Source organism: Ambystoma mexicanum, chromosome 7q (genome assembly GCF_040938575.1).
Source record: "Ambystoma mexicanum isolate Mex_15411 chromosome 7q, UKY_AmexF1_1, whole genome shotgun sequence".
NCBI lineage: Eukaryota > Metazoa > Chordata > Amphibia > Caudata > Ambystomatidae > Ambystoma > Ambystoma mexicanum.
The window spans coordinates 440,926,057-440,998,145 of record NC_090941.1 but is presented as its reverse complement, the minus strand read 5'-3'; positions in this window follow the sequence as shown (position 1 = coordinate 440,998,145).

Here is a 72,089-nt window from a genome sequence, read left to right as displayed (position 1 = left end):
CATTCAGACTCTACTTTGCTCATCTTATTGACACTACATGCAATTCTTCAAAAACCTTCTACAATCAATTAAGACTAATCTATAAGAGTAACATCAGCCTATTGGGCAAAAGGCATTCCTTCACCAGAAATTTGAAGGAAGGGCACATGATTGTTGCCCTCTACATTCATTCATCACTATACACTGAACATGCAAAGTTGGCATCTTACTCCTGTGGGGTATTTTTGTGGAGATTTGGGGTCTGACGGTATTTTCTTACCGCCGAAAAATAATTTAGCAACAGTCACTCCTTGTATTCAGATTGGGCCATGTACAACAATAATACAGTGGACATGCATTATTTCAGCACACAGACATGCGTGGTTGGTATGCGTGGTTGGTATGCGTGATTGGTGGTATTTTGGTGAGCATAATTCCTTTGTTTTATTTGTGGGCCCAATATCCAGAACCCCTTATTTTTGTTTAGATTTTTCGTGTAATCACTAGAGAGACCTCAGGCTTGCATTTCAGGAACACCACATTTTCATTTTTAGTGTGCCACCATGGGCAATTTCTCTCTGTCTTATCTACGGCAGTGAGCTATCATGTGGTAGTTTACACTATCTTATATACGGTAGTGAACTATGTCCCGGGCCTCCCTTTTTGCCGACTCATAGACCTCCAGCAGACTACAACACATAGTTAGTTATAATTGCTCATTCTGAATTACATTGTGCACACAGCCGCAGCCAAATCTATGTTTAGCTACCTTGAAAATGACAATTGCACTGTCTAAACATCTCCCCACATCATCAGCACTGTATTGGTAAATATAAAACACACCACCCGTCTGCTTTCAGATATTTTTGTGTATTATAAAAGTTGCATTTAAACATGATCTCACTCTTTACAGAAATAAATGAAATAGCACAGTAACAGCATTATCTGTGATACACTGAAAAGAGAGTGGCGGAGACAAGAACTCAATTTGCAACATTAAACACGTGAGTAAAGCACAGGAATCTCCTTTCCTACACTGACTGAATATTCTCGTACACACTCAGCCCCCACACCTCAGCGAGATAATTACCAGGCTTATTCAGCATGTAACTTCTTTGGCTGTTCGCCTTCTGGAGGGGTTCACCCAGCAAGGACAAGCATCTGCCGTCACTCGAACTGGGACTTGTTGACTGGAAAAGGCAGTCTCTACAACCAAGTTGAATCTGCTTTAGGAATCAGGCCTCCCCAGCTGTCAACCCCGTCCTTCTTCGAGCTGTGTCAAGATGTCTCTCCCTTCTCCCCCAGATTCTGCCGCAAAAACACTAGTCACAGCCTCTAACATGATGCTTGATGTGACGTGCTCCAATCAGAATCAATCATGTTCTATCCTCCTACTTTTAACAATGGCTCTTCTTGTACAGTCGCAACTGTAACAAGCTGGTTTCCTGCTTATTCAAAGTCTTTGCTTCCTGCAGTTACTGTGGACAGAGCACAGGAAGGCAAAGAAAAAAAAAACTTGAATGTGTGTTTAAAACTGATTTTCAGAGTCTACCTCTTTTTGCAGTGAAGACACATTCTTTTATTAATGAGTTATAATTATTAGTCTTGTTAGTGAGATTAGTTTGTTAATTACCAAATGTGTCTCTTGCAACATAGGCATTTCAGGTGAGAAATGGTGTGCATTTTCAAGGTACAGATGTGTGCTTTTAACTGTGAAAAATGTATTTGCATTTTATATGTAAAAATCGTTTTTGACTGAATAACCTGCCCTTACTTATATGTCCATGTTACACTGGCAACACATGTCTTGCTGTACCACATTATATCAATGCACCAAACCCATGCAGTGGTGCTGCACTTCAAAAAAAAAAAAAAAAACATGCTATACATTGATCCTGTGTAGTGGTGCTGTACTCTGTGCTCCCAAAACACGCTAAACACTCCTACATATACCCTCCTTTTTTTTGTAACTTGGCTACGATCCAAGCCAATTTCTAAAAACAAGTTTGCCCCCATCCTTCTTTTAAAATGCATGTGTATTGGGATATCTTTCTCTTCCTGACGTAGCTACCAGAATCAGCAACATTTTTATTTTTACTGATAGCACAATCAACCATCCACCCATGATTAGCATCAAGACAGCCAAACCCACTATTGAGCGTTCCCCAATTAAATCTTTCCACTTCTATTATCCCCAGATTACTAACTGTAATATTGTTTTTTCTCAAATTCATTTTTATAACATGTATTTCTTTGTGATTCAGTAAATATTCCACATCCGGATCTATTGGAAAAGTGTCCCTTTGAAAAAAATCGATATTTTCCACTTGGCTTTCCCAAATATCGTTTGTTACATGAAACAATGTTAACCCTCCAATTGACACAATTGTATCCTTTGGAACCTGTAAATAAAAAACATTATATTTTACCTGTTTAACCACGTATGTTCCATGGTTCAAATGTACTACTGTCATGTTCTTTAAGCAGGTGCTGACCAACCATTTACCTCTGACCATCTTAACCTTTGCCAGTTCTTCACTCCCCATATTGCTAATAATCACTTCACATCCTTCTGATATACTTGGGTCAGATTTCAAACCACAAATAGCATCTGTGGCATCAGGAAGAAACGGTTTACCTGGACACATAAAATTTTGTTCTTTAAATTTGACACATGTTTCCAGGTTTGGTATTAAGTAAACTTCACGTTCCCAAGACTGAAATGCTACCACTTCTGGAGTCTTAATCTTAATAAATGTGTCCTCTTGCCAAAATCCCACGTTGTTTACCCACTTCGTTTGATAAATAAGTTCAGGAGCTACATATGGGATGCATAGCAAAAATCCAATTTCTAGTCCACATATAATGGCATTGCATTACCCATTTCAAATGCAATTTTTACCTGTACCACATCAATTTCCCTCCTGGTCAATCTTTCTATCATTTGACGAATAATATCCTGCGAAACAAAATACAAGGGGATATGTCCTTGAATCAATTGTGAAACTGCAGTTTGAACTTCTCTCATATAATTCGTTAATAGTCTATCAACAGGACTCATTATGTTCAATATTTCATTTAAAGTTCTGTCATGCTTAAGAATTAGCTTTGTTGCCCGTTGCATCACATCCGCTTGTTCATTTAGAATGATTGCAGTTTCATTTATGAATCTTACTTGTTCATCCAGTCCCTCTCTAATCCCATCTAATGTTTTTTGTATTATTTCTAGGTCAATACTCAGTTGTTGCGCTTTAGAACTCAGTGTTCCTACCGAAGTAGCATTGGCTGTTGATATTGTGGTACCTATTATGGCTCCAACTTTAGACATTACCAATGATATCACGAGCATCACTGCACCTCTCTTTCCTCTCCTCTTCTTAATGTCTGCTGAATTCACAAATGTTTTCTCCAATTGCATCAATATATCTCTTATCGACTGCTTAGCGTACTCTTTTCTTGTTTCCAGCCACTCTTTAGTCTGTTCAATTTTAATTCCGGTATTGTTCAAATGTTTTTCAATCAAAATCTCAGGATTCGATGGTATGTAGATATTTTGGAAAATCATCCTTCTATCACTCATGATGAATCCTGGTGCCTCTTCCACCGCGATACCAGATGCTGGTCCAGGTTCAATGACCACCTGTGCTTCTGAATTCTTGAAGATCCCTCCGAATATCATCATCATTAATCATATTGTTGGTGTCATCTTCAATGCTGATCGCTTTGCAGCCTTGGTCTTCACCCCCCTTCGGGGCTTTCCCGGAATCCGTCCACGTGGGCTCCAGGACTTCATCATCTCCCGTGGCCTCTGATCCCGGAACCTCCGATCAAATAATGTTAATTTTCTAAATCAAAATAGAAAAGAAACAGATTAAGTATATAGCACAATACTAACCACCCTTTTGCTAAAAATAAAACATTTTTTTTTTCTGAAATTAAACACAGGTTAAAAAGAAAATAAGCATACATGAAACAACATTTTAAATTCAATGCATTTTCATTCTGCACACCGACCATGAGCTTCCATTATATTTTTTTTTTACTTTTTATATTATTTATTTATTTACATATATTACAGTGTTTATGTGCCATTATAATAATTAACTTTTTAACTTCTCTGTCACTGCCTCCTGACTGTACCCAATTATTTTATCTTTTTGTGTTCAATGGACTTTCTGTTGTATTGTGTGCATCAGTGGGCAGTAGCCCCAGGGCTTTCTGTTTCTACATGCTCAAGCCGCCTGATCTCGTGTCTGGGATGGCATGGCTTGATCTGATTTACATGGACAAACTGCTCTATCACCGTTTCACCTTCATTTTTCAAAATTTTATAAACCACAGGAGAGACCTTATCTATAATTTGAAATGGCCCCTGCCAGGCTGCTAGAAAGTTAGAATTTTTCTGTTTACTTTTTCCAAAATGAAACTTGTACACCTGATCCCCAACACTGTATTCTCTCACTGATGTTCTTTTATCATAGTATGTTTTTGCACTGTCAGCAGCCCTTTCCAGATTTCTCTGCACAAAAGCAAATGCATGTTGCAAATGCTTCCTCAGTTCATCAATGTACTCATGAACTGTGGATGTACTCACAAGTGTCGGCTCATGTGTTCTGTGTAGTAGGTGTTGTGGTAACACCATTTTCCTACCCGTCAAGACCTCATGGGGGCTAACACCTGTTGCTTTGGCAGGAGTTGATCTGATTGCCATCAAAACCAACGGTAAACGTAAATCCCAGCTGGAACCTGCTTCTGCCACGAATTTCTTTAAAATATCCACAACAGACCTATTGCTCCGTTCAACTCCACCTGAAGAGGCTGCCCGATATGCGATATGTAGTTTCCTTTTCACACCCAGTATTTGCCATACCTTACTCATTAGGGTACTTGTGAAATGACTTTCTCTGTCTGACTCAATTCTTTGTGGCAACCCAAACCTTGAGAACACATGGTTCACCAGCAATGTGGCTGCTGTTTGCGCACTACAATCTGGTGCAGGAATACATTCAATCCACTTCGACATCAAACATATCACACTTAAAATGTAACGGTGTCCTCTGCTCGACCTTTTTAAAGGGCCTACATAGTCTATTTGCAAATCTGACCATGTGAGAGTTAGGCCTCTTTTCATCAATGGTGCTCTATGCATTGGTGAAGCAGGTTTAAATTGGGCGCATACTAGCCATCCCCTAGTATATAATTCTACATCTTGGGACATATGTGGCCAGTAAGCATAATCTTTCAATATTTCCAATGTTTTTTTGTGAACCTCTGTGGCCTGCAGTTATTGCATCATGTGCATGTTGTAGCATTAGCCCTCTGAATGAAAGGGGTACCACCCACTGTATCTGTCCTGTTATGGACTCTCTAATCATGAGTCCATCTTGTAATCTAATTCGTTTTGTATTCTTTAATAGTACCCTCAACTCTTCTTTTCCCATACAATCATTTTCTGTTAAAGGGTTTTTCAGGATCTATCAAATGATTATAATAGATTCCCAAAATTCGATCATTCTTTTGTGCCTCAATCAAATCTTGGTCTGGCGTGTCATGGCCCCATTGCACCACTGGTTGATCTACCTCCTTTGGTGCTTTAGAACGTGTTACTGCATCAATCTGTATTTCACCCAGTAAATCATCAATAGGTAGCAATTCTCCCATCACAGCCCCAATTTTAGCCAGGTGGTCTGCCTTATCATTTCCCTCCTTATCCTCTCCTGGTGTTTTTAAATGCCCACAAATTTTTCTCCAGTATATTGTTAGATCATTCTCTGACACCAATTTGTCTATGGCTTGTATCATTTTTCCATGTTTAAGTGGCTTTTTGTTGTATGTAATCATTCCTCTTGCTTTCCAGCCAGGTAAATATTCCACAAAACTATTCCGTGCATAGTCAGAATCAGTCACCAGGACAATTTCACTGAACTTTCTATCAACTGCAGTAGTAATTGCTTTATAAATGGCTGCCAATTCTGCCACTTGACTGCTCCTAGCTCCAATCCTTATCCCTATACTGGGGACTCCTTCACATTTCAACCAGACATTTCCTATTCCTGACACTAATTGTTTATTACTGTCATTTTCAATGTGAAAAGCACAACCATCCACATATACAGTTGGCAAATCCTTGCATGTTTTTTCATCAAAAGCTTTGTGTGGTGATTGTTCAAATTCCTGCCAATTAGGTTCCACTTCCATTTCATTTGATATTTGTTCAGCTGCGCAGTCATGTAAGTCAGCTAACCCTTGAGCAATTGGGCTCTTTTTATTTTGTCCATATGTCACTTCTACAGGAAAACCTTGTAATGCCAGCGTCCATGAAGTGATTCTGGACTGCGCTAGATTACCTGACCTAATTCTTTTACTCTCTAAAAACCGCAAAGGTTGATGATTTGTTTCAATAATCACCTTTTCTCCCTGAACAATGGGGCGGAAATGTTGTAGCGCCCACACAGTGGTTAATAGGGCCTTTTCACATTCATTAAATTTCATTTCAACTTGGGAAAATGCCTTACTTGCATAGGCAATTGTTTTGTGATTCAAATCATGTTTTTGTGATAACACTGCTGACATACAATGTTCAGAAAAACCTATTTCTATAAAGAAATCCCTACCTTTTATGGGATATGCTAAACATGGTGCCTTTACCAGACATTCCTTCAGTTTAGCCACTGCCTCAGACTGCTCTTTTTCCCATTTCCAGGGAGTATTCAGTTTAAGCAGTTTAGTCAATGGTTTAGTGATTTCAGCATAATTTTCAATGAATTTTCTGTTATACCCTGTCATTCCTAACAAACTTTTTACTCCTTTCACATTCTTAGGATCTTTTAATCTTTGTATGGCCTCTATCTTCTTCTTTTGTGGATTTAGCCCATGTTCAGTCACTTCATGGCCTAGAAAGTTCACTTTTTTCTTGCACCATTGTGCTTTTTGCAAAGATACTTTGGCGCCTGCTTTCTGCAATTGGCCAAGCACATGTCTTATTTCATCAAAATGGCTTTTCAGGCTTTCATTTTTTATCAGGACATCCTCCACATAAACTATGGTTCCTCTTTCCGCTGCATCTGGCATTGCCTTTCTCAAAAATATGCCAAATTCACTCCCACTATTGAAGTACCCGAACGGCGTTCTAAGCCAGGCGTATTGTGTCCTGTCAAATGTAAAGGAAAATAAATTCTGTATCTCATCTGCCAATGGCACGCACCAATATCCAGAGGTGAGATCTAATGTGGTAAACACTTTTGAACCATGTACCTGAGCTAAGCCCTGATCAATGAATGGCAATGGCCATCTGGACACTGGTACTGTTTTATTTAACTCTCTCAAGTCTGCACATAGACGCCATTGACCATTTGGCTTTAACACACCTAAAATAGGTGTATTGGATGTGCTATGAATGGGCCTGATGATTCCCCGCGATTCCAAATTTTTAATAATCTCTGCCAATGATTCTAAACATGCCAGCGGTAGTCTATACTGGCGTACAAACACTGGACTTCTGCTACACCCTTCTGGTAGTGTGGCCACATGTAAATCAGTTAAACCACAATCATAAGCATCTTTTGCAAATACATCCTTAAACTCCATAAATATCTCCCTCAGATTGTTCCTATCCTCATTGCTGTCACACGCATCTGCTAAGGAGATCTGCTCTTCTACCATTTTGGAAAATTCTGGAAAATCTTCTGGTAAGTGAATCTCGGAGCTTTCCTCTAACTGTGTGGCTGTGTGTTTTTGTAAAGCTGCCACTTTTAAATATTTTGGCATATCAGCTTCCACTTCAATGGGCTGATTTTCTGTTTCATTTTCATTTAAATTAAATATTATGCAATCCTCTTGATGGCAGCACACTGTCTCATTTGAATCATAAGGATACACAGAATGAATTTTAAATATTCCTGTGGGCTGAGAGTCCAGGTGTTCTGGCAACTCACCCTTGGCATCTACATACTTTTCAGGGATATTTCCAATCACCATGTTATTTAAATCTGCCGTATAATGTGATTTTTGTATGGCCATTCCTAATGGGGAGTTTTCCTCTAAATGAATATCCTGACAACCTTTATTATTTACCATAATTTTTACAGATCCTTCACCAATATCTACCAATGGAATGTATTCATAATCCAGGCCTTGCTGTTTTATGGATTCATTCAGGCATACTAATGCATCAGAGTCTTTCATCTGCTGTCCATTTTTGCATTTCAGTGTTATTGCAAACTGTTTTGTAAATGCAGGAATAATAGTATCTTTCCTCATTTGTAATTTGATTGCATAAGGAACCAGTTGTGCACAATGATAAGCCCTTCTTTTGTCTTCAAATTCAGGTGCCGGGCCACCCAGGTGTGACCATATTTTTTGATTAAGGAAATCTAACACCATACACATTCTGTGCATGATGTCATTGCACATGTAAAATTCATTTTGTGCTCCACTCACTATCCATACATTATGGTAAATTGTTTTCTGTCCAATGCTAATTTTAAGCATGCATCTGCCTGCAATTCGGTTTTCAAAGTCTGGACTATCCAACCCAGAAACATATTGGTTTTTAATCCTAAATTTCGTGATTTCCTCCCTCTCCATTATTTTTTGCAACAATTTCTCATTAATCAAGCTCCTCTCCAGTTCAAGCGCTAAAGTGGCTTTTATTGTTTTAAAACAGTCATTTATACCAACATGAACCCACGGTTGCTCATCTTCCATGTGTATTTCAGCAAGAGTGGTAATGTGTTTTTCTGAACCTGTTTTAGAAGCAATATTCTGTTTGATTGTTTTCTCTTTTAAATAAAAACGTAATGTGTGCTCATCTATGGCAGTCTGCCAATTTTTCCTTGGGTCCAAGTAGATTTGTACAGGTAGTCCTTCATAATCGCTCTGCATTTTGTCTTGACACATTAATATAACAGTGACACTAGGTATGCAACTATTCTGGAGATATACCTCCACAGCATCATTTGTTTTGGCAACGGTGTGACATTCATTTATGTTGCTGTTTTGTGATTTTAGTTTCTTAGGCCTCAATGTTTTTTTGGTTAAGGACCACAGCACTCCATTCACCCGATCTATGAGAGGAGACAATCTTTTCAGGCAATCTGTCCCCATGAGAAATGGAATTTCACAAATAGATGTGATCAATAACTCTTGTTTCATTCTGTGCTTTCCTATTTTTATGTCAACCTCAGTTACACCTATGATGGGCACCTCCTCCCCATTAAAGTTATGCACTGGACCTTGATTTTCCTTCACTGTGATCTGACTCTGTGGGGGTCTCCCTTCATTGATACTCTTTACCAGCTCCTTGGACATAATTGTGGCCTGTGCGCCAGTGTCAATCATAGCAAAGGTGTGGCATTTTTCTTCTACAGTGATGGGTGCATAATATCTGTCCTCAACTTCCTCTAATACACATTAGAAGTGTGAATTCTTACTGATTTCAGGGCTCACCTTTCTCAGGCCTTTTTCACTTTTGGCTAAGCACATTGGTAAATGGAAAGACATTTTTCCCTCCTTTTTACCCATTTCTGCGCAAGAGACTTTATTCATTTCTCCATGATCAGAGGTTTTTTGGAGTGTGGCCACTGTTCGCCCATCCATCTGGGTAACATCAGAGACCACATTACAACCTTCCAACTGAACATGTGTAACAACATCATTCAGCAATTTGTCATTTTTTAATTCTGTGCATTTGTGATCATTTAGTGTGATACCAGCCCTTTCAGCCTCTTCAAAAATATGTGCCTCAAAGAATTCTTCAGGTGATTGACCCGTACTCTCCTTTTGAGTATTTCCTTTTTCTACCTGTGTTTGGTCATTGTTTTGCTTGCCCAGGGAAGGAGCTATAGCATCCCCACTTACTCCCTGCTCACTGGTATTCCTCATGCATGAGTCATTTTTCTTAAATCTGTCTCTTTGTTCTTTTGGAATTCCAGGTGTTTCTTTTTTATTTGCACAAATCTTCAATGTTTGATTTAGTTCTAGGTTAAACCATACCTCTTTTTTAGAAGTATTTGCATTTTCTGTTACATGTTCATTTATTGGTGCTTTCACTTTTAAATCATTAGGCATCTCAGAGTCATTATGCAAAATTACATCAGGGCAATCTGTCTTTTTGGCACTGCAGGTGTCATAGGTACTTAGTCACTTCTCAGAAGCCCCACGGTCATTGCTAGGGCCATCAGCCCCCTCTTTAGATGGTTGTTTTTGTGCTGTATAGAGCTTTCCTATTTGCTCAGCTAACATTTTCACTTGGGCCTCAAGGCACTGGAACCTTTCCATCTCTCTAGAATCCTCTTTCTGTGGCCTAGGTCGATATTGGTTGTTTTCCCCCTGATTGGATCTATTCTGATACCTCTCAGGTGATTGATGTCTGTTGGGATGGTTTCTGAACTCTTGATTCATTTGTGGAGGGGAGCGGGGTGAACCCATCCTTTGATTATAGTCCCCTGGTGGGGAATCATTGTACTGACGTGAATTGTAGTTCATGTTTTGCCTCATGTCCTGTCTCTCAGATTGTGGGTACTGGCCTCTATGTTGATTTCCATTATCAGTAAATCGATCCACATATCGGGGTCTATCCTGATTACCATATATCATGGTGTTGGGATCAAATCTGCTCTGTGTCCCCAATGCTTTGTTACATAATACATTGGCTTAAATGGTGTAGTCTTGTTATTTAGATAGAACGCTTTGATACTTAGAGGAAACTCATCATGATGGTACTGACTCAACTAGTCAACAGACGTACAATTTAGCGGTTGCGAGGTAATTAGGTTTACCATCTTACATTCAACGACATTAAATACGTACTTATATACATAGCAGAGAAGAGGGTAGTATTTGTTAAATAGCCACAGTTTAAGGAGTTTCTTGAATTTGTTGATGGAAGGCTCATTGATAATATTAACTGGGAGTGTTTTCCAAATTCTTGGGGCTACCACGGGGAAGCTGGAGCTGCCTGTTCTTGCATTCTTGAAGCGAGGGATGAGTAGGTGTGTGTTTTAGTTGGATCTAAGAGTTCTAGTTGTGGTTTTAAGGCTTAAGCTTGTATTGAGATAGCTGGGGGCATTACCTGAGACACATTTATGTGTGAGGGTAAGAGTTTTGTGGAGTATCCTGGCTTGAATAGGTAGCCAGTGTACCTCTTTCCTGTGTTGAGATATGTGATCCCTTTTTTATGCCTAATGCTTATTCTGAGGAAATTGCATTCTGTTTATATTTTTGTTTGAGGTTCCTAGTAATAGTATGTCACAATAGTCCATGTTAGCTAATATGAGGGCTCTAGCGAGGGTAATGCAGTTAAGTTGTGTTAGGACGGGTCGGCTCAAGTGCACTAATGTGGAAGAAGCAAGTGCACTAATGTGTTTGCACATAGTAAGACTCGAGTCCAGATAGACCAATAGGGTGTTTACTTGTTTACTTGAGATAGTGATGGGGATGCTATCAATGACTGTAGCTTTGTATTGTGGGTGAAGTTTCGCTAATCGGGCAGGTGAACCTACTATAAGGATCTCTGTTTTTTCTCTGTTTTAACAGAGACTGTTTGCCGCCATCCAATTCTGGATGATGGAATATATTTTAGTCGCACAAATAGTATCCTGTTCAAGGTTGCCTGATATTGGGATAAGCATTTGTGTGTCATCAGCAAAATGTGTGTATATTACACCCATTGTGTCTAGCGCTGTGAAGAGTAACTTGGTGTACTCATAATAGAGCATTGGGTAGAGGCAGGATCCTTGAGGAACTCGTAGAGGGACTGAGACGGGGTCTGCTGCTACATCTTCTATGGCTACTCTGGATGTGTGGTCTGAGAGGAATGATTTCATCCAGGCAGTGACTTCCTTGGAGAAGTGGAAATTGTTGGCTAAGGTTAGGCATAGTTTATTATGATCTACTAGATAGAATGCTGTGGACAGGTCAAGTAGTTGGGGGATGCATAGTTTTCCTGAGTCCCTGACTGCGTCCATCTGGTTTTTTAGCTCCAACAATGCTGTCTCAGTGCTGTGTCCGGGGTGGAAGCATGATTGTCTTCCGCTAGCAGTTGATTATTTTCGAGGTCGAATTGGACTTGAGTGTAGGAAACTTTATTTATGATTTTAAGTAGGAAGGGGACTGTTGTGATGGTTCTATAATTGGGGGGATGGTGGGATCTAAGGTGTTTTTTTATTTTTTTAGAAGAGGGGTAACCTAAGCTTCTTTGATATTCCTTGGGATGGTATCAGTGTTAAATGAGGCGTTAACAAAATTACTAATGGTGGGAACTAGGGTGGGGGCGCAGTCCTTAAATAGTTTGGCAGGAAAATGATCTCCTTTAAAGTTGGAAAGTTTGAGTGAAGCTATAGTTTTTAGTACTGGATCTGTGGTCACTGGAGTAAAATGGAATTCAGATATTTTAGTTGTGGTAACTGTGGATGGCAAGGGGGCTAGATCTGTGGTGGTTCCTAGTAAACCGATTTTATTTTGCAGAGTGTTTATTTTGGAAGCTAGTGTGTCTTGGATGGTAGTACACCACACTTTGCTAACTTTGACTGTGCTGGGAAGGAGGATAGGTGTTTATAATTCTTTGATGATGGCAAATAACTCTTTGCTATTTGAGGTGGCATTTGTGATGCATAGGTTTAGGGAATTCACTTTTTGGTATATACTTTCAATTTGTAGGATTTGGATACTAGCTGAAGTTCACTAGTGGTTTTTTTTTCTGAAGAGGTGTTCTAAAGCTATTTTATTCCTTCTATGTTCAATGAGGTTGTCATTGAATCATGTGTTACTGCGCTTAAGTTTAGGTTGTTTTGATCGGAGAGGAGCTATTTCATCAATAGCTGTCTTCAGGCAGGTATGGTAGTTTAATGAGATATCATCAGGGTTGCAATCTACTGGTGGTTGAGTATTAAATAACCTATTTAGCAGAGGAGTTAGGTTTTCAGGAGTGGGTTTCCTTGAATTTCTCATCAGAGTAGGTAATGTGGGTGTGGTAGGAGGAGTGGGGTTCTTTGCGTTGTGATGATATTGAATCTAATGAGGAAGTGTTCGGTCCAGGACATGTCTATGATGTCTTCTAGGAGGACTGTGGTGTTCAGTGTTAGAATCCAGTCGAGAGTTTGTCCTTTTGAATGAGTTGGGGCATTAACAATTTGTTTAAATTGCATTTCTAGGAATGCATTTTGGAAGGCTGTATCTTTGAGGTCAGATTGGTCTTTGTATCCCAGGTTAATGTCTTCTAAGAGAATGAATTTCATATTGGGTTTGAGTTGTGGAGAGATGAGTAAGGGTAGATCAATATTTGGATTATTGGTGGAGCTAGGGGCTCTGTACACTATTAAGAAACTGATAGTGGTGTTGGTGTCTATGGCTAGCTTAAGGGCAAGGAGTTTGTAACCTGGTAATGTTTCCGTTTTACACTCTCTGAACTGGAGAGGAGTTCTGTAGATAATGGCAACTACTCCTCCATTGGTCTACTAGTGATCTGATCTAAGTAATGTATAGTCAGGTGGTATTGCTAGTTTGAGCAATGGGCCTGATGCTGAATGGAGCCAGGTTTCGGTTGTTACTAAAACACCGAGTTTATATTCAAGAGTGGGGAACACCTATTTTGGGTTATACGTGATAGTGGGGGCGGTGAGATGCTGCATTGAATATTCTGGAGATTATTTTTCGCTTTGGAATGGGATGATGAGTTGCAATTAGCGGTTTTGTGGGGGCCAGGTTCTTTTTAAGTGGTTATGTTTCTGGGGTGGTGGGAGATGGTGTGGTTCTTGGCTGTGCGGGAGGAAAGTCTTATTTTTCTTATAGTTCCTAGTAAAGGACCGGAACATTGGAAAGGAGTGTAAATTCTGGTGGAAAGTCTGGAGCAACAAGCTATTCCTCGCAGAGGTGAAGAGGTTTGTGCTGAGGGGGTGATGGGTGGTGTTGTGATGAAGGCTTGTGTGTTGGGCAGAAATGGTGTAGGGCATGGTATGAGCTAGTGTCTGGGGCAGTATAAGCGTGCTAGGCCTGCACCTATCTGGATGAATGCACCCTTGGTGCATAGTGTGGAGTCAGTGCTATTGGTGTTTGGTTTATGAGTCATAATAGGTGTTAGGGAGAATTCTCTGTTTAGGCTGAATTTCCTAACCTAGTGAGTCCCCCAGCAGCTTTGCTGGATTTGTGGGGTTTATTTTTTTCTCCTACCAAGAGTGAGACTCTTTTACCCTCACTCTTGGGCATGATTTGAGTGTGTTTCTTTGAATCTAGATGTGTTTAATGCGCTATGGGGTCTTTTACTCCATAGGGCTTCCTGTGTTTTTGTGATGTGTGTTACACAGCACCCTCAGTGCAGTGACACAGGGGTGTCATAGTGACCCCCCAGTATAGACTCCATACCCTGGGACTGACTACTGTCTCCCAGGGCATGTAAAGTCACCATTGACTTTACTAGTCTTAAATTCTGAACAGAACCAGTACAAACCATCATATTGCGGACGTACTGGCTGGGGCAATTCAATTGCCCCGGGTCTCTTAGTCGAGGGGGCACGTCTCCGTCCCCCCTGATCGAGTTTTGGCTGGTGGCAGTGGATACTACTTTTTATATTCGACTGCAAATATTTTCCTATGGGATTTCCCATTGTTTTAGGCTACTATCTTTATTTAATTATTTACAGTAGCCTCGAACATGCCGCCGGTTTATTTAATTAATATTAATTCTCCGGTTGGTATTTTTTGCCAAAACTTGATTCTAAAATGGCGTTTGTGTTCTCTTCTGTGACTCCAACCGAAGTCGAACCCTTTGTTCCACTTTTTAGCAGGCTTCTCCACAGAAGCCCTCCAAAGTGGTGCCACTCTGTCTGGGGTACTTGGGAGGGGTGGAGGGGGATTTAGGCACCCTGGACTGAGTTGCCTAGGCAACTGAAGTCGCACTCTGTCCTGATTGGCCCAAGTGGTGAGCCGGCCGGCTCACCACTTAGCATGTTTGAATGACAGCTAGGCTGAGTGAATGGGGGTTTTCTGCATAAAAGCAGGGCTTTGGGGACTGGAACTTCAGAAGTCGTCACAGGACCTAAGAATCTGACGAGGGAGAAGCTGAGCTGACCTGCCATGACGCCACCACCAGTGGAGCCCTGCTGGACCGTCTCACCACTTTTCCCGACGACAGAGGAGATCTCCCGCCGGAGAGTCTTCTTCCTTTGACTGGTGGGGATAACCAGTTTCACCGTCTTTTCGCCTTCCCGACGTACCTCATGGCCGTCTTGCCTGTGCCAAGCACCCCGGCAACCGGGATACCACATTTTACCATGACCGCAAACAAAGGTACGACCTTTAACCGGAAAACTCTGCAGCTGGTTTCTTCCCTGGTAGTGCAACGACCTTCACCTTTCCTCCAAGTCGAGATCTTCTCTTCCCCTGAACGACAACGTGACTTGCACCCACTGCCAGGAACCACTGCCACCACTGGAGGATCCTTCCCACTTAAGGTACCGTGTCCCGCCTGGCTTCCCTTGCTACCGACTGTACGGGGTAGATTTAGCCCCCGGCTTTCGAACCTGGGTTAGCCTGGGACACCTTGGCTAAACTTTCCTAAAGCCTCTCTAAACTCTTTTTGAACCCTCTGCAAGACTTTCTAAGCCTAGTGTAACTGTGTGATCTTGGGCGCATTTGTGCTCTGCTCTCTCTAAGAGTGGGCCCAGCCTTTGGACTTTGGCTCACCAGTGACTTTTGCTCTTCTGCCTTGCTAACAGTGTTCCTGAACCTTAGAGTGGTGTACCTTTTCCATATCCTGTCTTTTTCCCTCCCTTTCTCACAAACTTATTGGAGTGCCATCTAGTTAAGTGCTCACATCTGTAGGAAAATAAGTGGTGTTTTACTGTGACTTATCTGATAAGGAAAAAGGGGTGTATATATTACAATAGTAACTGTGTTTAGAATATTTTACAATAAGAGTGCTGGAGTGTTTCAAACAGTGTGTTTTTAAATAAATAATTATATAATTTGATACCAAAGCTCTGGTCAGTGTTTGCTTGTATTGGTGTGTCTGAGTGCCTATTGTGTATACTTTGCATACTGCCTAACTCTTCTTGAGAGAAGTCTGACTGCTCAGCCACAGCTACCAGGTAAATCTGGGTGGTACGGACTGCTACCAAGTGGGTTTACTGCTAACACCTGTAGTCCTAAATCTTTTGCAGTGTTCCCCAAGGGAACTGCACAGGTTTCTGCCTAACAATAGGTTGGTGGTGATGTGAGGCTACTGTCATCTTATTGATAAGCTGGATGTGTTTGTCATAAGGTAATAGTAATGGTGAGCATGGCAATGCGAATAGTGGTACACCTGTAGCTTTGGAAAATCTATGACATGTTTGTAAGCTGTTTTTTATTGGCATAATGGACTGTCCTGGGATGGGCTCTGATATCGGCAATAGGTAGGAGAGCATATTAAGTATGACATAGGATGCAAACATAGTAAAAGCACCAAAGAGCAATACGTATAACTGTCTAGTGAGTGTTTGTGAAAGGCTAATAATAATCAGCAGTGGTGGGGCACTTTAGCTCTAGGCAGTTATTAATCGGTAGTAAGGCAATGGTGCCCATTGGTACAGTGATGTTGACAGCAATGGCAAAATCAGTGTTTTTTTTACAATACAGCGGTGGTCAGTCGGCAGATAAAGCCGTAGGGTGCCACAACACGGTGTAAGATACAACATTAAAACCATGAAGCAATTAGCAATAGCGAGTTCAGTGTTTTTGCACAGGAGCAATGGGCAGTCAACAATAACACTGTGGGCTCCTCAGCACAATATAACAATCAACAATGGTGTAGCAGTATAGCTCTCTACAATAAACAAACAACAGTAAGACAGTTGGGCATTACAACACGGGTATGGCGTGTCAGTGACCGTGGTAAGTAGGAGCACTTTGGACTGTGAGCAGAGTTGTCAGCAGTATCGAATAAAGCGCTTTGACACAGTAAGAACATGGTGAGCAAAGGTAACACAGTGAGTCAATTATTAAAGCGATACTAAAGCAGTGCAGCGATTCTGCAATTTATTATAAAGCAGACGGCAATGGCAGTGGGTGTGCTTCAGCATAGCGCAATCATTATGAGGATAAATATGATGGTACTGACCATCATGTGGAGGGTGTGTGGTAGACATGGGTTAGCAGTAGGTGAGAAGGGTGCAAAAGAGAGCTGGGTGCCGCTTGTAAAGCCGGTTAGTGTGAGTTACGTGAGCCGTAGTATGAATGGCTGCAATCAGAGTCTGCTATGGGTAATGGCAAGGGGAGATAGTTTTTGTATGGCACATAGTGCGAAGATGAAGAGGTGGTTCAATAAAGTTCAATAAAGTTAGTGGATTGGCTGTGAGGGGCGCAAGCGTGCGTACATCCGACAAGGATTTTTGGAAGCGTTTCACCTTCTGATTTGTGCAGATTGGAAGATCATAGTTGCTGAAAAATGGGTCTCTGCTTGAGCCGGGAAATGAGTCAAGTAACGTAGGAGCTTGTTCCCGCTCAGTCAGGCTCAGTCAGGAACCTTTTTAGGTTGCCTTCGTAGGGGGCCGGATAACGTCTGCCAGTGCCTCGCGATTGGCTAAATGCCAGGGGCTAGCCAGTTAGGAGGCAGAAGCAAGTTGAATCACTGTGGATGTCGCTTCTCAGATGGCGGTGGCCATCTTGGAGGTGCAAACCACGAGGTTTGTGGATACAATACTGATCCACATGGTGCAAATGGTGGCCCAGCGGTTTCGGGGCTGATTGCTTAACTTACAGCTTGAACAATGGGCAAAGTGGAATTCAGTAGATGTAGTAGGACGCCATAAGTATTTTCAGATATTATGCTTCTTATTAAGCCCTCGGGCTTACCTCAATCCCTTCTAATGAAAGAAGGAGTGTAGGAGCTGCTCCTGCAAATCGCGGGGGTCGGGAGCTCCTGCTCCGAAAGCGAACGGCTCGTATAAAATCTAATTTCAAACACTGTGTCTAAAATAATTTTATAGAACCAAAAAAACATTGAAAGCCAATGCTTTGATAACACACCACCTATGTATGACCTGAATGTCACTATGAATCACATTCTCAAAATTCTCAAATTCTCCACAGTCATCTGAACAATGAAATTCCTCTCCTTCTGACATTGGCACCATGTTTCAAATATCCAATGAAATAATAAATATACCCCAAAAACCGCACAATCTCCTTAAACTACACCCCACTCTCAAACAATAAAAATGTACTATGTAGAAAAACTCTTAATATAATGATACACTATGATCTACAGTTGTATTGCCATATATATAAAAAAGTACATTCTCTGATAAGTTCAACAGTTGAACAGTATCTGAGGTACTTGACATCCTATTGGCAGCGACCCACCACACAAACAATGAACAAGAAGTCAGGAACTAAATACAAGAAATTTCACCTTCTCTTCTCATCTACTCTAACTCAGTGGCTTATTCTAATATCTGAAGTGACAAGCAGCATTTCTTTCTACCACACTAAAATGGAAAACTACATGGAATGGCTGGAGTATAATTATCTTACATAGGAAGGAATTAAAAAAGAACATGCTCAAGAAAAGGAACCCAATGAAAATATGTCACATTCAGGATTTTGTGAGTCCATTCTTTATATTCATGTAAAATCAGACTAACAATTATATTTAAAGGAACACATATCAATCACCAAACAGATATAGTTTATCAAACTACTATTACATGTCCATACAACCAACACAAACATTGATAAAGTGTATTTTATCTTCAACAATTTCAAACAGATGAAAACGTCACTCAAGTATCATGAAGAATTAAACAAGAAACCCCACATAAATTACCCACAAAACTAATCATGGATACATTAACAGAATTTAAACACCTATTCATTTATGTTCAGAGTACAATCAATGAAAAAAAACATTGAAAACATAAGATAAATCATTAACAGTAAGAATCCAGATAATTGGGCTAAAGAAGAACTTTGTTTGCACATGGATGCACCTTTTCAAGTATGCACACTTATATGTATTATTAATGAATACAAAGTATTACAAAGATTACAATACAGGTTTACAAATACTACACTGAATACATCATAAATGAAACTTTCTTAGATGATTATGCACGCACAAGTAAAGAAAAAAATAATCCAGTTGTATAGCTGCGGCTACACAACGCACCACCATCCAGTGTCGGTTTCCTTCCTGCGGCTACACAGTTTAGCCACGTGTAACAACCCAGCACAGAGGGTGGGTTTTGGATCGCCGCGGACAAACAACCCCAGTCATTGCTACTCCTAGACGTGATCATGTATACACCAAAGTAGCCCCATTTTGTGTAGCTGCGGCCATGGGATAGTGTTTCTTTTAGAAACTGAGTATGGAATATGAATACAAAAGAGACAGTAATGATACAATGGTAGTTAAAACAATTTAGGTAAAGTACATGATAATAAAGGGAGCACACCAAATGTGCTAAAATACTACACTAAGTGTACTCCTGTTTAAGGATTACGTAGCAGATATACATACACATATAAAATAAAATAACATCCAAAAACATTTTCTAAAATAACTCCTCACTCATAACCATAGCTAGTGTTCATTGACTTTTCATATAGCCCTGGTTACATTATGAAACTTTGGGGCGTAAGTCACATGGATTTTTATGCATATATATATATATATATATATATATATATATATATATATATATATACATAATAGATCATTCTTAGAAAGGACTCTTTTGGGTACAAACAGCATGCACCCTACAGCCTTGAGTATGGACCAACAAACCCAAGGCTATGACCCTTCCCAGCTGCTGCTGTTGTTAACCGTGCTTCCGAAGTTCAACACCCCATTCGGCGATACCGTAGCTGCGGTTATTCATCTATGCATCGTCCACAAGGCCTTCTGGGGCCTGGGGCCTCAAAACCTTCAACACTCTCTTCCTAAATATCTTCAATCTCGAGCTCTTTGCTTCTTCCGCCTCCAACTCCCTCAGCATCAGTCGCTTCTCCAAGCAACAAATTGGTGGTAGATCCGGCTCTTTGGCAGGGGCCTTCATCTGGAACAGCCTCCCTGAAACTTGAGGAGAACCAATTTTGGTTCCGGAAGCACCTTAAAACCTTCCTCTTCGCTTCTGCTTTCTCTCCCCCTCTCCCCTGCTGAATTCCTGGCTGATACTGAGATTGAACTGGTTACCTGGCCTCTTTTGATCTTGAGCCCTAGCCCAGCCAGTTGCACGCCTGCATGCCTGCACTGCCTCCCTGAAAACCCTGCTCCTTGGGACTGTTTTATGTATCCCTACAGTCCCACCACCAGCACTTAGTTCAGCACTCTCCCTGCACTTGCCACCTGCTGGTTGCTCTTTTATTATCTGGTTTATTTATTATCCCAAATACTGCACTTTCCGTTCTTTTATTGATCTTGTTTATATTATCCTATGTACTTCACTTTACCCTCCCCCTCCTCCCCTGCACTTTTCTTCCCCCTCCCCTGCACCTGCGCGATCTAAAAGACACCTGGCCTAGTAAGATCGTTGTCTGTCTTCCCTCTGTTCCCCCCCTTTGCCTCGTCGCGCCTTGAAACACCTGTGTATAGCCATGTTATAAATACCATATCATATCATATGTTTAAAAACATAATAATATCCTCTGTCTTTAAATATAATATATTACACAGTAGCGGTCACGTGGTTATGGTTTAGTTGCTCAACACATAGAAAGAACACTTTTTGGGAGGCTTATAACTTTGGTGCCTTTCGATGAATCCTCAACAAACTTTGCTGAAAAAAACAAGATGGCCACCTGATATTTGGTGTGTTTTTGTCCATGGGTGGGCAAAGTTACAGGGGGGTATTCCAAAACTTTTGAAATCCTCATAGACATAATGGAAAAAATGTTTTACTTAAGCCTACATCCAAAACTGCTGGACGGATTTTCACCAAAATTGCATGAGGAGTGACTGATGGTTGTAAAAGTGTGCTTTTGCAAATTTGGTGTCAATCCGTCCAGACGTTTTTTAAAAAATTGGCAAAAGGTAAGTAAAAAACATTAGTGATATGTGCATCCGATCCGTGGACTCATTTCCTGATTCGGAGTCCGCGGATGCCTCTGGGCTAATCAGGAGGTGGCTTGGTGTCCGCAGACATCAAACACGCACACTGATTGGATGTTCAAAAACATGAGAGGCATTATCATTTTTTAAACGGTCACCATTTTTGATCCGCAGACCACAGCCTTTGTCCGCGGACAGTGCGGTGAGAAACAATTCTGCAAAATACATTTGGGATGATTTTGTGGCCAAAAGAGTAACTGGAAACGGTGGGGAATGGAAAAAAAGTTTGTATGGAGCTGTTTTTATAGGTGAAGACAGCTGTGCAGGTGCCACCAAGTTTGCAGTCAATTTTCCTGATTGCAACTGTTAGATAAGAAGAAGTGGAAGTTTTATGGTATGCAGTTGTTGATTAAACTGGGCAAACCTATGACAATTCTTTGTGAATATGAGTCACTTTAAACGTCCAGATACCATTATTGTCCATTGTGGAGGCAACAGTTTGGGATATGTGACTGCAGTATCCTTGCAGTTTGCCTGAAGGATATGTTGATAAGCCTAATCAAACTGTTTCATGCTGAAAACATAATTTTTTTCAGAAATGTATTAAAGGCAAATGTGGAAACATCTACACTTGTTGTCTACACAGGAAAAAACATGTTAATAAAGCTGTATGGGCTTTTTTTTCGACAATGAGAACTTACAGTTTGATGCCATGAATATTTTTTGTGGAGATGGAATTCATTTGACAGATGTCAGAAATGAGATTTTTCTTACAAATGTTCAGAATGCATTTGTTTGTGTGAAAAAATGAAAAGAGAACATGTGGCGTGTATACTATCATATTTGTCAGTAGGTGTAGGACATAAAAATGAAAAACACAAAAAAGCTTGTAGAGGTTTTGGTAGAAGTTAGAATAAACAAATAAGTACAGTACAGCATTTTTTAGTATAGTACATAACACCAAAAAGCAAACAAAGTGTATTTTTAAAGAAACTCCCAAAACCACCAATAAAGGCTCATGTAAGAGCCACCATTCTAGAATAAAAAAAAAGAGTTTAAACCACACCACTCCCTTTAATTGGCCATGCATCCTGCAGATTCACATGATAGTCTTTGAACCTGCACGTGCCATCCAGGTCTTTCAAGGAGGCCTGGCATGGAAATAAGACTGCGGAGACCGCGGACAGTCACAAACGTCTGTTGTCAATGGGGGATTAGCCAATCAGGTTTTGTGATTGTTGCGTACAGGAACACAGGGTAGCAAGTATTCTATTTGTTGTGTAGAGTGACGATGTCTACGGCTATTTCTATGAAGAAGCAGAGTGTCTTGATGGTGGGAGATTCTTCTTTCCTTAAGACCTAAAATATCAAAAGCAATGCTGTTCCGCAGGGGCCTGCGAGAAGAATATAAGGATATACTGGTCCCTATTCCCAAGCCAACCACCATACAGGGTTTGATTGAACAAGTAGTTCAGATTGACTACCGTCTAGCTGAGAGAGGGAGTAAACCAAGTTGATCAGAACAATCCTACTCCCGACAAGTTGTCAATCCACCCAGTGTAGTACCTGTGACGTGTGCCAGGGATTCCAGTGGGGAACCCATGCAGATCAGGGCTTTATGTTGCCCCTCTGTCAGAGGCCTAAAGATGGCTCTGGAGAGTGAACCTGCTGTGTTTATACTGTTGCAAACCTGGTAATTGGACCAATTATGTATTACAGGCATGGCTTCCTGCCGGTAATCATTTTTTTCCGGTGCTCAAAAATGGGAAATTACTGGGTCATTACGTCCTTGCCGGACCCGGTATTTGCCCATTCCTAGGCACAAGAAAAAATTCTTCCCCATGGGGAGGTTGGATGCACCGGCACCGTTTACAACAATGGTATCGGCAAGCTTACCGGTAACATTGTATCTGGACCGGCAAGCTTGTGATGAGGCCCACTGTCCTGAATTTTGCCCTGTTTGCCCTTCTAAACTTTCAGGAAACTGAAGGACCTGCCTTTTGATCAGGAGCAGAAGGTAGGTCCTGTTGAAACTTTGGAATCTTCCCATTTGTGTCAGATCCTTTGCTGACTTTAGCCCCACTTTTGATCCATTCTCCAGTTATCAGTGTCATGGGGCATCAAGGAGACTGACACATTAATTATACCTGATTGATTGGACTGCAGAGCAACCAGTTAATACCTAGATGATACATTTTTTCCTAAGAATAGGAAAGTACTCATTGCAGACATCTAAGTAATCGATGGCACCCCTGTGTCTTCTTTTCCAGTGGTCAGTCAGTCTCGACCCCTACAAGTAACCAATAATCAGCATTGGGAATGGCTGGCATTTGATATTATCAAATCTTCTGTATATCCCACAGTGTTAGGCCTACCCTGGCTGATGAAACATAATCCTCACATCAACTGGACAACATGTGTTTTGATCTTTTCCCCCGATTCTTGTACATTCCATTGTGGTGAAAGGAACATGCAATTGCAGTCTGGTGCCCAGTACCAGACCAGAAACTGAATCCTCCTATACAACACATTTCCTGCTTGTCTTTGCCCACCGAGCACCATCGATACCTGCATGTTTTCCGAGATCCTGAATACATTCCTTTACCACCCAATCGCGTTTTTAACTGTGAAATCAATTTGATTGTTGAACACACACTGCCTAATTCATGGATATATTCCCTGATTGATGCAGGAACACGGAATTAAAGAAATATTTTGCAGAATGCTTAAAAAAGTATGGATATATAACATCATTTTTCGTACCCAAAAAAGAAGGGACACTCAGACCCAGCAATGTCCATCGTCTACTTAGTGACGCAATGTTGAAAGATAAGACACCCTATGCTTCTGATTACTGACATACTGGAGTCCCTCCAGGAAGCCATGTTTTTCAGCAAGCTTGACCAATGCAAAGCATATCACCTTGTCCACATTAGACTTGGAAATGAGTGGAAAACTGCCATTAAAACTCTGTTTGGCCATTATGAGTATAAGGTCATGCCTTTTGGCCTTCAAAATGCCCCAGCGTTATTTCAACAATTAATGGATGCTGTATTCTCTGACCTCTTGGGACATTACGTGTGGGTGTACCTGGATGACATGCGTGTTTTGGCATCCACTCGGGAGTCCCATGTTGGACACGTATCGGAGGTGCTACCTAGGCTACAGCAGAACCACTTGTAGGCAAAATTGGAAAAATGCCAGTTCCATGTGCCAGATATGGAAAACCTGGGTTACGTTATCAGCCCAGAGGCATCAACATGGACCCAATGAATGTGCAGGCTATATTGTCTTGGAGGCCGCCATATGACCTAAAGTAATGGCAGCATTTTCTTGGGATCTCTTATTACTATTGATGCTTTATCCCTGCTTTTGCTCGAATCTCATAGGAGCTTATAAGACTTTTGAGCACCCAACAGCCTTTCCAGTGGACTAGAGGGGGCATGTGGTGATTCACGCCCTTTAGGAGGCATTCACCAAGGCACCGGTCTTGCAAAATCTGGACAACACCCAACCATTTAGAGTTGAGACGGATGCCTCTAACCGGGAGCCAAGCGTCGTATTACAGCAAACAGATCCACTGTCACTGATGGAGGTCCCTGTAGCGTATTATTCACACAAACTAACATCATGTGAACCAAATAACTTGATAATAGAAAAGGAACTCTTGGCCATCAAAGTGGCTTTCGAAAAGAGTAGATTCAACATCTGTTGGGAGGATGCTTTAAATTGGAGGTACGAACCGATCACCATAACCTACAATATATTTGGACCCAGCCATGTAAGAGCAGACAAGCTGGATGAGCTTATATATTTATGCAGTATGATTTCTTTGTTACTTACATCTCGAGGTCACAGAATATAAAAGCAGATGCATTATCCCGTTCCCTGCAACATCACAAACCATTTCACAATCCTGGCTATATTCTCTCTGCTGTTTCTCACTTTTTGGTGTATTTGTAACCACTGCTACAAAGTGTGGTGCAGGCTCCAGCTTTGGATCCTGCCATCACAACTCTACTGGCTCAGCCCCAGACCAGCTTGAGGAAAGGTCTGCTATTTTTTAATGATCGGTTATATCTGCCCACTGAGGAGCTACACCTCCTGGTCCTCTCTCAGCTACATAAATCCAGACTCACAGGTCACTGTCGCTATCATGCCATCATCAAATTGATTCGGAGACAGTTCTGGTGGCCCGAATTGAGTAAACAAGTGAGAGAATATGACTTTGCCTGTCCAACGTGTGTCCAAGATTCATTGAGGCACATGCATCCAGTGGAACTAATGCAACCCTTGGAACCACCACCACGTCCATGGCATACCATCGCCACTGATCTTATATCGGACCTACCACTGTCAAACGGGTGTACCTGCAATATGTTTGTTATAGAATGTTTTTCTAAAATGGCTCACTTTCTAGCTCTTCCTGGTTTGCCCTTAGCACCACAGATGGCAATGGTGTATTTTCAGCATATATACCGTACACATGGCCTACCCGACAAGATTATCTCTGACTGCAGCTCTCAATAAACTTCTGATTTAGGACTTCTTTGTGTAAACTCATTGGAATCTCTACCACTTTTCCACAAATGAATGGTCAGACAGGACACACCAAGCAAACCCTGGAGCAGTATCTGCAATGCTTTCTGAGCGATGTTCAATTCACTTTGAGTGAGCACCATCTTTTGGCCGTAGTGGCATATATCAACTTGATCCACTAGTCTACTGGAATCAGCCCTTTCTATTGTTGCAATGGTTTCTATCTTAATCTGTTCCCTACCACTTCCATCACTCTGGTGGTGGTGATTTCCAGTGATCACCTCCTCCTACTGTTGCAGTAAGTGCAATGCACGGCATTGGAAATTTTGTTTGTTTCTCAGACATTGTACAAGAACACTCCAGATCGACATTGCTCCTTGGAACCACAGTGTCAGGTTGGGGATAGAGTCTGGCTTACTACTAAGAACCTGCCCCTGTGGAACTTGCTCCAGAAGTTGGCTCTTCTCTTTGCTGCTCATTTTCGGAAAATACGTCAGATTTATTCTCTGGTCTTCCGTCTGTGTCTACCTGCTACTGGAAGGATCCATCCAGTCTTTCACATTTCCTTGTTGAAGCCCTGCCTTGCTGACATTGCCATACTCCATGGCCCAGACCCGTGCTGGTGGATGGTGCCCCTGAATATGAAGTAGCTGATAATCTGTGATGCCCGTCTTTGTCATGGATGCCTGTACTACCTGCTCTCCTGGAAAGGGTATGCTGCCTGTGACAACTGTCTTCTGGTGTCCATGCCACCACTTAGTTTGTCGCTTTTACCTGCGTTGTCCTTGGGCACCTGGTGCACCTTCTGGTCCTTAGGGTGGGTGGAATGTAATGCCCCCACCATGCCACTGGGGTGGTGCCACTGCTTCCTGGTGGGCTTGAAGTTGCATGTGGGACTCCTGCCCCAGGGACCACTGCAGCCTGTTCCACCACCTAAGGGAATCCAGCAGCATAATGTCAGGTGGATACTTGCCCGGCAACAATTATCAAAGAGGCAGCTAGTGACCTAGCACCTTTCATCACCACTCTAATAAATGCATCATTTGAAACCAGCATTGTCCCTTCTAACTTAAAAGATGTGTGGGTCCTCCCACTATTACAAAAACCTCGCCTTGATCCTAAAATTCCTACTAATTACAGACCAATAACCACAGTACCCTATTGAAAATTCTAGACAGGGAAGCCTATTTCCTCACCTCGAATCCAAAAATCTTCTTGGCCTCAGCCAATCTGGCTTTACACCTCAACAAGGCATGGAAACTGCCTTAATTGATCTAAAAACTCAGATGGACGATCTAAAATATAAAGGGGAACTTGGCGCTCCTCCTGCTACTAGACCTATCGGCCGCATTTCATTTAGTCAATCACAATGTCCTCTCTAATCATCTCACGGCAGCAGCCTATTTTTCCCCCAAAGCCACCACTTGGTAAATTCCTTTTTAGACAACAGAACCATGAGGGTATTTGCACTGACAGCATCAGCTGAGCCTGCAACGGTCACCTGCTGAGTACCTCAGGGTTCCTGTGTCTCTCCTATGCTCTATAATATCTTTACCAAGCCCCTGTTTGATGATCTCGAAAATGTGGGTGTCACCTACACAAACTACGCAGATGACACCCACATTCTCATCCCCATCACTGTTGACTATGACAGACTCAACTCTGCTCAGTAAAATCTACCTTGCTATCCAAGCCTGGATGGCCACACATGGTCTCTGTCTAAACGATGACAAGATAGAGTTTCTCCTAATTGGCTCCCACACAAGACTGAATAAACTAGGTAACCAGCTCAACACATTTAATATAGACGGGATCAACATAAATGTTTCCAAGGTAGTGAAAACTCTGGGAATTTATCTTGACTCTGCCTTAACTCTAGAAAAGTAAATGTGACAGCTTACCCATGCAAACTAATTAATGCGTGTAAACCATTCCTGTCAATAGCAAGCTGCATTACCATGGCAAGAGCCCTCATCTTGTCAAAAATAGACTATTGCAATACGCTGTATCTAGGGACTAGCAAAATAATACAAAATAATGTGATAAGAACCACACTCAAATACCAAGAACCCAACACATATCAGCTGCAAGACGAAATGATGTATGGCTCTCAGTCAAAGACAGAATTACATTTAAAACGTTATCAATCACCCATAAATGCCTTTCCAACTTAGCCCCTACATTTCTAGCTTGCAAATTCTCGAGGAACACTTCCAACCGACCTACAAGATCACAACACATACACTGTCTCAAAATACCTAGGTTCAAGCTTCAGAAAGCAGGGCGCAGAAGCTTCCCCATTTTATCAGCCAAGCTATGGAACTCTTTGCCGGTCAACTTAAGAACTGAACCATTTTACTACAGTTTTAGGAAAAATGTAAAAACTTGTCATTTCTTCATGTAAATGATTATCAACAAGCAAACCGTTGCTGTGGCCCTAGGCCTATGGCCGCTGCCATGTTGGCAGACACGTGCATTAGCGCTGGGCCAGCATCCGCCTTCTGCACATGCGCACGGCACATGGCTTAGTCTGTTGCCCTGCGCAACACGTCTTTTGTAACTGGGCTCTGGACCACATAAGCTCTGCCATCAGCCCCTTCTATCGCAACCTTTCAAGAATGTGGCCCTTTTCCTTGGTTCCCGTTTTTGCTGAACAGCCCAGTTTCCTTGGTCTCAGCTCCTTTTCCCTGTTCCCTTTGATCTCCTTCCTGATTATCTTCCTTTTCCATCATCTGGCTCCTGAACCCTTTTTCACCAGCTTGTTTCTTCCTGCTCCTGTACCTATACTCCCCCTTGAGGAGGGGATCCATTTTCACTCCTTGGGCTTGCCACATTCGGTGCCTTGTATTGCCTGCCACAGCAATAATCGGTGGCTGTCCTTCCCTGTGGTATTGGCAAATGGCTCAGAGTTTCTGACTGTGTTTCAATTTCTCATTCCAGGCCAGGGGGTTGACTTCCTCACTGTACTACTGCCGACCTGATTGGTTGCCAGGCTTTCAACTACCCTGGATCTGTGAAGGGATAGAACAACAGGTACACTGTAATCCCGGGGAGCACACCTTGACAGTAGGAAGGACATCTTTGGACAATGAAAATATAATGTTTGATGGAGTGAATTTTGTTTTAGAGATGTAGTTCATTTGTCAGATGTTGGAAATTAGATTTTTCTTTCCAATGTTCAGAATGCATTGAAACGTTTATGTGGACACATAAAATATGTAGTTAAGTATTTGTTAGTAGATGTAGTAGATAAAAATCAAAAACAGAAAAATAAAGTTAGAAGCAGTTTTTGTAAAAGTTTAAGAGACACAATTTCGTAACAAAAAAAACATTGATTTTAACCTAACACCCCATGTAATTTTCCAGGTGTCCGAGGACTATTATACTGTCCATGGACTATAAAGGCTACAAGAGGTGCTTAGGAAGTTATGGTACTTATTGTATGATGAAGAAACGTATTTGGGACAGAAAATTGTCCTTTTTTCTTTATCTTTAGCATACAATTCTCCATTATTTCCATTAACATAGAACAAATTGCTGAAGGAAATGTTGGAGAATCTTATTGAGTCTAACTATTTTACTGAAAAATGTAAAGAAGATGGAATCTATAAGAGTTTTTTTAGTTCTATTTTTTAAGTGTTAAAGGCAGCTCCAAATGGAACCTTTTTTTGGTACTTTTGTATTTTGTATTTTTTGTATCTGTTTTTCCAGAAAGGAGAGACAAGTAGGTAAGGTGGGGAGGGAAGGGAGGGAAGGGCACCAATCACTGATATGGGGGACAGGTGGACAGAGGAAAATGTTGGGTCTGCCTTAAATCTAAGGTAGGGCAGTGTTTCTCATGCTCCTTGACCGGAGCATCAAAGGCACTTCCAAACTCCTCCTCCCTGCAACGTGATGTGTCGAAGTACATATAGAGTCCTGTTGTCCTAGAATAGTAAGGATAAAGAGCCTCTTTTATAGCCTGCAAGGCAGCTGCTAGAATCCTCTATCCCACAGGATTAGACTGTGTTTTGGCATGAGTAGTTGAGGAAGATGGGGTAGACGAGGAAAGGTAACTCCCTCAGAAAGAAACAGCCTTTCTCAGAGCACCCATGTGGTTTGAGTGGGTGTGGCAGTGCATAGAGGTGGTACCGAAGGAGTGCTGCCCATGTTATCCATGACTGAGTATGATCCCCCACTCAATGCATTCAACATGAGCAGCAAGAGCCTTTGGTACCCCTCCTACGGTCTTAAAGAACCACCAGACCCATGTTTCTCTATAGGTGCTGGAGGTAGGTAATTCCTTCTCCCTCATCTTCCTCTTGTTCCTCCTTTCCAACAGTCCATCTGGTGGTGGTGGCCTCTGGGAAGGACGGTTATGCATAGGTAGAACTGATGCCATTGATGCCAGATAGAAAGGTCTCCAAAACAGATCTGCAAAGCAGATGCTCTCTCCTAGACTGCCAGATTGAGAAAGAAATTGAGATTAAAATTAATGGGTATGCCCCTTCAGAGGAACCGCCCACTGTCCACAAACTAGCGACTTTAAAATAGTGCTTGGAAAGTTGTAAATGTTGAGAGAGGTATGAGAATGGCAGTAGGAGCTCTGGAAAGGTGAACTTTCAACTTCAAACTACCTGTATCAGACGAAAATGCAATTTCAAAATGTGCGCAGAGACCGGACACCATTTGCGGAAACGTCATCATGCCGCATGGGCGCGTTCACATGACAACATCCGGGGACATCTGCGATGCTGCCATGACATAAGCGGTGGGACATGCACATTTGTGGACTAATTAAAAGTGCGTCATGCGGGACCGGACATTTCCCAACTATGCGAGACATCCGAAAATGTCATCTATTGCGTAAATGGACCCACACATTCATATAGTTCACTCACTATTCATTTGAGTTTAAAAAGAAACATTAATTACATGATTATAAACAATATATTCAAATTGTTAAAAAACATTGATTTACGAAAGGGTTGGGTATCGGAATGGGAAACATAAATGGGAGTATTTGGAGTTTCTATTAATTCATCATCAGGGGATGGAAGGAGAGGAGTTTCATCAATTCCACTGTCATTTATGTTTTCTAGATTTGATTGGGGAGATTGCTGGGAGTAAGGGGACAGGTACAAGTAGGATAGTGATAATCAAGATTTCTAATTACATGATTTTTAACATAAATTACAAGTTATTTAATGTCATTGCTAAGTTCATCTACTTTTGAAGAGAAATTCATGATTTGATTATGTACAGTTGAGGATTGTGATTTTCTTTCTGATTGTTGGGAATTGCCATAATTAATCTGTGGTGTGGTTTCTTCATGTAAACTATGTACTATAATAAAAGAAGACATTTTTATTTCCATAAACTCTGTATAAGTGTCAAGGGCTTGATCACTGGAGCGTTGCTTACCAGGTCCTGGCTGCAATGATCCTTTCACTTTCTTTTTGGATGCACTGGGTCATGAGTGGTCCAGAATGAACCAAGGTCAATGCAGGCTGGAGACCCAGCTCCATTCTGTCCCAAGCTGATTTTAAATCGGGCAGGGTTGGGGACTGGTTCCCGCACACCACAGGTTAAGCAGCTTCACAGAATTCATGTTGTGCACTGGACTGGATGTTGTGATGGTCTGACAGAGGAGTCACACACTGACAGACAAGGAAGGCACAGAGAAGAAAAAGAAACAGGAACCAAGCAGGATGAAGGGCAGACTGAAAGGAAGAAAGAGGGATGAAGCCAAAAGAGCTACTGGATTGCATAAGGCAAAATCAGGACCAGACTGGCAGACAAGAGGACAAAGAAAAATATTCCAAGACCATGAAGAGTTACTGGTGAGGTCCTGAACCATGGGAATGATAATAAACACTGGATTGAGGAATAGAAGCCTTAAATATAGCCTGAATCACCAGCAGCGGTGATTGCATGCAGCCGAGAGGCTGCAAATCAAGGGAACATTCATGAGACCCCAACCTTGAAGGCTGCGTCGTGACATAGGCATATAGGGGACACCCTTCAGTGCCTCCCGTGATTGTAGGCAAATAAACGATCCCAGAAGCCATGGCACCCATGCACACCACCTGGAATACAATCACCAAGGGCTGACAGGTATGTGGTGTGGGCGGCGTCATGCGGGTGGCTTGGGCTGCGGTCGTAGCAGTAGGCAACAATAAGTTACATCATTTGTTTGCATTGAAAGATGTATTATTTACTATTAGAGTTGTCATCATCAATCATTTTTCTTTGACAAAGGTTTCTTCTAGCCACTCAAGTATGTTTGACATTTCTGGAAAAATTGTGATATTTGCTTATGAGAAATGTTAGATAAATAGAGTGTACTTACTATTTCGTAACAGATTATTTTCTAATATGCTGTTGCTGTATCTCAATGTGTATGAAGAGTTGTACTATAATGATGATGTGAAGTGTACAGTTATGCTTTGTGCTTTGTACCTTTCATGATATTGTGTGCTAAATTAAAAATACATAATTAGATTTGTAAATGTTGAATTGTAAAAAAAACATATATTTGTGTGTATTAAATATTATTAGTACCCGGAGAGGGCGCAATCAGAATGAAAGGACCATTCTGATTGTCCCTCGCCGAGGCATTAACTGGCCAGGAATCCTTCGGCCAGGATTCCATGGCTTTATTATCCCCGGTGGGGGTGTGGCAGCCCATCAGCCAATGAGGAGGCTCGAAGCGGGGCCATCCTCCTCCGAGCCGCCACACGGCTGGAGGCTGCCTTCATCCCCCGCCAGGGATTCAGGTATGGTTTTTTTTGTCTGCCCCCTCCCTCTCTCTGACTCCCACTTATCTTCTGCCTGCTTTGTCCCCAGTGGGGGACGATGGCAGCCTCCAGCCGTGTGTCCCCACTCGGAGCCTCCACACGGCTGGAGGCTTCCATCATCCCCTGCTGTAGACCCAGGTATTTTTTTTTTCCCTCCCTCCCTTCCAACTCCACTTACCTTCTTCTCTGTTGTCTTTCGGGAACGGAAGTGCTGAGAACACTTCTGTTCCCAGAATGTCTGCTCCAGATGGACACCATTGAAAGCGAAAACGTTTTTCCTTTCCCAGCTGCCATTTTCCTGGTCAATTTTTTGTGCCCAGGTCACGCATATATGAACATTAGAGTTGATCATCATGTACACAAATGAATTGTGTGTTGGAGGCCTTGTTATTGGGCCATGTATGTGCAACATGAGCTGAGATCAAACTCTAAGGAAAGTACTTTAAGAACTCTGAGAAACCTGAGGTGTTTCTCCAAGGCCATTCTCAGCGATCCTTTGTTGTGGACATAGCCAGTGTCCAGGTTCATGGGGTCATATTCCGCAGCCATCCCACCAAGAATCTGGACACTGACCATGGCCACAACAATACCCTTCAACCCCTATAATAGCCATAATTACTATGCACATATTACTGTGGCCCTGGCCAGTGTACGCAATTTTTTGGGGCATGGCCGATAGAATTTAACCATACAAACACTCAAGTTACACCATCATAAAACATGACTCATCCCATTTTTTGTTACTATTGGCTGCAATTGATAAAAATATCCATGGGCTGGGCTGGGCCACAGGACACAGATGGCATGTGCATGTCTGTGGACTACTGTGTCATCCATGGACATCATCACACAGGGCAGTGCTTCTACTATTTTAACTTTATCTCTGAAACACTCCCTGATTGGCTACTTTCCAAAAGTCACACATCCATCTAGCAATCACATCCGAAAACTCTACATGGAATTCTCCTACTCTTTTCACTAGATATTTTCAACTTTCACAGTGCAGATCGGCTGTCATTCAACTACTGATCTGATTGCAATTTCCAGATTCAAGAAGATCTACATCTAATAAGTTTAGTGATATTGATATTGATATGTTATTTCTATCACGCTCCTACCAAAGTGCTTCAGAGCGCAAAAAGGTTTGCTTTCATTCTTATATGTACTTATTTTAAACACCTTTTGTATATTACAGAGCCTGTGGTGAGTTAACTCCTGGAAAGACCACTTTTTAGGTAGCTTATAACTTTGCCACCCCTGGATGAATCCTCACCAATCTTTGCAAAAAGAGTATATGGCCCCCATAGAATGATGTTGCAAGGTTTGGTGGGGTTTTATCTAGGGGGGAAAAGTTATATGGGGGTCCCAAAATGTTTGTAAATCCTCATACCAAATTTGCACTAGGAGTGTTGGCTTGGTTACAAAAGTGTGCTATTGTAAATTTGGTTTAAATCCATCCAGTAGTTTTTTTTAAAAAAATGGGCATCACGGACTGGGCACTGGACTGACTGACTTTTTCCCCTCGCTAATCAGCCTTCCCAGATGCAACTGGCCTGTTTCTCCTCCACCACCTCACTCTCTACCTGCAATGTCTTCCAGGTTGTTTGCGACTGAGTACAGTGCATTTTACCTTGGTAGCCTTAGCCTTTGGTACACCCCCAACGGTGGTAAAGAACCGCCACACCCATGATTCTTTCTGGGTGCTGAAGGAAGGCACTTCTTCTATCGCATGCTCCTGATCCTTTTGATTGTTTTCTGCATGATTGCACTTTTTCTGTTGTCCATGCCCTACAGCTGATGGTGGTTGTGTTGGTGGTGTTGGTGGTGCTGGCTCCTGGGGATGAGGGACTATGGCTGATGCCATTTTAGAAGTTAACTAGCAGTTGTGCTAATATTCTTCCAAGCGTGTGCTCTAGTTTATAATGCAGTTGGAAAACCAGTAAGAATAGGTCTGGTAGCTGTCCAAGGGTAGATATTCTGCTTGGAACTGCACAGATGGGCTGAAAATGCAGATTTGAACTATTCGCGATGCGCTGACCAGTTCACGAACACATCATCATGCCGTCCGGGTGTGTGCAATCACATGATACTGCTTGAGAGGTCTGCCGTGACGTCAGACGTTCGCGAAAGTTATCAAACAAAAAACTCAGTAAAAAGTTGTACAAAGTAGATAGTAGGGTTTAGAATGTTACTAGGAGGTGGGGAATGGCAAAATGTGTGCTTGAAACTTTATAGAGGGATTGAAAATGCTGGTTTATTCGGGGTGTGTATGATATTAGGAAGTTTTAGCAAATTAGGGTGCAGTGGTAAAAACCTATGAAATTCACTGAATAAACATTGTTAAAGGGATGTTCTAGTTAGTTGCACTAATACAAACCTTTGAAATTCACTGAAAAAAGTTGTTAAAGGGACTTTATGGTTACAAGTAAAACCCCAAATCACAGAAATGTGCCAGTTATGGTAAACTAAGCAACCATAACTAGTGCCACCAATGACACTGCTAAGACTAACATGCCTTACAAAGGCACAATAAAATGCATAAATAAAAAAACACCCAGGACATCAAAGATGACATCGCAAATGTCATTGATCACATCACTGATCACATCACATATGAAATGAATTTTGATGAAAAGTCCCTACATGGGGTTGTGTTTACAATGTTGGTAGCAAGATGGCAAGGGGTTATTGGGAGAGACCTCTCATGAACTACTTCATGTATTAAAAAAATTACTTATCTAAACAAAACATATTGAAGTGTTGTTGTTAATACAGGAACCTAAACAATACATATATGTATAGGCAATGGTTGCAGCATGCACCAAATAGGTTCAGTATTTTTAATATGGTAATATTGGCAGTTAAATAAAAAAAATGCAAAACTATCAGAACATTGACTAACATTAAACTTGAAATTTATATTTATCAATCCAAGTCTCGCTACACACAGAGCCACAATGCATAACATTCTGAAGCACATTCAGGGAAATTTCGAGTAAGGAGGAAACAAACAACATCAGCGGAAAATAACAATAACATTAGAGTTGATCATCATGTACACAAATGAATTGTGTGTTGGAGGCCTGGTTATTGGGCCATGTATGTGCACCATGGTGTGAGATCAAACTCTAAGGAAAGTACTTTAAGAACTGTGAGAAACCTGAGGTGTTTCTCCAAGGCCATTCTCAGCGATCCTTTGTTCAGATGGCCAGGGACAGGCCATCACTCTTGGATCCCAACACTGGGGCCATATGAGTGAGGGAGGATCACCTGGACAGGGGGTCCTTGGGGACAATGGGAGACACGACCTTGGGTGAAACGTGGTATTCCTCCCATTCCGATACACCGCTACCCGACATCCCCTCAGTTGTCATTGGATATTGTCAGCAGATTCCCAACGTACCCCAGTACGTTTCTGTAAGAAAAAGGAGAAAATGACCAGGGAAATTAATACCCAATACAACATTCATTCTCCCATCACAATACATTTACCCCCTTGATCTAGACAAAAACTGCAACTCCCACAATCCATACTTCCATGCTAGAAGTCCAACTTCTGGGTCGAAGAAGAGGCAGACGGGAGTCTTGAGGATTACCCATAGGAATCCATTGGCAATGGATACTTATGGGCAGTCTCCATGTTGTTCCTATAGTGAGGTCAGGTAGAGTCAGGCAGGGAGGGACAACTGCTCACACCTGACTCCAATCAACTCTTTCAAAGAGTATAAATGTCAGCCACCCAGGCACATTCTGATCAAGCAGCAGATGCTGAAGGAACCGTGAAGACCAGCAGGGGAAGTCAGCAGCTGGGAGAACCTTGGGAAGCCTGAAGAGGGACAGACTGCCAAGACACTGAAGCTTGTGAGTACAAAGGGGGCTCCAGTGTGGCAGGGGAGCCGTGCCCCACAGAACCAAAACTCCAACTACACTTTTCTGTTAGTGTTTAAATAGGTACTTGCTCCCTCGGTGAGTTCCATAAACCCAGGTAGTTGAGGATCCGTTTCTGGGACACTGACTGCAAGGGAATCCCCATTGAAGATCCATTAACACCTCATCACTGAGTGCAAACGATGGAGACCCTGTCACTCAATAGAAGCTAAGGCAGGATAACCTGTTGTGTCAAGAACTTTGTGTAAATCCCAAAAGTCCCTGTAAATGGTGAAGTGGCAACGAAACCTCAAATGGGCATTCTGGGACTTGTAGTTCAAAAGAGCAAAGCTGTGAGACAGAGTGGTCCAGCACTGTGTTTGTGCCAAATCAAACGTCTCTGTAAGGTATCCAACTGAGAAGTGGCAGAGTGAAATTTAAAGAGTTGTAAAGAATTGTACGTCCAAGTGGACCTGCGACTGGTCAAGAAAGATCGTGCACACAGTCGAAAGTCTTTGATTCTGGTGTCAAAATGGATCTGAGCCTGGAAGAGGGAGATCCATGGTCAGAGCCCGGATGAGGGCGACCAAATTGTGAACATTTTGTGAAAAGGCATCTGCGCCCGGATGAGGAGAATCCTTGGTCTGAATAGAATGAGGGAGACCAAGTTGTGAATTGTGAACATTGTAGAAAAGGGGTCTGAAGGAGGGAGACCAATCGTGAATTTATGAATGTGAGAATCTTGACAAAGGAAAAAAACATTTGTGTTTATGTTTGCTATATTGGACCTTCTGCAGTAAGAGACTTTGAATGGCAAAGAGACTTTGGTACAGAATGCCCTGACACTGAGATATGCAACTGTACGAGTAACAAAAGGAACTACAAGTACCAGCAGTCACTGGGAAAGAAGGTGATACTGTCTGTTTTGACAACTAAAGTGAACTTCAGTTTCAAAGCAGAGGAAACCTGTATCCTGACCAAGGAAGTCTGTGTTTGACAGGCAAAGTGAACTATGTTTCAAGATGGAGGAAGCCTGTGTTTTAACAAGAGACGTTTCTTTGAGAATCCTTTTTGTTTCTTAACTTTGCCAGAGTGGTGTCAACTAGCTGAAATATTGAACTGTGTCCTCATGCCAAGGAAGCCAAAGTGTTCATGATGCTCAAGCATGCTGCCTTGTCCCATGCTGAAAGTGTGGGGAAGGGAGGCCAGCTGCTCAACTGCCCTGACATATTGTTTCGTGAACACTTTTCATTTTTTTGCATACACTACTGTCCAACACCATTTTCAATTTAGAAGTAAGGATTGGCAATAGGTTTATTAGCATAAGCCCTTTTATTTTGACAAATGCACAATAAAATGCATAAATAAAAAACACCCAGGACACCAAAGATGACATCGCAAATGTCATTGATCACATCACTTATGAAATTAATTTTGATGAAAAGTCCCTACAAGGGGTTGTGTTTACAATGTCGGTAGCAAGATGGCAAGGCATCATTGGGAGAGACCTCTCATTAACTACTTCATGTATTAAAAAATGTACTCATCTAAAAAAACATTACATTGGAGTGTTGTTGTTAATACAGGAACCTAACAATACGTACATACAGGCAATGGTTGCAGCAGGCACGATAGAAGTTCAATATTTTTAATATGGTAATATTGGCACTTAAATAAAAAACTGCAAACCTATCAGAATGTTGACTAACATTAAACTTAAAATTAATATTTATCAATCCAAGACTCACTACACACTTGTGTTAGTACACGAAATACATATTCAGAGCCACAATGCATAACATTCTGAAGCACATTCAGGGAAACACCATTAAGGAGGAAACAAACAACATCAGCGAAAAATAACAATAACATTAGAGTTGATCATCATGTACACAAATAAATTGTGTGTTGGAGGCCTGGCTATTGGCACATGTATGTGCACCATGAGCTGAGATCAAACTCTAAGGAACGTACTTTAAGAACTGCGGGAAACCTGAGGTGTTTCTCCCAGGCCATTCCCGGTGATCCTTTGTTCAGGTGGCCAGTGGAGGGCCATTGCTCTTGGATCCCAGTACTGGGGGCAGATGAGTGAGGTGGGATCACCTGGGCATGGGGTCCTTGGGGACTATGGGAGACACGCCCATGGGTGAGACATGGTATTACTGCCGTTCCGATACACCCCTACCCGACATCCCCTCAGTTGTTTTGGGATATTGTCAGCAGAATCCCATCATACCCCAATACCTTTCTGTAAGAAAAAGGAGACAATGACCAGGGAAATTAATACCCAATAGAACATTCAATCTCCCATCACAATACATTTACCCCCATGATCTGGACAAAAACTGCAACTCCCACAATCCCTACTTCCATACTAGAAGTCCAACTACTGGGTCGAAGAAGAGGCAGACGGAATGTCATGAGGATTACCCATAGGTATCAATAGACAATGGATACCTATGGGCAGTCTCCATGTTGTCCCGATAATTAGGTCAGGTGGAGAAAGGTAGGGAGGGACAACTGCTCACACTTGACTCCAATATACTCTTTCAAAGAGTATAAAAGGTCAGGCACCCAGGCACACTCTGATCGAGCAGGGGATGCTAAAGGAGCCGTGAAGACCAGCAGGGGAAGTCAGCAGCTGGGAGAACCTTGGGAAGACTGAAGGGGGGCGGACGGCCAAGACACTGAAGCTTGTGAGTACAAAGGGGGCTACAGTGTGGCAGGGGTGCCGTGCCCCAGGGAACCAAAACTACAGCTACACTTTTCTGTTAGTGTTTAAATCAGTACTTGCTCCCTGGGTGAATTCCATAAACCCAGGTAGTTGAGTGTCAGTTGCTGGGACACTGACTGCAAGTGAATTCCCATTGAAGATCCTCTAACACCTCATCACTGAGGATAAACGATGGAGACCCTGTCACTCAAGGCAATCTAAGCAGGATAACCTGTTGTGTCAAGAACTTTGTGTGAATCCCAAAAGTCCCTGTCACGGGTGAAGTGGCAACGAAACCTCGAATGGGCATTCTGGGACTTGTAGTTCAAAAGAGCAAAGCTGCGAGACAAAGTGGTCCAGGACTGTGTATGTGCCCAAAGTTCTCTGTAAGGTATCCAACTGAGAAGTGGCAGAAGTGAAAGTTAAAGAGTTGTAAAGAAGTGTACATCGAAGTGGTCCTGCGACTGGTCAAGAAAGATCCTGCACACAGTCAAAAATCTTTGATTCTGGTGTCAAAAGGGATCTGAGCCTGGAAGAGGGTGATCCATCGTCATAAACCGGACGAGGGAGACCAAATTGTGAACATTTTGTGAAAAGGCATCTGAGCCCGGATGAGGGGAATCCTTGGTCCAAGCTCGAAGGAGGGAGACCAAGTTGTGAATTGTGAACATTGTAGAAAAGGGGTCTGAAGGAGGGAGACCAATCATGAATTAATGAATGTGAGAATATTGACAAAGGAAACAAACATTTGTGTTCATGTTTGCTATATCAGACCTTCTGCAGTAAGACACTTTGAATGGCAAAGAGACCTTGGCACAGTATGCACTGACACTGAGATATTGAACTGTACGAGTAACAAAAGTTACTACAAGTACCATCAATCACTGGGAAAGAAGGTAATACTGCCTGTTTTGACAAAAAAAGTGAATTACGGTTTCAAGACAGAGGAAGCCTGTATCCTGACACTGGAAGTCTGTGCTTGACAAGCAAAGTGAACTATGTTTCAAGGTGGAGGAAGCCTGTGTTTTGACAAGAGATGTTTCTTTTGAGAATCCTTTGTGTTTCTTAACTTTGCCAGAGTGGTGTCAGACCAGCTGAAATATTGAACTGTATCCTCATGCCAAGGACACCAAAGTGTGCATGAGGCTCAAGCGTGCTGCCTTGTCCTATGCTGAAAGTGTGGAGATGGGAGGCCAACTGCTCAACTGCCCTGACCTATTGTTTCTTGAACACGTTTCATTTGTTTGCATACACTACTGTCCAAAACCGCTTTCTCTTTAGAAGTAAGGATTGGCAACAAGGTTATTAGCATAAGCCCTTTTATTTTGACAGACTCAACTAGGACTACGTTATTATTATTTGATGGTTCTAGCTTGCTCCCATCCTTAGATTTAGGTTTAGATAGGCATTTAACCAACCCTTTAAAATTAAATAAACACCCTTGAACCGTGTCTCATTTGTGTTGGTCTTCATTAATGATACCACGCCTTTCCTTAGAGAACATATGTGAAGGTTAATGTCTAGATATAGAGCATCTTTTCAATTACTGAAATTCTCACTGTCAGTGAACAAGAACAACTTTTGCTCATGCCTACAGCACAAATCACTGGACAGATTTTCACCAAATATGTGGCAGGAGCGGCGGCTTGCTCCCGAAAGCTTGCTTTTGTAAATTTGGTGTACATCCGTCCAGTATTTATTTTTAAAACGACCCAAAAGTAGGTAAAAGAAAAGTGTGATTTTTGGGTTTGGTCCATGGACTCATTTACAAATTCAGTCCACTGACAGGCCTCTGACTGGTACAAGGGCCGTTGTAATATCCGCTGACATCGGACATATTGTAGAAGTGTACCCAATTGCATTTAGAAGCTGCACCCAATAGCCTCTCTGAGAAAGTCGAATTTAGAACTGTCCTCACCTGCATTAGAATTGTACCCAATTGCATTTAGAAGCTGCGCCCAATAGCCTTTCTGCGAAAGTTGAATTTAAATCCGTTACCACCCGCATTAGAACTGCTCCCACCTGCTCCTGGAAGTGTATCCAATTAGAGTTGGAAGTTGCGCCGGTTAGCCTCTGTGAGAAAGTTGATTTAGAACTGTTCTCTCTTACATGTAGAAATGTACCCAACGGCATTTAGAAGTGTACCCAATTGCATTCAGAAGCTGCACCCAATAGCCTCTCTGTGAAAGCTGAAATTTAGAACTGTTCCCACTTGCATTTAGAAGTGTACCCAGTTGCACCTGAAAGTTTGCACCCAATAGCCTCTCTGTGAAAGTTGAATAAAGAACTGTTCCCACTCGCAACTAGAACTGTACCCCGCACCTCCTCAGAGAAAGTTGAATTAGAATTGTACCCTCTTGCAATTAGAAGTGTATCCAACAGCATTTTAGAAATATACCCAATTGCATTTAGAAGCTGCACCCAATAGCCTATCTGATAGCTGATTGTAAAACGGTTCCCACCTTAATTTAGAAGTGTACCCAATTGCATCTTAGAAGTGTACCCAGTTACACTTGAAAGTTGCACCCAATAGCCTCTCTGTGAAAGTTGAATTCAGAACTGTTCCCAGCAGCATTTAGAAGTGTACGAGGGTGTGAACTAGACGATGATAATGACTGAACGAATGTGTGGAGCGGACGAATATGAGGAACGGACGAATTTGTACAACAGACGATGCTTAATATGCTTTGGAATGAAGTAAACACTTGAAAACATACATCATACCACACCCCACGCTTACTCTCCCTCTTACACCACCACTCATCTAGAACACAGAGATACTATGACACCATTCGGTATAACTGTTCTCATATCCACATCTCCCTCTTACTCCACATCACTCTAAGTAATCATTGCTGGATTCACACCCCCCAGCCAGGCGTTCTCCTCAGGCCTAACGCAGCCACACTCGTTCTGGGTAAAACCGACCAGAGCAAACACATACTCCTGACCTCTCAACCACCACACGTACAACTAAGAAGCAGCTACCACTCGATTTCCGCACCAGCTGCACACATACCTAGTGCGCACACGCACTTTTGGACTCCCTCTACTCTCTATACTGACCTGAACTTCGGTTCCCAAGGGCGTTCAACCTACCAGCGCCTTCAGACCATACCAATGGTATATAAGGCGCTATATAAATGCAAAATAACAATAACAATAACAATAACAATACCCACTGATTGGATGGTGAAATGCATGAGAGGCGTCCTATTTTTGGAAACGCCTACCATGTTGGATCCGTGGACATCAGATGATGTCTGTGGACAGTACAATGGAGAAAAGTCTGGAAAACCCCTTCTGGATTATTTGATGGCCGAAGAAGTGCCAGGAATGGATGGTGGAGTAGAATAGTGAAGATGTGGGGCTGTTTTACTAGGTAAAAAAAAGTGATTGCAGATGCCACCCGCTATGTGGACACTGCGGTAGTCGGTGGACAGCACCGTGAACGTGCAGTTGGAAAACACATTGAGGTTATTGGATGGCTGGAAGAGGGCATAGAAAGGGTAGTGCAATAGAATGAAGATAATATGAAGATAATATGAAGCTGTTTTTATAGAGCTATATAGTGTTTGCTAATACAGCTGAGTCCGCCATTAATTTAGTTTCCCACGGACATCAAATCAACGGCTGGGGGTTCACAGGGAGTTTAGTTATTTGCAGGTATATTGTATTGTACTTGGTATATGGTTTGATTACATTGTGGTGGTTGTGGCTAGTGGGGAGATTCTTGGGGGCATGGCCATAGGCTCTGTCCTCAAGAATCTGGTCCCTGGCCACAACCATTATAGTAATATGTGTATAGTAATTATAGGTACTGTAGGGTAGAAAGGTACTGTGGAGTAGACAATATGTGGTATGTGTGAGGCTAGTAAGCTTACATTTATTTTTGGTACCATCTGCATTGTACCTAAGAAGTATTATTATGACATATTGGCTATGTGAGTTGATTTGCATACTGCAACGATTGTCTGAATTTTAAAAATGGCATAATATCCCATGATGTGCATTCTGCAGAACCTGGTGAAATGGAATGGATTCGCAATTTGGTATGGATACACATTCAAATTGTTCATGAGGGATGTGCTCAAGTGAAACATAGTTAGAGAGTGCATGTATGTTTACACGTGTATGAAATCTGGAAGATTTCATTTATAGGGATGTTTTTGGTTTCCAGTACTTGTAGTAAGTACATTAGGAATTCTTAAGTTTCTTCTTGTGTGTTTATGGTAAATTTGACCATCCCTTCACAGTAGTCTGATTCTTGCCTCGTACCTGAGAGATTGTGAGTGCTGTTATGAGTATTTTTGGCATTTCCAAGAAAAGCAAGCATTTGCATACAAAACTGGTCCGATCCATTTAAGTAAATGTTGTGAACCATTGGTGGAGATTGCAAGAGAAGATTGATTGTTACATTTGCCTAGCAATTTACTCAAGTTGTGTTGCTGAATTTAAATGGAGCACAGAGCTTTGTGTCTGCATCATTTGATGGGCCCGAAGATTTTTTGGTAGAAGAGATATTTGTCTCTTTCTTTTTTGACAAATGTGCAGTTGATTTAGTAGTAGGCAGTTTTGTCGGGTAGGTATTATTTGATGGAGAAGGAGTTGGTCATTGTTTTTTTTCTGAAAAGCGTCATACCTATAGTATTGTTGGTGCCTTTATAGATCTCAAGATCTAAAAAATGGATCTTAGTGACAAGGAACAGATCTAAATCTTGTCTGTTCCCAGTCCATTACATGAAGACGTCATCAATGTACCTATGCCAGGTTTTCATCAGATGTTTGAATGGATTATCATCTGCATAGACCAAACGCCCTTCCAAGTCGTCCATGAAAAGATTTCACAGATCAGGGGCAAAAGTCGAGCCCATACTTGTGCCGTGTTGTTGTAAATAAACTTACCATCAACAAGAAAAAATATATTAGTCAATGCAAGTTTAATACACTCCGTAATGAACCTTGCATTGACTTTACAATGACCTCAAGAAATTAACTGATAAGAATTCATTGTTACTGTTTAATAGTTACCATCCAGCAAGTTTACAAGACTATTAACCGTTTGGTCAATTCTTGCGCATAAGAAGGAATTGCAGCCTGAAAGAGGATTCCGATATTAATAGCAAAGACCTATCCGTGGGACTCAAACAACGGGGCTATCCGCCTCATGTGATATGTAGATCTTGTAAGAGAGCCAGAAACACGAATAGGCAGGATTGCCTTCAGAAACAACATAGGGCTAAAGAAGATAAAATCACATGTGTATCAACTTTTTCGCCCATTAGCAATGCCCTACGGCGAAGCATATTGAAGAATTGGAATATGGTCAACACAGAAGATTTTTCGATCAAAAAAACGCGTTTTGCGTTTAAACGCATGTCGAACTTACGTGACAAATTGGTTCATACATACAAAAAAGTGAACCCTGTGGATGACCAGACTACTTTGTGGAATATGCAACCTGTTGTAGGCCACTTTAAATGTGGCAAATGTTCAGTATGCAATTTGACATAAAATACAAAAGAAATATATCTGAAAGGGTGGAAATGGACATTGAAAAACTTTTCTAATTGTAATACGAAGTGGGCAATATATGTGATTAAGTGCCCTTGTGGGCTACTGTATGTTGGCAAGACAAAGAACCCCATAAGACAAAGGATCTGTGAAACCAGATCCTGTGACAAAATTAATGTGCCAGATAAACCATTAATGGCTCATTTTGCACTAGCTAAACACACCTATGAGGATATTCGTTGGTGTATTATTCAAACACTTGGACCTCATCCGAGAGGAGGAGATAGGATTTTAAGACTGAGGAAAATGGAACAAAAATAGATTTCTGACCTTAATACAGTGAGAGATGGCCTGAATATCGTCATAGAGTGGGGTCTTTTCATCCACTAAATATAAGCCTTTTTAAATAAACACCAATAGGCAACATCCACCCAGATCATGCGGGTGGAGAGACACGCCGTTTAGTTGTCTTGACAACGACTCCCAGTTTTGAATACCCAATTGGTAGAGGAATGTCTGCCATTAATATTTCCTTTGAAATATACTAGTTAGTGATGAATTGTGGAAGTACAATTCATGTGCAGCATAATTAAAATAATTTGATTGCACAAATCCAGGTTGGTTGGGATCACTGTCACATTCACGTAGATACTGGCAATGTTGCCAGCATTTATTGCATTGTTCAAGATGGCCGTTCGCTGTCACTTGATTTACATAGGTTGGAAAATACGCTGTAGCCACCAGACCCACTCGTGTCCAATCAGTGAGAAGAAGATGAGATATAAAAATGACATCACCACGCACACGCAATGCGCATCAATCAGTTAACCTGCATCAATCACAAAGGTTTAAGAGTAGGCGTTGTGGAGATCTAACGCGAGCTAGTGACACCTCGGAGGAATCTAAGTCATTTCCGAAATAAGAGGCACTTGATGATTGCAGAAGAGTTGGGACGTTCATTCACTCCCGATACACTGTCTTTAACAGGTCCATAGGCACGTCCATTTTTCCGGACGCGGTTGTAAGGACAGGAGCCAGAACTGACACACGCAGCATCAAGTTTTGTAAGAAGTAGATTCAGTCCCTCCCTCCTTTCTTTGGTAAGCACCCTTCAACTGCTATGAAAATGGGTGGGTCAATATTATAATAACTAACGTGACGGAATTGAATTGAGTAATTTTTGGACTAATATTGGGAATATCACTGTCCATAATATGTCCAATAAATAACAGCAAGAAATGAAATTGGGCATCTATATTTCCTCATATGATACTGAGGAAACAACAGGTAACATGATTTCATTCATGAGTGGTATCAAGCATGATGGTCGTAGATGCATAAAATAATGGCAATACCTGGCATTTTGCAATAAATTACAGTAGTGTGGTAGTTACATACAATGGCATTTTCACCATGAAAATATATATAAAAAAATGAAAGAAAGAGAATTTCTGTGGAATTGAAGAGATGTGGCCATAGTAGGTATGGTTGATTGTTTTGGTGGACTTATTGCCCTGATTCAGTCTCAATTATAGAAAAGATAGCCCCTAAACTCTAAATAAATGTTAGCATATGTTTTCCTGGTTAATCCATACTCCCAAACACAACACACAAAATCACACATGGCAAAAATTTAGTTTTATGTTTGTTTTAATCTTTAGATTGTATGGTACACAGGGTCCTAGTATGCAACACGTTGAATGTTACTACGTAAAGAGAATAACAAAGTGTTCTGAAGACAGAACCAATGAGAAATGCAAAAGAATATTGATTTGTATGTTTTCCTGAAACAGATATGGGTTCTAGAAACACATGTTAAGTGTTGACACATCTATCCTCTCCTGATAAGGAGTTGTTTTGATAGACACAACAACTACTGTTGGCATATTGGTTTACAAATTGTTTTGCAATTTGTGTCTTGATGCATATACACCAATAATGAAATGGTGTTTTGAGAAAAATGATTTGGTTGCGTGAACCACTCGGTCAATTGTTTTTACAAGGATTGATTTTACCATAACTATGTTTTCTAAATGTATACACATTAAATATATACATTATTTTTGATAATTATGGATTGTCATTTGAATTATGTTGAATATAATATGTGTGTATGTGTCAGGTGGATACTAGGAACAACCTTCTAGCTTAAGGGGAGGAAGCTATAAGAAAAAAAAAAAGAAATGATTATTTTAGTAAGGTCTGTACAAATTTCATTATTTTTTTACATTAAAATATGTATTGTACACCATTAGAGATGTTATTGTCACTAATTTCTTCTTTCGGGAAGTTCTACTCTCACCTCTCAGTGTTTGCCATTTCTGTCAAAATGAAAAAATCTTGCTTTTTTATAATGCATGTTTGCATAATGAATGCTAATAATAAAGAAATACATAGAGTGTACTTGATTTTTGTTGAGATATTGTTTTAGAATAAGCGCTTTGTGTATGTTACTGTCCATTAACAGTTTTATTGAATGGTAATATAAGGTGTACACTTATTGTTTGTGCTTGGTACATTTTTTCTATTCTCCCCTGTGCTTCTGGGCATTATGAATACTACTTGATATCCACAGGCATTCATACTGTCCGCGGACTATACAGCTGCTACATTGGGGGTGAGTACAATATATGGAACTTGTAGCATATTAAGGGTGCACTGGTAAAAACCTATGAAATTCAATTAAACAACTTTGTTAATGGGATGATATGGTTAAGTTGTACTAATAAAAATATATGAAATTCAGTGAAAAGACTTTGTTAAATGGACATTATGGTTATTATGCACTAATAAAAACCTATCAAATTCAGTGAAAAAAACTTTGTTAAAGGGACGTTATGATTAAGTAGCACTAAAAAAACTATAACATTCAGTGAAAAAAGTTTGATAAAGGGGTGTTATGATTACAAGTAAAACCGGAAAACCATTGACATTCTCTAGTTATGGTAAGCTAAGCAACCATAACTCCTGCCACCACTGTGCACTGCTAAAACTAACACCCAGAACATCAAAGATGACATGACAATTGTCATTGATGACATCACATATGTATCCTACTTTTTTTGTTCACTGACAAATCTAGGCCTGGTGATATTCTTTACTGACAGTAAGAATTCTAAAATTGAAAAGATGCTTTATATCTAGGTGTTAACCTTGCCCTACGTTGCTAAGGTACTTTCCTTATGGCTTGGCCTCAGCTAATGGTGCACATACATGGGGAAATAACCACACCTCAAACACACAATTCATTTGTATTCATGATAATAAACTATAATATTATTTCCATTTTCTAATGATATTCTTTCTCTCCTTCTTACTGGAGTTTAGCTGTATGGGCCTCAAATTCCAATGCATTGTGTGTCTTTATTTGTATTCTTTGTACTAACACAAATGTGTAGTAGGTCTTGTATTGTTATCTATTAATTTCAAGTTAAATAGTAGACAAAATTCTGATAGCCTTGCAATTATTATTTTGCTAACCGATATCACCAGATTAAAAATATTGTACTTCTGTGGTGCTTGCTGCACTAATTTCCTATGTGTATGTATTATTAGAATGTTTTATTAACAAGAGCACTGCAATATAACAATTTATTTAATCTCTTAAGTGCCAAGGATGAGTTATCTCGTCCTTGACATTATGTTCTTGTTGCCAAGGACGAGATAGCTTGTCCGTTTTGGCACGTCATTTAATGTGATCCCTGAAAAGCAGGGATCGTACAAAGGTGAGATCCAACCCCCGGGCTATGTGAGGAGGAGGTTCCTCCTCTCTGACCGGGGGTTGGATTTCCTTCAGTTTCACGTCAGCATGCGTTATGCGTGCTGACGTGAAACTGAAAGTAAATTTCACTGCGGCAGCAATTTTCGGCTGCCGCGTTGAAATGAGAAGGTGAGTCTCCACCTTTCTCTCCCTCGATCTGCAGCATTATTGTGCTGTTCGGATTGAGGGAGGTGCCGTTGGAAAGGGGAAAAACTAGACCACCACGGATCTATTTGTGAAGTGGGTGGGTCTGCTTACTATGTAAGCAGCCCTCTCCCCCTGGCCCCCAAAGCATGGTGCAGCACGTATTGGCCCCTTGGGGGGCAGATGGGAATTAAGAAAAACATACTGCCTCATGCTTGGGGGTGGCTGTACCAAGATTTCTGCCCTAGGAAGGGGTACATGAGATGGCGCTCATCCATTTAGGGTGTGGGGGAGAGGGCAACCAGAAATCTTGGTACAGGCCCCCCAAGTGTAGGGTAGTAAATTTTGCCCCCCTGGTGGCAGATGACACATAATCTGCCCATTTGCCCCTAGGAAAGGGTACATGAGATGCCCCCCCATCCATTTGGAGTGGGTGAGACGGCTGCCAGAAATCTTGACACAGCCCACTCCCCCAAGCATGTATCAGTATGTTTTGCCCAACATGGGGGCAGATGGGCACAGTAGTGTGGCCATCACCGCTGGGCTTGAGGATGGTCAAACGGGAAAGGATGGGGAGCCCGCTGAGGGTCCCTGAAACTGCTGCTGGACTTGTGGACGGTCAACCCACATGAGGGACAACCATCCAAGGCCAGGGACATCACCCCTGACCATTCTGGAGGTCTGGCTACGCAGCATTACACAATTTCTCTTTGGGAACGGACAGGGACCCTCCAGGGCCTCCCTGGGACAGCCGTTGGATTTGTGGACGGTCAACACTTTTTCTATTCCGCCCAGATAGTTGCACCCACACATGTGAGGTACTGTTTTCATCCGGACACCTTTGGGAATGTGGGAGGTAGGACATGTGTTGTTGGTGGCGTGTTTCAGTAGTTTCCAGGTGGGAAATGTCTTAAAATTGTGTTTTGTGCTTTTCCCTAAATTTGGGACTTTGCTGGGGCTTGTGGGTAATAAATTCTGATGTGATTCACGCAAGTCAGAGCTCTATGAATTCCCACGAGTGCTCTTGGATCCCAGTACTGGGGGCAGATGAGTGAGGTGGGATCACCTGGGCAGGGGGTCCTTGGGGACTATGGGAGACACGCCCATGGGTGAGACATGGTATTACTGCCGTTCCGATACACCCCTACCCGACATTCCCTCAGTTGTTTTGGGATATTGTCAGCAGAATCCCATCATACCCCAATACCTTTCTGTAAGAAAAAGGAGAAAATGACCAGGGAAATTAATACCCAATAGAACATTCAATCTCCCATCACAATACATTTACCCCCATGATCTGGACAAAAACTGCAACTCCCACAATCCCTACTTCCATACTAGAAGTCCAACTACTGGGTCGAAGAAGAAGCAGGCGGAATGTCATGAGGATTACCCATAGGTATCAATAGACAATGGATACCTATGGGCAGTCTCCATGTTGTCCCGATAATTAGGTCAGGTGGAGAAAGGTAGGGAGGGACAACTGCTCACACTTGACTCCAATATACTCTTTCAAAGAGTATAAAAGGTCAGCCACCCAGGCACACTCTGATCGAGCAAGGGATGCTAAAGGAGCCATGAAGACCAGCAGGGGAAGTCAGCAGCTGGGAGAACCTTGGGAAGCGTGAAGGGGGACGGATGGCCAAGACACTGAAGCTTGTGAGTACAAAGGGGGCTACAGTGTGGCAGGGGTGCCGTGCCCCAGGGAACCAAAACTACAGCTACACTTTTCTGTTAGTGTTTAAATCAGTACGTGCTCCCTGGGTGAATTCTATAAACCCAGGTAGTTGAGTGTCAGTTGCTGGGACACTGACTGCAAGTGAATTCCCAGTGAAGATCCTCTAACACCTCGTCACTGAGGATAAACGATGGAGACCCTGTCACTCAAGGAAAGCTAAGCCATTATAACCTGTTGTGTCAAGAACTTTATGTAAATCCCAAAAGTCCCTGTCACTGGTGAAGTGGGAACGAAACCTTGAATGGGCATTCTGGGACGTGTAGTTCAAAAGAGCAAAGCTGTGCAACAAAGTGGTCCAGGACTGTGTGTGTGCCTAAAGTTCTCTGTAAGGTATCCAACTGAGAAGTGGCAGAAGTGAAAGTTAAAGAGTTGTAAAGAAGTGTACATTGAAGTGGTCCTGCGACTGGTCAAGAAAGATCCTGCACACCATCAAACATCTTTGAATCTGGTGTCAAAAGGGATCTGAGCCTGGAAGAGGGGGATCCATGGTCAGAGCCCGGATGAGGGCAACCAAATTTTGAACATTTTATGAAAAGGCATCTGAGCCCGGATGAGGGGAATCCTTGGTCTGAATAGAATGAGGGAGACCAAGTTGTGAATTGTGAACTTTGTAGAAAAGGGGTCTGAAGGAGGGAGACCAATCTTGAATTTATGAATGTGAGAATATTGACAAAGGAAACAAACATGTGTGTTTATGTTTGCTATATCAGACCTTCTGCAGTAAGACACTTTGAATGGCAAAGAGACCTTGGCACAGTATGCACTAACACTGAGATATGCAACTGTACGAGTAACAATAGGAACTACAAGTACCAACAGTCACTGGGAAAGAAGGTAATACTGTCTGTTTTGACAACTAAAGTGAATTTCAGTTTCAAAGCAGAGGAAGCCTGTATCCTGACCAAGGAAGTCTTTGTTTGACATGCAAAGTGAACTATGTTTCAAGGTGGAGGAAGCCTGCATTTTAACAAGAGACGTTTCTTTGAGAATCCTTTTTGTTCCTTAACTTTGCCAGAGTGGTGTCAGACCAGCTGAAATATTGAACTGTGTCCTCATGCCAAGGAAGCCAAATTGTGCATGAGGCTCAAGCGTGCTGCCTTGTCCCATGCTGAAAGTGTGGGGAAGGGAGGCCAGCTGCTCAAATGCCCTGACATATTGTTTCTTGAAAACTTTTCATTTTTTTGCATACACTACTGTCCAACACCATTTTCAATTTAGAAGTAAGGATTGGCAATAAGTATATTAGCATAAGCCCTTTTATTTTGACAAATGCACAATAAAATGCATAAATAAAAAACACCCAGGACATCAAAGATGACATCGCAAATGTCATTGATCAAATCACTTATGAAATTAATTTTCATGAAAAGTCCCCACAAGGGGTTATGTTTACAATGTTGGTAGCAAGATGGCAAGGCGTTATTGGGAGAGACCTCTGATTAACTATTTCATGTATGAAAAAATGTACTCATCTAAACAAAACATTACATTGGAGTGTTGTTTTTAATACAGGAACCTAACAATACATACATACAGGCAATGGTTGCAGCAGGCACCATAGAAGTTCAATATTTTTAATATGGTAATATTGGCAGTTAAATAAAAAACTGCAAACCTATCAGAATGTTGACTAACATTAAACTTAAAATTAATATTTATCAATCCAAGACTAACTACACACTTGTGTTAGTACACGCAATAAATATTCAGAGCCAGAATGCATAACATTCTGAAGCACATTAAGGGAAACACCATTAAGGAGGAAACAAACAACATCAGCGAAAAAAAACAATAACATTAGAGTTGATCATCATGTACACAAATGAATTGTGTGTTGGAGGCCTGGCTTTTGGCACATGTATGTGCACCATGAGCTGAGATCAAACTCTAAGGAACATACTTTAAGAATTGTGAGAAACCTGAAGTGTTTCTCCCAGGCCATTCCCGGCGATCCTTTGTTCAGGTGGCCAGGGGAGGGCCATCGCTCTTGTATCCCAATACTGGGGGCAGATGAGTGAGGGAGGATCACCTGGGCAGGGGGTCCTTGGGGACTATGGGAGACACGCCCTTGGGTGAGACATGGTATTACTGCCGTTCCGATACACCGCTACCCGACATCCCCTAAGTTGTCATGGGATATTGTCAGCAGAATCCCATCATACCCCAATACCTTTCTGTAAGAAAAAGGAGAAAATGATCAGGGAAATTAATACCCAATAGAACATTCAATCTCCCATCACAATACATTTACCCCCTTGATCTGGACCAAACCTGGAACTCCCACAATCCCTAATTCCATACTAGAAGTCCAACTACTGGGTCGAAGAAGAGGCAGACGGAATGTCATGAGGATTACCCATAGGTATCAATAGACAATGGATACCTATGGGCAGTCTCCATGTTGTCCCGATAATTAGGTCAGGTAGAGAAAGGCAGGGAGGGCAACTGCTCACACCTGACTCCAATATACTCTTTCAAACAGTATAAAAGGTCAGCCACCCGGCACACTCTGATCGAGCAGGGGATGCTAAAAGAGCCGTGAAGACCAGCAGGGGAAGTCAGCAGCTGGGAGAACCTTGAGAAGCCTGAAGGGGGGCGGCCGGCCAAGACACTGAAGCTTGTGAGTACAAAGGGGGCTACAGTGTGGCAGGGTGCCGTGCCCCATGGAACCAAAACTACAGCTACACTTTTCTGTTAGTGTTTAAATCAGTACTTGCTCCCTGGGTGAATTCCATAAACCCAGGTAGTTGAGTGTCAGTTGCTGGGACACTGACTGCAAGTGAATTCCCATTGAAGATCCTCTAACACCTCATCACTGAGGATAAACGATGGAGACCCTGTCACTCAAGGCAATCTAAGCCAGGATAACCTGTTGTGTCAAGAACTTTGTGTGAATCCCAAAAGTCCCTGTCACGGGTGAAGTGGCAACGAAACCTCGAATGGGCATTCTGGGACTTGTAGTTCAAAAGAGCAAAGCTGCGAGACAAAGTGGTCCAGGACTGTGTATGTGCCCAAAGTTCTCTGTAAGGTATCCAACTGAGAAGTGGCAGAAGTGAAAGTTAAAGAGTTGTAAAGAAGTGTACATCGAAGTGGTCCTGCGACTGATCAAGAAAGATCCTGCACACAGTCAATAATCTTTGATTCTGGTGTCAAAAGGGATCTGAGCCTGGAAGAGGGCGATCCAGTGTCATAAACCGGACGAGGGAGACCAAATTGTGAACATTTTGTGAAAAGGCATCTGAGCCCGGACGAGGGGAATCCTTGGTCCAAGCTCGAAGGAGGGAGACCAAGTTGTGAATTGTGAACATTGTAGAAAAGGGGTCTGAAGGAGGGAGACCAATCGTGAATTTATGAATGTGAGAATATTGACAAAGGAAACAAACATTTGTGTTTATGTTTGCTATATCATAAGACACTTTGAATGGCAAAGAGACTTTGGCACAGAATGCCCTGATACTGAGATATTGAACTGTACGAGTAATAAAAGTTACTACAAGTACCATCAGTCACTGGGAAAGAAGGTAATACTGTCTGTTTTGACAAATAAAGTGAATTTCGGTTTCAAGGCAGAGGAAGCCTGTATCCTGACACTGGAAGTCTGTGCTTGACAAGCAAAGTGAACTATGTTTCAAGGTGGAGGAAGCCTGTGTTTTGACAAGAGATGTTTCTTTTGAGAATCCTTTTTGTTTCTTAACTTTGCCAGAGTGGTGTCAGACCAGCTGAAATATTGAACTGTATCCTCATGCCAAGGACACCAAAGTGTGCATGAGGCTCAAGCGTGCTGCCTTGTCCTATGCTGAAAGTGTGGAGATGGGAGGCCAACTGCTCAACTGCCCTCACATATTGTTTCTTGAACACTTTTCATTTGTTTGCATACACTACTGTCCAAAACCTCTTTCTCTTTAGAAGTAAGGATTGGCAACAAGGTTATTAGCATAAGCCCTTTTATTTTGACAGACTCAACTAGGACTACGTTATTATTATTTGATGGTTCTAGCTTGCTCCCATCCTTAGATTTAGGTTTAGATAGGCATTTAACCAACCCTTTAAAATTAAATAAACACCCTTGAACCGTGTCTCATTTGTGTTGGTCTTCATTATTGATACCAAGCCTTTCCTTAGAGAACATATGTGAAGGTTAATGTCTAGATATACAGCATCTTTGCAATTACTGAAATTCTCACTGTCAGTGAACAAGGAGAACTTTTGCTCATGCCTACAGCACAAATCACTGGACAGATTTTCACCAAATATGTGGCAGGAGCGGCGGCTTGCTCCCGAAAGCTTGCTTTTGTAAATTTGGTGTACATCCGTCCAGTATTTATTTTTAAAACGGACCAAAAGTAGGTAAAAGAAAAGTGTGATTTTTGGGTTTATTCCATGGACTCATTTACAAATTCAGTCCACGGACAGGCCTCTGACTGGTACAAGGGCCGTTGCAATATCCGCAGACATCGGACATACCCACTGATTGGATGGTGAAATGCATGAGATGCGTCCTATTTTTGGAAACGCCTACCATGTTGGATCCGTGGACATCAGATGATGTCTGTGGACAGTACAATGGGGAAAAGTCTGGAAAACCCCTTCTGGGTTATTTGATGGCCGAAGAAGTGCCAGGAATGGGTGGTGGAGTAGAATAGTGAAGATGTGGGGCTGTTTTACTAGGTAAAAAAAGTGAGTGCAGATGCCACCCGCTATGTGGACAATGCGGTAGTCGGTGGACAGCACCGTGAACGTGCAGTTGGAAAACACATTGAGGTTATTGGATGGCTGGAAGAGGGCATAGAAAGGGTAGTGCAATAGAATGAAGATAATATGAAGCTGTTTTTATAGATCTATATAGTGTTTGCTAATACAGCTGAGTCCGCCATTAATTTCGGTTTCCACAGACATCAAATCAACGGCTGGGGGTTCACAGGGAGTTAAGTTATTTGCAGGTATATTGTATTGTACTTGATATATGGTTTGATTACATTGTGGTGGTTGTGGCTAGTGGGGAGATTCTTGGGGGCATGGCCATAGGCTCTGTCCTCAAGAATCTGGTCCCTGGCCACAACCATTATAGTAATATGTGTATAGTAATTATAGGTACTGTAGGGTAGAAAGGTACTGTGGAGTAGACAATGGCCCTCATTACGACCCTTGCGGAAATCAACCGACCGGACCGCCATAGCGTAAATAGCGTTTCCGCCATTGCACGATGGAGCAAAGTGCGGCTCATTCCGACCCATCGGGCACGAGCACCACGCCATGGCGGAAGTGCAAAGTCCGCGATGGCGGAAATGACCCTAAAACGGCCCACACCGCCGCCGTACGGCGCCCTAGGTGCAATACCGCCACCCATCTCAGCGGACACCGCAGTGAGCGCCAACCGGAAAGTACGGTGACCGTAAATATACGGAAACGGAAGTAAAAGCATGGTCCCGAAACGGGAAACATCCCGCCGTACACCTATAAAACCACAAATTCCACACAACCATTAAAAATACTACCCTGAGACACATCCCAACCCGTCATCCACCCTAGTGAAACCAAGAAAAATGGGAAAAGTAGCGAAGAAAGCGTGCGACCGCAAGCGGCAGGTCCACTTCTCCCGTGAGGAACTCACCGTGCTCACAGAGACCCTCCAGGAGAATGCTGCCGCCGTCTTCTCCACGCAAATGACCAGGACGGCACTTGCGAACAAGAAGGCCATATGGGCCCTGGTGGCACAGCGGGTAAGTGCGGTGGGGACCGCACCCCGCAACCCACAGCAATGCAGAAAGCGATGGGACGACCTGCGGATACGCGTCCGTAGCATACTCTCTGCCAACCGCAACATTGCCACAGCTACCGGGGGAGGATCGGAATCACCCATCAAGTTGACCCCCTGGGAAGAAATCTGTGCCTCCACCATTGGAATGGAGAGCATAGAGGGAGTCGGAGGGATGGAGAAAGGAGTGCAGACATCCGAAGATTCAGGTAGGTGTCCCAAATAAAACAATGCCAAAACCACAATGTCCAATCATGTGAAGTACCACGTGCCCACATAGTGCAACAGGAACACATGTCCAGGAGAACGTCCACATACATAGGCCTGATAGCACACTTTAAAACTCACATCAAATACATAAATAATTAAAAATCCTAAAAACACCCTCTACACGTGCAGCAGGCACACCCTAACTGCAGGCTGCCAAACAACTGCACCCTCACTCCACACACAAATGAAACCACCTCCAAGGCCCCGACCCAAATCACCCTCAGGTACCACCCCAATGCATGTGATACATTGCCATTCCAATTCCCACAGACCCATTAATAACGCTCGCCCTCCTTTACTCCACCACAGGGTCCGATCCAAACGACGAGCTCCAGGACACCCCTACCAGCACACCTGCAAAGAGGGCTAAGACCAACGGCCAAAGACCCTCCACCTCAGCTGCACGCATCAAGACACGGCAGCAGCACAAATCAAGTGGCAGCACAGAGGAGGGAACTCCAACAGGCACCCCAGCAGCCAGCATGCCCACAACAACACCACCACAGGTCCCCCCAATGGATGCCACAGTAGGCACTGCTTCTGGTGGCAGCAGCACCATAGGTGACACTGCATTAATGGCAGCATGCTCCGACACAGAAAACGGGGATGTCGAAGTTAGATCCATCCATGACCTGTCTCAATCCCCCTGTCTGTTCCATCCCGTACACCATGAGGATACCACGCAGGGGCACCCACAAGACGACGACTGGCCATCCCCCACAAGCCCTGTGGCAAGGCAACATGAGGTGATCAGCCACTCTGTGACACCACCGCAAATGGCCATGGCCCAGCAGAGGCAACAGTCCCTCGACCAGGTAATCGTGCAACAGCAGCAACTGGCCACGCTCCTCAAGGACCATGCCGATGAATGTGGGGGCACTAAGGCAGACATAGAAACATCAACTGAGACACTTAGGGCAGAATGGAGAGAAGTACAGAGACACTAAGGGCACAAATGGAGAGTAGCACCGAGAGCCTGAGAGTACAAATGGAGAGAAGCACCGAGAGCCTGAGAGTACAAATGGAGAGAAGCACCGAGAGCCTGAGGGGGGAACTGCATGCGACGTCCAAAGACGTATGTGCCGAACTTGCCGCAGTGCGCCGTGTGCTCACTGAGCTCTCACAAACCCTTAGGGACATGCATGGACGTGAGCAGGCAGAGACATCATCCGTTGCAAGTTCCGTCCAGGGCAGCCCCCAACGTAGATCTGGGAGGAACCTGCGCTCCACAGGCAGGGGTGCCCCTGATACCCGCAGAGGGGGCTTGCAATAGCGACTGCCCACTGACAATGAGCATCTTTGGACACTGGTGTTCGGGGGGGAGGTAGGAGGGTGGAGGGGGTGTGTTGGGCTCACTTGGGTGGCGGGTCGATAAGGTGTTTAACATGATATCACATATGCCATAAACAATGCACGATCATCCAATGAGATGTGTGGACATTGATCTTTGTGTACGAGGCCATTATAGGCGTACAGTCCATATTGTGCATGTTCCAGACACACACAGTGCCACGAGTCCGTGTCCATGTATCAGCCACCAGGCGTGAGTGCTAGAAGCATGCATCTATGAGATGCTGACGAATGTCACGGCCCTCCTGTGCCTCGCAGACTCCTTGAGGTGCTGCCACATCCCCACCCTCATCATGACCATCATCAGGTGCTTGCAGTTCTGCGTCAGGGGGCATGGGCACATTTCTACGTACGCACATGTTGTGGAGCATGACACATGCCATGACCATCTTTGCAACCTTCACATGGCGGTACAGGAGTGCCTCGCCAGACCTTCTGAGGCAGCGGAAACGAGTCTTCAGTAGGCCGAATGCCTGTTCTATGACTACACGGGTACGTGAGTGGGCATGGTTGTAGTCCTCCTCATGCTGGTCCCGTGGGTTCCGGACTGGTGTGAGGAGCCATCTCTTCAGTGGATACCCGGCATCACCTGTATGTGGACAATAAAGGAATTTTGAGGAATGCCATTGCTACGTACGCACCCCCCCCCCTTCCTGCCAGGTCATTGCCGCATCACATACCCCACATCATCATGCATGAAATGAGACTCACCGAGTAGCCAGGATCTGTTCCCTGCGTGTCGCTCCATGTAGCGTGGTATTGTAGAGTTCCTCAAGACCATAGAATCATGGGTTGATCCAGGGAATCGGGCACAACAATGTGTAATGATCCTGTTGGAGTCACACACCATTTGTACATTCAGAGAATGAAATTGTTTACGGTTGCGGTACTGGGCCTCCATGGCATGTGGGACGACCAATTCCACATGGGTGCAGTCGATGGCACCAATGCAACCCGGTATGCCGGCAAGTGCATGGAATCCCACTTTTGTGTTGGTAATTTCCTGCTCCGAGCGTGGTAGAGAGATGTAGTCGTCTGCGTGCTGCAGGAGGGCATCGAGCACTTGCAATAGTGTCCGTGAGAACAGTGGCTGTGATATGCCATGCAACTGTCCGACTGTGTGCTGGTAGGTGCCTGTGGCCAGGAAGTGGAGTACAGACACCACCTTCAGTAGGGGTGGGATGGCGGTTGGGCTATCTATCATGCTGACAAGGTCAGCCTGTGTCATGTCCACAATGGCGGTTATGGTGTCCCGGTCCAAACGGTAGAGGGTGTGGATCTGCTCATCAGTGAGGTTGAACGGATGTGCTCGGAGGCGTGGGATTGCGGGCTGCCTGCGTGGTGGTAGTGGCTGTGCTGGCGGCCCTTGCTGGCCCTGCCTTGCCCTCCTCCTCCTCCTGCGTCTCCGCCGTGTGGCCGGTTGTAGTTGGTGTTCGTCTTCTTCTTGAAGTTGGAGTACTTGCAGTGCTATCAGGTCCCCCAGGGCCAACATAGCTAGTCCTGCCGGTAGCATTTCGGAGTGGGTGTGGTTGTGGGAGGAGACTGGGTGTGCAATTTATGTGTTTTCAGGCTGTATGGCCTCCACCTGTGGTGATTCATTCCACCTGTGCAAGCTGCTCTCCCCTTTGGGCGAGCACGTCCCGCACACAACGCTGCAATTCAACGAATGGCATCTTGCTATTACAATCATGTATTTGTACCCGATGGCAGTGTAACATTGGTTGATATGTTCATTCGGCTATGGTCCCATTGTTTCACATACTATCTTTGCAGTCGCGAACAGACTTGTGAAGGGTCAGTGGAACGTAGTACTCGAGTAACGGTGGACCCTCATGCAACACTGTACCGAGGTTCACCGACGGGCGGGGCGTCCCATTTGTGAGTGAAGGCAGTTGCCATTTTCACACACAGCCGCACTAGATGGATTAATTTGTGAATTCAAGCGGCCACATATGCCTTTTCGACGTGATGTTGCAAATGAGGAATTCGAAGGGCGGCGCTTTCGGTTTTCAGCTAGCGGCGAGGAGATGCCCACAGGTCTGACTGCAAATATAACGTACTATTGTTCAATGTCCTTGGGACAGGGGCCATGGCGAGGATGCAATGATTGATATGAATAGTTTGGGATGCGCAATAGCGACGTGGGCGATGAGGCCGGACGTTCCCAAATAGATGTTACTTCACAACACTGGAATTACGGGCTGGGGCACAGTGGATTTTGCAGGCTGCATAACGCACAGACTCAATGGAAATTTCACATGTTATGTGAGTATGGAAACAGGCGTTTTCATTACGGGATGAGGGAATGATGTATGGATGCATGGACAGATGATTTGATACAGAGTTTGCCATGTACAGGGCTTCTTGGAATCTATCCGCCTCCCCTGCGCTATGTGATGCAGGGCTGCCATAGTTGGACCATCGTCTATCTGGCCTTGTTGAGCCCTCCCTGTCTCGACGCGCCTTCAGACACTTGTGTCTATGCACGTTACCAATCCCATCTGATGGATTCTGTTTTAACAGACGCATGCACAGGTACACTCGTTTGTGATAGTGTTTTCACCTCGATATAGATAGTTATGATTCGCAAGTGGTTTTTGGGTGGTGATGATCCTTTGGAGTGGGCTAGCATGCATATGGCTGTGGATTTGGTGTGATCATTGAAGTGAGTAATTCAAACGTAGTTCTGATGGCCATACTATTCTTTTTCATTTCATTTGGTTGACAGGTATCTCCTCCCCTTTTGCCACTGCCATCTGTATGCCACTCCTGCAGATGGATTTTACTCCCGACACCTGCTGCTTCGTGTTAATCAGTGGAGCAGCATTACGATCTTATGGGACGATCGCCAATGGGCCACATGCCCTTACGCAGTACTAGAGGCTAGGAGCAACATTTCGGCCTTTCAGCTGGACTAGTGCCTCCCTATTGGGACGGCCCTGCGGTTCTATGCGCTTCCATGTTGCCTTTTCGTATGAGAATGTAGCCCCTGTGTACCATGAAGGAACAGGGCGTCACACAAGAAGTAGCTGGTCATTTATTGCGGATGCAGCCCACAATGGTGAAATGTATTTTGGAGTTCATGGCCTAATGGCTGTATGGGCTTGGAGAATTTGTTGTGCATTAAATTTCTATTCTGATTTGAACCGTGTAGCGTTCTTCTTTGCAAGTGATGTGGCATATTACTATTTGGGGAGCGATGTATTGTGAGGAGATCTGCATTGGGTTCCAGCTTCGGGGTATAGTTGCGTGGTACTGTGCTGGGCGCGTTTGCCTACGAAGCCCAGTGAGGTCAGGGATAAGGGCTGCCATTATGACTGTTTTGATGATGTCATGCTCAGGGGCGGGGGATTAGCTTTTGTGTAACAGATGCCGGTCAGCCAGTTGGATTGGTGGAATGATGTGATTATCGGAATATTGCTGGTCACAGGTGCCTGTGTTTGCGTGCGTTTCTTGGTGGGAGACTGAGGTCATGTCCATTTGTATAGCTTCTGTATTCGTGCCATCTGTGCCCTGCAGCTCCCATTGGGCCCTCTTGAGATTCATTTGTTCGTTGGCAGGCATGGATGACTAGTGCATTTCACTGGTTGCATTGTGTGACTTCATTGCACCTACGGGGGGTTGTACAATGTGGCCAGGGAGCGGTGTACAGGCACTCAGTAGGGCCGTTTACGGTTGGTTCGCGATGCCGTACTTCTCACCATGGAGGAATGGTACTTTCCGCCGTGCTTGATGGCGTTAGGTGCATGTCCGCTAGGGTCAGAATTCGCGTACCGTTGCGCCATGGTGGTAATTACTGTTTGGCATGGCGCGCGCGCGCGTACTTGGTGCAGTTAGCGTTGGCGTTCACTACGGTGTCGCTAATGGCATCGTACTTTGCGGTGACGGGTCATGATCGCACCGAGCGCTATTCGATGGCGGTATTGCATTTCCGCCATCGTTTTTCGATTTCCGCCAGGGTCGTAATGAGGCCCAATATGTGTTATTTATGATTGGAGAAGAATTGAGGATAGTGGTTATGGAATATGTATTTGTTTACAGGTGGTACGGTTACTTAGTTGTATAAAGTAGATAACCTGGGATCTCTGGTTCGTTTCCTGTGAGAAAAGAACAGTATAATGTGTTAAGCATGATAGTTGAAAATGTTTAATAGCATAATTTTTCTGACCCTCATAAACAGTACATTCTATGTACTATATTTGGTACAGCATTAGTGTGCGGTACACTGTTGTAGTATTGACTTCAATAATCATTGGGTCATTGGGAAACAAATTCCATAGAGGATTAAAAAAATACTACAGTTATATCATTGTCAGTGTGATCGCATGTTTGTTTGAAGTTTGCTGTTATTAAGGGAATGTTTAAAGTGGTTAGAAACCTGTTGGTGTATTGTAACTACGTTAGACTGAAGAAGACGTTTAGCAGTAACAAGAATTGTGATGGCATATTTCAAGTACATGGCAAATCTTAACTTTTAAAATGACTATTTCATTATTAGGGATGTATGTTAAATACCTGTTGACTTACTCTGACTATTTATTGTGCTACAGTTTAGTGAGGACATTTGGTTCAAAGGAATATTAAGTAGGAAGTTGTTAGATTTGCTGGTAACCTATGTTTTGGAGTGACCGAGGTGTTGTTAAATTCAACCCAACCACTTATTTTTTTCACATGTGCACTATAGTGCCCTTAAGTGGTTGTGGCATCAGTGTGGTATATTACATTTGGTGTTGCGAAGGTTTTCTTGGCAAGAGATACTTGTACGTGTGTGAGGCTAGTAAGCTTACATTTATTTTTGGTACCATCTGCATTGTACCTAAGAAGTATTATTATGACATATTGGCTATGTGAGTTGATTTGCATACTGCAACGATTGTCTGAATTTTAAAAATGGCATAATATCCCATGATGTGCATTCTGCAGAACCTGGTGAAATGGAATGGATTTGCAATTTGGTATGGATACACATTCAAATTGTTCATGAGGGATGTGCTCAAGTGAAACATAGTTAGTGAGTGCATGTATGTTTACACGTGTATGAAATCTGGAAGATTTCATTTATAGGGATGTTTTTGGTTTCCAGTACTTGTAGTAAGTACATTAGGAATTCTTGAGTTTCTTCTTGTGTGTTTATGGTAAATTTGACCATCCCTTCACAGTAGTCTGATTCTTGCCTCGTACCTGAGAGATTGTGAGTGCTGTTATGAGTATTTTTGGCATTTCTAAGAAAAGCAAGCATTTGCATACAAAACTGGTCCGATCCATTTAAGTAAATGTTGTGAACCATTGGTGGAGATTGCAAGAGAAGATTGATTGTTACATTTGCCTAGCAATTTACTCAAGTTGTGTTGCTGAATTTAAATGGAGCATAGAGCTTTGTGTCTGCATCATTTGATGGGCCCGCAGATTTTTTGGTAGAAGAGATATTTGTCTCTTTCTTTTTTGACAAATGTGCAGTTGATTTAGTAGTAGGCAGTTTTGTAGGGTAGGTATTATTTGATGGAGAAGGAGTTGGTCATTGTTTCTTTTCTGAAAAGCATCATACCTATAGTATTGTTGGTGCCTTTATAGATCTCAAGATCTAAAAAAGAGATCTTAGTGACACTTAAGGTCATTGTAAAGTTAATGCAAGGTTCTTGTTGGTTCAGCCATACAAGGAACAGATCTAAATCTTGTCTGTTCCCAGTCCATTACATGAAGACGTCATCAATGTACCTATGCCAGGTTTTCATCAGATGTTTGAATGGATTATCATCTGCATAGACTGAACGCCCTTCCAAGTCGTCCATGAAAAGATTTGCCAGATCTGGGGCAAAAGTCGAGCCCATACTTGTGCCGTGTTGTTGTAAATAAACTTACCATCAACAAGAAAAAATATATTAGTTTAATACACTCCGTAATGAACCTTGCATTGACTTTACAATGACCTCAAGAAATTAACTGATAAGAATTCATTGTTACTGTTTAATAGTTACCATCCAGCAAGTTTACAAGAGTATTGACCGTTTGGTCAATTCTTGCGCATAAGAAGGAATTGCAGCCTGAAAGAGGATTCCGATATTAATAGCAAAGACCTATCCGTGGGACTCAAACAATGGGGCTAGCCGCCTCATGTGATATGTAGATCTTGTAAGAGAGCCAGAAACACGAATAGGCAGGATTGCCTTCAGAAACAACATAGGGCTAAAGAAGATAAAATCACATGTGTATCAACTTTTTCGCCCATTAGCAATGCCCTACGGCGAAGCATATTGAAGAATTGGAATATGGTCAACATAAAAGATTTTTCGATCAAAAAACTGCGTTTTGCGTTTAAACGCATGTCGAACTTACGTGACAAATTGGTTCATACATACAAAAAAGTGAACCTTGTGGATGACCAGACTACTTTGTGGAATATGCAACCTGTTGTAGGCCACTTTAAATGTGGCAAATGTTCAGTATGCAATTTGACATAAAATACAAAAGAAATAGATCTGAAAGGGTGGAAATGGACATTGAAAAACTTTTCTAATTGTAATACGAAGTGGGCAATATATGTGATTAAGTGCCCTTGTGGGCTACTGTATGTTGGCAAGACAAAGAACCACATAAGACAAAGGATCTGTGAACACAGATCCTGTGTCAAAATTAATGTGCCAGATAAACCATTAATGGCTCTTTTTGCACTAGCTAAACACACCTATGAGGATAGGAGGAGCCAGAACTGACACACGCAGCATCAAGTTTTGTAAGAAGTAGATGCAGTCCCTCCCTCCTTTCTTTGGTAAGCACCCTTCAACTGCTATGAAAATGGGTGGGTCAATATTATAATAACTAACGTGACAGAATTGAATTGAGTAATTTTTGGACTAATATTGGGAATATCATTGTCCATAATATGTCCAATAAATAACAGCAAGAAATGAAATTGGGCATCTATATTTCCTCATATGATACTGAGGAAACAACAGGTAACATGATTTCATTCATGAGTGGTATCAAGCATGATGGTCGTAGATGCATAAAATAATGGCAATACGTGGCATTTCGCAATAAATTACAGTAGTGTGGTAGTTACATACAATGGCATTTTCACCACGATAATATATATAAAAAATGAAAGAAAGATAATTTCTGTGATATTGAAGAGATGTGGCCATAGTAGGTATGGTTGATTGTTTTGGTGGACTTATTGCCCTGATTCAGTCTCAATTATAGAAAAGACAGCCCCTAAACTCTAAATAAATGTTAGGATATGTTTTCCTGGTTAATCCATACTTCCAAACACAACACACAAAATCACACATGGCACTAATTTAGTTTTATGTTTGTTTTAATCTTTAGATTGTATGGTACACATGGTCCTAGTATGCAACACGTTGACTGTTACTACGTGAAGAGAATAACAAAGTGTCCTGAAGACAGAACCAATGAGAAATGCAAAAGAATATTGATTTGTATGTATTTCTGAAACAGATATGGATTCTAGAAACACATGTTAAGTGTTGACAAATCTATCCTCCCCTGATAAGGAGTTGTTTTGATAGACACAAGAACTACTGTTGGCATATTGGTTTACGAATTGTTTTGCAATTTGTGTCTTGATGCATATACACCAATAATGAAATGGTGTTTTGAGAAAAATTATTTGGTTGCGTGAACCACTCGGTCAATTGTTTTTACAAGGATTGATTTTACCATAACTATGTTTTCTAAATGTATACACATTAAAATATGTACATTATTTTTGATAATTATGGATTGTCATTTGAATTATGTTGAATAGAATATGTGTGTATGTGCCAGGTGGATACTAGGAACAACCTTCTAGCTTAAGGGGATTAAGCTATAAGAAAAAAAAAAATGATTATTTTAGTAAGGTCTGTACAAATTACATTATTTTTTTACATTAAAATATGTATTGTACACCATTAGAGATGTTATTGTCACTAATTTCTTCTTTCGGGAAGTTCTACTCTCACCTCTCAGTGTTTGCCATTTCTGTCAAAATGAAAAAATCTTGCTTTTTTAAAATGCATGTTTGCATAATGAATGCTAATAATAAAGAAATACATAGAGTGTACTTGATTTTTGTTGAGATATTGTTTTAGAATAAGAGCTTCGTGTATGTTACTGTCCATTAACAGTTTTATTGAATGGCAATATAAGGTGTACACTTATTGTTTGTGCTTGGTACATTTTTCTATTCTCCCCTGTGCTTCTGGGCATTATGAATACTACTTGATATCCACAGGCATTCGTACTGTCCGCGGACTATACAGCTGCTACATTGGGGGTGAGTACAATATATGGAACTTGTAGCATATTAAGGGTGCACTGGTAAAAACCTATGAAATTCAATGAAACAACTTTGTTAATGGGATGATATGGTTAAGTTGCACTAATAAAAATATATGAAATTCAGTGAAAAGACTTTGTTAAATGGACATTATGGTTATCATGCACTAATAAAAACCTATCAAATTCAGTGAAAAAAACTTTGTTAAAGGAACGTTATGATTAAGTAGCACTAAAAAAAACTATAACATTCAGTGAAAAAAGTTTGTTAAAGGGGTGTTATGATTACAAGTAAAACCGGAAAACCATTGAAATTCTCTAGTTATGGTAAGCTAAGCAACCATAACTCCTGCCACCACTGTGCACTGCTAAAACTAACACCCAGGACATCAAAGATGACATGACAATTGCCATTGATGACATCACATATGTATCCTACTTTTTTTGTTCACTGACAAATCTAGGCCTGGTGATATTCTTTACTGACAGTAAGAATTTTAAAATTGAAAAGATGCTTTATATCTAGGTGTTAACCTTGCCCTATGTTGCTAAGGTACTTTCCTTATGGCTTGGCCTCAGCTAATGGTGCACATACATGGGGAAATAACCACACCTCAAACACACAATTCATTTGTATTCATGATAATAAACTATAATATTATTTCCATTTTCTAATGATATTCTTTCTCTCCTTCTTACTGGAGTTTAACTGTATGGGCCTCAAATTCCAATGCATTGTGTGTCTTTATGTGTATTCTTTGTACTAACACAAGTGTGTAGTAGGCCTTGTATTGTTATCTATTAATTTCAAGTTAAATAGTAGACAACATTCTGATAGCCTTGCAATTATTATTTTGCTAACCGATATCACTAGATTAAAAATATTGTACTTCTGTGGTGCTTGCTGCACTAATTTCCTATGTGTATGTATTATTAGAATGTTTTATTAACAAGAGCACTGCAATATAACAATTTATTTAATCCCTTAAGTGCCAAGGATGAGTTATCTTGTCCTTGACATTATGTTCTTGTTGCCAAGGACGAGACAGCTTGTCCGTTTTGGCACGTCACTTAATGTGATCCCTGAAAAGCAGGGATCGTACAAACGTGAGATCCAACCCCTGGGCTATGTGAGGAGGAGGTTCCTCTTCTCTGACCGGGGGTTGGATTTCCTTCAGTTTCACGTCAGCATGCGTTATGCGTGCTGACGTGAAACTGAAAGTAAATTTCACTGCGGCAGCAATTTTCGGCTGCCGCGTTGAAATGAGAAGGTGAGTCTCCACCTTTCTCTCCCTCGATCTGCAGCATTATTGTGCTGTTCGGATTGAGGGAGGTGCCGTTGGAAAGGGGAGAAACTAGACCACCACGGATCTATTTGTGAAGTGGGTGGGTGTGCTTACCTGGCCCCCAAAGCATGGTGCAGCACGTATTGGCCCCTTGGGGGGCAGATGGGAATTAAGAAAAACCTACTGCCCCATGCTTGGGGGTGGCTGTACCAAGATTTCTGCCCTAGGAAGGGGTACATGAGATGGCGCTCATCCATTTAGGGTGTGGGGGAGAGGGCAACCAGAAATCTTGGTACAGGCCCCCCAAGTGTGGGGTAGTAAATTTTGCCCCTCTGGTGGCAGATGACACATAATCTGCCCATTTGCCCCTAGGAAAGGGTACATGAGATGCCCCCCCCATCCATTTGGAGTGGGTGAGACGGCTGTCAGAAATCTTGACACAGCCCACTCCCCCAAGCATGGATCAGTATGTTTTGCCCACCATGGCGGCAGATGGGCACAGTAGTGTGGCCATCACCGCTGGGCTTGGGGATGGTCAAACGGGAAAGGATGGGGAGCCCGCTGAGGGTCCCTGAAACTGCTGCTGGACTTGTGGACGGGCAACCCACATGAGGGACAACCATCCAAGGCCAGGGACATCACACCTGACCATTCTGGAGGTCTGGCTACGCAGCATTACACAATTTCCCTTTGGGAACGGACAGGGACCCTCAGGGCCTCCCTGGGACAGCCGTTGGACTTGTGGACGGTCAACACTTTTTCTATTCCGCCCAGATAGTTGCACCCACACATGTGAGGTACTGTTTTCATCCGGACACCTTTGGGAATGTGCGAGGTAGGACATGTGTTGTTGGTGGCGTGTTTCAGTAGTTTCCAGGTGGGAAATGTCTTAAAATTGTGTTTTGTGTTTTTCCCTAAATTTGGGACTTTGCTGGGGCTTGTGGGTAATAAATTCTGATGTGATTCACGCAAGTCAGAGCTCTTTGAATTCCCACAAGTGTCTTCTTTTCTGAAATGCATGGGGTTCCCTGTTTTACTTGGTGGCTATGACACCCTAGGCCCAAATCTGTAGGTCGGCTCCCCAAACCCTTTGGGGATAGCAGTGGCATAGCCTTTTCCCTTTGCACCCAGGTAGGTGCACCCACAAATGTGAGGTACCTTTTTTGTCAGGACACCTATGGGAAAGCGGGAAGGTAAGACATGTGTTGTTGGTGGCGTGTTTCAATGGGTTGGCAGAGGAAAATATCAGAAAATTATGTTTTTTTTGCCAAATTTTGGATTTTAACAGGGATTGTGGGTAATACATTCTGGGGCGATTTGCGCAAATCAGACATCTGTGCATTCCCAATGGTGTCTTCTATTTAGAAATGCCTGGGGTTCTCTGTTTTCCTTGATGGCTGCGAAATCCTGGGCCCAACTCTGTAGGTTGTGTAAAATCCCTCAAAATCTGCTCTGCCGAAAGACTTGGGGTTACCAGTGGTTTTGCCTTTTCCCTTTGCACCCAGGTAGGTGAACCCACACATGTGAGGTACCGTTTTTGTCAGGATACCTGTGGAAATGCAGGAACATAGGACATGTGTTGTTGGTAGTGTGTTTCAGTGGGTTGTCAGAGGGAAATGTCTGAAAATTGAGTTTTTTTGCCAACTTTTGGACATTACAAGGGATTGTGGGTAATACATTTGGGGCCGATTTGTGCAAGTCACACCTCTGTGGATTCCCACGGGTGGCTTCTTTTTAGAAATGCATGGGGTTCCCTGTTTTCCTTGGTGGCTGGGACACCCTACGCCCAAATCTGTTGGTTGTCCACAAGATCAAAATCTGCTCTGCCGAAAGAGTTGGGGTTACCAGTGGTTTTGCTTTTCCCTTTGTGCCCAGGTACATGCACCCACAAATGTGAGGTACCGTGTTCGTCGGGACGCCTCTGTGAATGCGGAAAGGTAGGACATGTGTTGTTGGCGGCGTGATTCGGTGGGTTGGCATGGGAAGATGTCTGAAAATTGTGTTTTTTTTGCAAAATGTTGGTCTTGCTGGGGATTGTGAGTAATAAATCCTGGGGAAATTTTCATAAGTCAGACCTGTGTGGATTCCCACTGGTGTCTTCTTTTTGGAAATGCATGGTGTTCCCTGTTTTCCTTAATGGCTTTGACACCCTAGGCCCAAATCTGTAGGTTGTCCACAAGAGCAAGGTCCCGCCAAATCTGCTCTGATGAAAGACTTCAGGTTACCAGTGGTTTAGCCTTCTTCCTTTGCGCCCAGGTAGGTGCACTCACACATGTGAGGTACCCTTGCCATCGGGACACCTGTGGGAATGCGGGAAGGTAGAACACTTCTTGTGGTCACTTGGTTTTCATAACATTTTCATTCATTTGCTGCTGCACTTTGTCCCACAACCCTTTCATTTCCCAAATGTGACCTACATTTAGGGGGTAATTCATGGAATAAATGTGCACCGAAATTACTGCCGCAAGCTGGCGCAAGCATGAAAAAACAGGTGCACGCGTGCGAATCGCACGTGTGCGATTCATGGAAGGCCCTGCGTGTGTATTTTCCGGGATGTGCACCAAATCTGCGCGTGGTGCACACCAGCGCACACGTCATTTCCACATCCCAAACGCTGTGCATGAAGCGCACAGCGAAAGTGCAAAACGTCAGCACACAAATCAAAAAGGGGGCGGAACAAGGGGCGTAGCACGCGGAATAGGGAACAACATGTGAAAATAAGGGCATAACTGGGGAAGTAACGCTGGGAAGTACACGGAATGCGCACACGCATGCGAACTACACATATTCATGGAATCGAACAGGGAAAACCTGCACACGTCAAAACACACGCACACGCACAATTACGTCCGCCACATAAAAGCAGGCGGAAGTGCCTCCCACGCAGCATAAAAGTGCGCGCAAACACCAAACAAGCATATACAGCTTTGATGAATGTCCCGTTCCTCGCAGCAGTGATCATGGGACACCGCAGGAGGAGGAGAATAGCCAGGCCTGCATTTTTTTGACCAGGACCAGCCTTTTTGGGAAGCCTGATGACCAGGTCTATGGCAGGTATAGGTTTCTACCTCATATCATCCTAGACCTGGTCAGGGAGTGGGAGGATGAACTTGCATCACCCACCCTGTCTCCCAAGCATTGAGCCCCTTGGAGAAGGTACTCAATGTACTGCATTTTTTGGCCACTGGGTCATTTCAGCAGACAACTGCCATAGTGGGGTGCGTCTCACAGGCCATGCAGTCACGTTGCCTACACCAGGTGTTGGCAATCATCACTGCACGCCCCTCAGTCCGCAAGCACATATACATGCCCAAAACACCTGCAGAAAGGCAGGACGTGGTCCTCGACTTCTATAGGGTGGCACACTTCCCCAAAGTGCTTGGTGCCATAGGTTGCACCCATGTGGCCCTACGTCCACCTAGGTCCACTGAGCACATCTATCGAAACCGCAAGCACTGGCATTCCATCAACGTGCAGGTGGTATGCGATGCCAAGTGAATCATCACCTCTGTCTATGCAAACTATCCTGGGTCCACCCATGATAGTTTCATATTAAGATTGTCTGCCCTGAGCCGGGCCCTGGAAGCTGAGAAGCATGGTGACACATGGCTCCTAGGTGAGTACAAATACCTGTGCACATGCATGCATGTCACACACAGACAAATACACAAGTCCAACTAATGACAACCATTATCACCTTACCAGGGGACAGTGCCTACCCTCTGAGACCTACATGATGACGCCCATACGGAACCCCACCACACCAACCCAGGTAAGATACAACACAGCCCATATTGCAACCAGGGCCACAGTGGAGTGCACATTCAGAGTGCTCAAGTCACGCTTCCGCTCCCTTGACCGCTCTGGTGGACAGCTACTATATGCACCCCCAGTATTGTGCAGGATCATTGTGGCAGCATCTGTCCTGCACAATGTTGCAACACGGCATGGTGTACCGGTGGACATGGTGGGGAAAGGGCATGGTGGGGAAAGGGCGTGTGGCGAGGCAGCCCGTACCCAGCTTGTGGCCACATTTTTCACCTATACTCTAACCCCGGCGGTGTGCACACAGGCCTGGCACATACCAGGTCACAATCGATGATGAGAAAGGGACAGTTAACTGTCACTACCTTACCACCCTGAGAATGTGTACACAGAAGTGCCACATTGTGTGCATTCCTAGCTAATTAAACACAACCAATCCCATGTGACCAAATAGAACACATGCAAGGTATCCCCCCACCTTGATAAACAAGGCATGAAAGGACTGGTATGCCACCCAAACCCTCCCAACACTCCTAAACCCCATCTGCCACACCATACCATGGTATGCAATGGCAAAACATCCAATCACAATAGTCATGAAGTGCCATGTGAGAAATGTAAATAGGCACCAGACAATTATACCTGACATGGAAACGGAAGAAATGACTGACCAAAACCTCACACCATGAAAATGGTGGCACAAATGCATGCCACCAGTGGTGCAACCAACAAAAGTCAGAATACCTGATGCCATGCACATTGGACAATTGGAAATTGCCATATCAAACACTGCACACTGGACAGCACAGTGAGTCTGCATTGCATTGGTGAAAACACTTCTGCATCATTTCAAAAAATGTCATTCAACCAAACAGTACCCTGTCATGCATGCACACGATCAATGACTCAGAAGTGAACATGGATTGTCGTGACACAGCATGCCTGAGAAGGCAATCTGGGTGCATGGTGTCAATGTAGTTGGAGGGGGGGCGTTGCCTAAGTGTATTTGTCCATACACAGCACATGTGAACATAGCACCAAGGACCCCCCTGTGTGTCAAACCACACCCATCCCCTGACACCTCAAAATAAAGCACAACTTTGCATCAGCCATTGACCAGCATAACATATCATGTACAGAGTACCCCACATCGGCAATGGCAGACAGTGACCCTTTACTGAATCATATAAATTCATAATACGACCTACACACAAAGCTCATCAAAGCGCATCAATGAGGGAGGGAACAACAGAGAAGAGCAGTACATTCCTACATGTCCTTCAAACAGTCAACAATGAGATAATGAACGGGAAAAGCAAAGTACCTAT